Consider the following 72,089-nt stretch of genomic DNA (forward strand, 5'->3'; position numbering starts at 1 on the left):
AATTATTTTTTAAGATTGACAAACATATGTGTAATTCGTGGCACAATTCAAACGGGATCGAAAGATACGTTTTCTCTCTCCATTGACTTCAATTCATACTTTTTCCAAAATAAGGTCCCATGGAGGTCCCCGGAAGGGGAGGGACTTCGCCTCTCTATTAGGGTATCATGTTAGAAATGTTTTATGAACTAACATTCCTCGGGTTGTTGATTACTTACAGCAATTGTATTAATAGTGCACTGAAGCACTCAATCACAAAAATGCTTGTTTTGGGATTTTTTGTTATAATTGAACAAAAATAAAACCATCCATTGGTCTGGGATCTTAAACTGGATGCTCTTTTGTTCCAGTGAAATGGTTTGACCCAGCAGCTCTCACTGGCACTTAACTAGAGATAAATAAAACATACACTCCCATCTATCTATATCTCCCTGTCTTTTTTGTGTCACTCACACACACACACACACACACACACACACACACACACACACACACACACACACACACACACACACACACACACACACACACACACACACACACACACACACACACACACACACACACACACACACACACACACACACACACACACACACACACACACACACACACACACACACACACACACTGTATACACTCAGCTTTGTTTCTATTCACCTTAAAACACAACTACTCATTCTCTCTGCTTTTCCCAGCCTCTTTTGGCGTTCAGCTGCTCCATATTGCATACAATTGTTCATTTATTAGCATGACTTGAATATGTTCGTGCAGGATAAAGAAAAGGTTGCATTACTGATAATAAAATAACACATTAGTCATGAAATACATTTACTTAAGTATGAATTTGAGGCGCTTGTACTGTTTGCATAGTATGTAACTTTAACTTCTACTCAATTACAATTCAGAAGATATTATTGTTATTTTTACTGCACTACCTTCCAGTAATGGGAAGTACATATACTGAAGTATTGTAGTCAAGTACTTTTTGGACATATTTGTTTTTTTACTTTAGTATTTCACTTGCCACTTGAGAGGCAAACATCATACTTTTTACTCCACCACATTTACTTTAACACTCACAGTTACTGGTTACTTTTTTTTTACATATAAAAACATGTGATATATACTGTTATGGTATAATGCAGAACTGTACTACTAATCTACACAGTATTTGTATTTCCATTTGGTCCGCATTGACTACAACACTAAAATAATCTTATATTCTAAAAACAGGATAATATAATAACCATAATGAAATAATACTGTGAAAATATCCATTGTGTATAATAGTATACATTTATCAGATGATACTTCTGTACTTTATATTATTCTGAATGGGCCATTGCGCAGAATTAATACTTGTTTTAAAGTACAATTTTATGCTTATACTTCTGTACTTTCTTAAATAACATTTTATTGGAGTATTTTATGATATTTTAAGACCATAGTAAAGGTTCTGATTATTTCTTCCAATACTGTTACGTTCATTTTATAGCTTTAGTTCCTTTTAGATTATATTTGTTAAGCTCTCAGAGAGCAACTAATCTGAACGCAATGTGCAAACACTGAGACACAATACAGAAACCAGTGTTGTAGTCAGTCACCAATTCTCGAGCCCGAGTCCAAGTCCGAGTCACCCAAGAAGAGTTAGAGTCAAGTCTGAAACATCATGGACTGTGTTCGAGTCCGAGTCACAACTCCGAGTCATCATGTCTTAATCTGCGTGGATATATTTGTTTCAATGTAGTTGTTGGTTTGGTTCTTATCAATCAATATTTTTTATTGTCTACATTGCTTGTATCCTTTTATTTTCTGCATGTCTTTTATTCTGTCTATTTTATACTTATTTGTGTATTTAATTCCTGTGAAGCATTTTGGGCTGCAATTCTTTTGAATGATGCTAAACAAATATAAAGCTTAATTTTAATATTATTATTGTCAAGGTTGAGTCGAGTTCCAAGATTGCCTCCGACGCTCCACTCAGGCACCTCCAAAGAGCTGCTTTACAAATAAAAACGGTCTACATTAAACACAATGACCCACTGTCACCATTTCAGGTTTATTTTCGGTTAACTTAAAAGAAACTGAGAGGACATTGACATTATTATTCCACTGACCTAATCACTGTACTGAATGACTTTTATTTTATTAGGGATGGGTTCATAAACATGAATAAATAATAATAATCATTCTTGGGCATCAAAGTCAACTTTTTCAATGTGGTTGTTTTCATTTCTTTTTTGCAATTTTCAATGTTCAAACAGTCACAAGAAAACAGTGAACTTCTGCTCATGGAATTCCAAGTTGTCCCAGTCTTTTCCTCAATCTTCCTTTAAAATAAAGAGCATTTTGTGCTGTTCTTATTCTAAAATGTAAACATGAACTGGCCTTGCAGGTGAAAACACAGGGTAAATATTAGCAAAAAACTGAACAGGAGCAAAAAGTCGCCGTACCGTAGTGTTATCAAGTGTGGAAACAGGATGAAGTGGCAAAGACTGGAGATGAGGACCCGGGCTTCTGTACAGGTGCAGGTGAGTAGTAGCCATCAGGAAGAACGAGCAGCAGCTGAGCAGGTGTGGAGGTGGGAAGGAGGGTGTATGTCCGCCAGGCCCAGCCATCTAACTGGTAATGGGTTGGATATTTGCATACACGCTCCAAAATCTTTAAAACATGTCCCGAAACATGGGACCCTCAATTGCTCCGAGTCGCCATGGAGCAGTTGGGGGTTCGGTGCCTTGCTCAAGGGCACCTCGGCAGTGCCCAGGAGGTGAACTGGCACCACTCCAGCTACCAGTGCGCACTCTGATTAGGTCTTATACCAAGCGACCCAATCCAAATCCCTACAGTCAGAGCTACTTAAAGTCTCTCCCTCTGTGTGATTAATTCAGTCACCGTTGTAGTAGGATATGTTGTATGAAATATAATGTTATACCATATAGTAATAAGGGACTAATGGGATAATTATGGTAATTGATGTTAAGAGCATATTGTGTGTGAACTAGGTTAAATAAACAATGTTGGTCAATGTAGTGCAGGGAATGCGACCATGGACATGTGTACGGAAACGGATGTGAAAAAGGTTTAGAACAAAGAATAGGGGAGGTGGTTTATCATCCCTCACTCAGGTACACCAATAACAAACATTAAGGCTTTAACTATAAAAATAATATTGCAACTTTTGTTCCACAGTATGGTCCCGTGGTCTGCTCAGACTTTGTTTTCTATCTTTGACAGAATAAAGTTACTCTGCATTGTACTTTGTCTGCCTCCAGCGAAACAATTAAAAAAGTTAAAAAGTTGAGAGGAGGTCGGGACTCTTCAACTAGCCCAGGCAAGGATTTCTTCCAAGACTAGCTGAACTTAAAATCACATACATCAGGGATGAATGTCCTGAAAGAACAGTCACAGGTAATGCTCTTTGCCTACTGGGATGACATTATGTCGCGTTGAAGGTCAAACAGATAGAGCGGCTTGAGTTTTAGGCGAGCCTGCACTTTGCTGTGCCCTTGAAGGTCCCGTCAGGCTTCATTTCGGCTGAGTGAGCTTTTCTGTTTCAGGGTAGTTGGAGAGATGGCTGCCTGTGTTGAGGGTGACAGCGATCAGGCTCACAGCTCATTAGAGGCAGCTGAACTACCAGGCCGTTCCTGTTTTAATTAGATACTTCGAGAAGCAAGTAGCTTCCTGCCTGAAGCCAATGTTCTCCAAGGTTTAGTTCGTATCTGTCACTCACACAGATATAGTGTACAGTATATCAAATTTGTAATGGTTTTAATACTTGCTCCGAAATCTTCAAAACATGTCCCGACATTTAAAAAAAAGAGAGCCAGTAATACACCAGCTATAAACAGCGGTAATAATAAAATATGTTCTATATGGTTGCATTATTATATATATTATAAATGATTTATTTTTTTCTCTCTTTATGCGTTACTATTACCAAATATTTGTGTTTTAGAAATACTAGCTTTAAAATTATGACTACATTTTCCTTTCATTTTATTTGTTTTTATCCTATTTTTTTTGTAATTTTAATTTTAAATGTTTGCATTTAATTTGTATTCATTTATTATTATTGTCATTATGTTTTATTTTTCCCATATTTGTATTTATCCAATATTTTGATCCTCCTATTTTTAGCAACATTTCATTATTATTTATTTTTGTCATTATTATATAACCTTGCATGTAGCTTCATGTGCGTTCTAGTGAGGTGTGATTGGTGGAGGCCGTCGGGGGCGTCCACTGCCTGAGAGGCTAAACACAGGGCAACAAACTCCCAATGGACACTGTGTCAGGAAAGCTACTCCAAGAGTAAATCCATATGTCATTATCATAGTAGACTGTAGGTTATTATACATGTGTTGCTTTGTGTGTCTCTGCAGAGATTGCTTCATGCTAATTAAGTAATCTACAGCTTTTTTCTTCTCCAACATGTACATGCCCGAGGCACTGCGGTGGCTAAATGGTGTGCATGTTTTTCCTGCATTTCTTAATTGCACTCTCAGAAAAAAAAAACACACTTTGTTTAATAAGATACTGAGGATCACAGTCAGCCACACAGCATTCATCACATAAATGTAATATACAGTGCATTATTAACCACCCTAAAGTAGATTTCTTTGCAAGCCTTACACAGAGTCCATCTGAAGCTGGTTGCAGGCTCAGTGTGAACTGTCAAAACAAATTGAAAAATATGCAATACATAACATTAAGGTCTATATGGTTATCTTTGAGTGATAATATAGAATGAATCATCTTCTTAATAATAGGTATATTATGTTCCCTGCAGGCATAGCTGAATCAGTTCCAGAGAACGAGGTTCAGATTGCATCCATGCCCATGGTTGCACGCCCAGATGAGCACACAGGACGATAAGCCCTCATTGTCATATCAGAGGAGAAATGCTGCAGTGTCCACCATGAAAAATGCATGGGCCTTATCTTTGAGCACATTTGCATTTGAGAGCCTTATCTCACCTGGCATCTCACGGCAGCGTGCACGTGCACCATGACATTATTCCTGAAAAAAGCATGGGTAAGATTCAGGGAACATTAAGCTTAAAGGGGCCCTATTGTGCTTTTTTCGGATATCCCCTTTCCTGTAGTGTGTTCTATAGGTTTTTGTGCATGTAAATGGTCTGCAAAGGCTAAAATCTCAAAGTTCCCTCCAGAGGGTCTCCCACACCCAACCATCCTGCCTGAAACACCTCCATTGGACTCCTTTGTCTACTTCAATAACATGGTGAAAGAAAGATATATGGGGACCCGGCCTGTCAATACATGTACGTCTGCGGGAAACACTTCATTACAGCTACACGTTGATGGGAACATTGTGTTGAGTTCAATGCTGTTGAAATGTGATCATATGCTCTGTACATAGGGTTGGGAGGGGATTTGTTTACATTTACTAGTTACCTGCAGAAAAAGGTTATCATTAACCTGATCTGAGTATCAAAATAAAAAAAGCAATGCAAATAAATCCAACAGAAATATCAATAAGACAACAGAACAATGTGACCTTAGAAAAGAAGAAACCAAGATAATAAGTATCAAAAATGATTATATTTGTAGTAAAACCTGGCTTTCATTAAGCATATTGAGTCAGTAGCCTGTACACCATCAATGAAACACATGAGCACATACTACAAAGCAGAGATACAATCTGAGCTGACAGAAAATACTCTGTTTTAGTTTAATATGCACAGTTGGGCCCACACACACTATTTTATGAACTCATAGATTCATCTACTGAATTAAAAAAGAAATAATTAACCAAAGAAAGTGAAAACAGATTCAGGCAGCAGGTGTAGAGATTCAGTTTATTTATTTGTTTTATTCTTTTTAAACATTGTGCTCCTGCTCTAATGTCAATTGTGTTTAAATGTAGCATTTATCTGACTGGGTCTTATTTGATGTAACTGTAAGGGAATACAGTTACCTTTTTTGTATCCTGATAATATAATCCCGTTACATGTAATCTGTTCCCCAAGCCTGTGTGTACATTCACTGAGACAATTTGTATGAAGCTTGGTGATCTGCCACTAACACATAGGTTACATTTTGCTGACCTGTGTAGGACACCTCTCCGCCTGCTCCACTCTGCAGAGGCTTAACTTTAAAGTCATTGTTGTAAATTGTCTCCTTTGCTGCTACCTCTCCCTGTCTGGGCTTTTTGTGTCTTCAGTGACCCGTCCTGCTCCTGAAAGTAATGAATGCAGACCTGCTGTTCCCTCTGGCCTTTTCTGCCCACTCTTTCTCTGTGTGCCCTCTGATTCATCTGCTCCCCTCACACTGATGTTTAGGTCACTGACTATGCTAATATCCTGAATAATATGCTACAAAGATCCATTGAATATTCATTAACTTATTTTAATACATCCAGCATGACAGTTGGGGAGCTAAGACTCGATGTCATTGTCAAAGGTGTGGCTTAACTTTGTGCTTACTGTTCTGTCTAGACTTCATGTCAGAAGGATTCAGATGATGACGTTTTTGGTTTGAATTTTAGATAAGAAATTAGGTTCCTTTGGGTGGTGATTACCAGCCTTTTTGGTTTTTGATCTTTTAAAGAGAGGTCATTTTCATATATTTATATTGTGTTCCTCTACTGTGACATGTCTCCTTGCTTTAATGTTCAAAAAGCTCTTTATTTGTCTCATACTGCCTATGTTGCAGCACCTCTTTTCACCCTCTGTCTGAAACCAGAGCCCAGCCTGCTCTGATTGGTTAGCTGGACGGCTCTGTTGTGATTGGTCAGCGGCTTAGAGATCCCCATAACATATGTGTTGGAGCGCTAGCCAATACAAGCGCTAGTGTTACATAGTGATATCACTATGTTACGGAAGTAACCAAAGGAGTCCAATCGTGGCGCAAAAACCTTCATAACTTCAGGAGAATATAAATAAAAAAACTAATGCTGTCAAAATGATCGCGTTAACGGCGGTAATTAATTTTTTTAATTAATTGCGTTAAAATATTTAACGCATTTAACGCATGTGCAGAATGGCCCGCCCCATACATCCCACTGTGGCAGCACCAGGGTATGGCTGGGGTAGGCTACACCCATACCAATAAATGGCTTAGCCCCACCATGCATGAAAAATGATGTTAAAGTAAGCAAAAATAAAGTCCGCCAACTCGCACCGAGAATTGCACAGACAGCAGTTAGTAAGATTGATTTCAGTAGCCACTTGTCTGGAAATACCGAAGACTAGAAACGGTTTTGAAAACTTTTGTCACGTAGTGATCGTCTTCTCAATAGAACATCTTTGATAATGTCTTCTGGCCAATCAGAATCAAGATAACGGCGTGGTGGTGTTGTTGCAGGAAGTCCCGACGGAGAATACTTTTGCTGTAGTACAGGGGTGCACATAACTGGTACGCAGGTTATGTGCGTAATCTAGGGTGACCAGATGTCCCGCTTTGCGCGGGACTGCACAGCATTTTCACGACTTTTGCATATTTCATTTTGATTGGCTAAAACGCTTTTCTAAAATCAGCTTTATCCAATGGCTGTTGAGAAAGCAAGGAAGCCTATCATCACGGGGGTGTGTTTGCTGTCAATCAAACTGTAACACACGGCGGGTGCTGGTCAAGTGTTAACCAATGAGAGTAACTCACTCACACACACCCCGCCGCGGCCCCACCAAACAACAACAACGAAAGTCAGCCAATAACCCAGGCGACGCAGCAGGTTATGGAAATAGGAGGAAACTGAAACTACAGCTAAGAAGAAAAGAAGATGCACATACAACAAAGACTGGGAAGACACTTACCCGTGGGTGAAGCCAGTGCAGATTTTTTGCAATCATTTCAAATGGCGGTGAATATGACGTCAAAAGACACAGAGAATGCGATTCTCACAAGAAACGTGTCGCTCAAAAAGAGACATCCCACTCTTTGGAGACATTCCTACTCAAACCAAAACATGATGGCCACTCAGACAAGGTAACAGCAGCAGAAATAACCAGTGTTTACCATACAGTGCAACACTCCCAATCATACAGGTCAAATAACTGTGGTAACAAGCTAGCGCCGACCATTTTTCCAGACTCTGAGATAGTAAAGAAAATGTCATGTGGTCGTACAAAAGCAGCGTCCATAATAACAGACTTGCTTGCCCCTGCCTCTGCCTCTGTGGAGAGTTGTTTGACAGAGTTAAAGACACCAGTGGTTCTAGGTGACAAAATAGCCCACACACTGTGGGGGGGCCCACCTGTTGTTGCTGTGATGGACAAAACTGAATGATGTATTATTATGTTTTTGTTCCCTCCTGGCCAGTTTTGATTTGTATTTGTGTTTTTATTTTATCTATTAATTTACGATAGTTGAATTAGGAAGATGCATTTCTAAACACTTGAAGTGAATAATGCCTGCTGCCTTGGTTAGCCTTAGTTTACTTTGCTTTATCAAGATACTAAATTGTTACTGCATTTTGACTTCACTTTCTGACATTGTTTATTGGATGCTGTTGAATAAACCAAATGAAACAGAATAGAAATAGAGATTTTTTTCCCGGGGTGCTGTTGAGAGGGTGTCCCACATTGTCCCACACAAACACTCCTTGTCCCACATTTGGTTTGTTGGGACCTGGTCACCCTAGCGTAATCTGAAATGCGTACCGTGTAGTGCCGAGAGACGGGAGTCGGAGGCGGGGTATCGAAGGTACAAGCTAGACTTTTATTTAACATCAGAACAACATGTAAACAGCTTTTAGCCCGTGAAGATAAGACCGGGGGAAACAGGAAGTCCGGTCAACTCACTAATGTCCGTGCGGAACAATACCCCAACCCATAGTTCCGTGGGTGAATAATGTCAATCACCACACAAGCCCCCCCAGAATTCACCCATAGTCAAAAACCCTCGCGCCTAGGAGGAAGTGCCGCCCGACCCCGGCGCGTACGGACCACATGGGGCTGAGGAGGGCGGGGGCGCAGGCGAGGGCAGGGCAGGGGCGCCAACGAGGGCATCCCACAGGGGGTGGGGGGCGGGACATGGGAGGGCGGCCCCGACGTGGGGGCAGAGCCAACTCCAACGGCTGGAAACGTCCACGTGAGCAGGCTTAATCCGATCAACGGACACAGTCTCAGGCCTGCCACCAACGTCCACCACCAGGCTCTTGTCCCCGTGACGTATGACCCTGAACGGACCGTCGTAAGGGGGGCGCAGGGGACCGCGGTGAGCGTCGTGGCGAATAAAAACGAAATCCGCCGACCGTAATCCGGGGGACACCCGGAAAGCTGGGTTGCTGTGCTGCGACGTGGGGACGGGCGTGAATGTCCCGGCGGTCTCCAGCAGGGAGGAGCGCTGCCCGGCTGCAGACCAGGGCACAGTGCGGTGGGAATGAATTCCCGGGGACCCGTAGCGTCTGGCCATAGACGAGCTCCGCCGACGAGGACTGCAGGTCTTCCTTGGGGGCACACCCTGAGGCCCGAGCATAACCCACGGGAGCTTATCCACCCAGTTGCCGTCTGTCAATCCGGCACGCAGTGACGCCTTCATGGATCGTGAAACCGCTCACACAATCCGTTAGCCTGGGGGTGATATGCGGTGGTGCGGTGCAGCTTGACCCCCAAACCCACAGCAACAGCGTTCCACAGGCTCCGAGGTGAACTTGAACCGCGGTCAGAGGAGAGGTCAGACGGGGTCCCGAAGCGCGCCACCCACGTGCCGATGAAAGCGCGGGCGACGTCGGAAGCTGACGTCGAGGTGAGGGGAACGGCCTCGGGCCAGCGGGTCGTCCTGTCCACCATCGTTAACAGGTAGGTGAAACCGTGAGAGGGGGGAAGCGGACCTACGAGGTCGACATTGACATGGTCAAACCTCCTCTCAGGAACCGCAAACAGTTCAAAAGGGGCCCTAGTATGGCGGTGGACTTTAGCCCGTTGACAAGCCATGCAATGCGTCGACCCAGGACTTCACGTCCTTCTTAAGCCCCTGCCACACGAACTTCTGCGACACCAACTTCACGGACGGTTTCCTACCGGGGGTGGGAAAGATTGTGAACCGCCTCAAAAACGGGTCGGCGCCAGTCCGTAGGGACTAGCGGTCGAGGCTGGCCCATGGAGATGTCACACCACAGCTTCGCGCCCGAGTCACCGACCGTGACCTCCTCCAGTTGCAATCCCGTGACCGAGGCCTTGAGGGTCCTGGACCCCGTGGTCAGAGGCCTGGTCAGCGGCCATGCGGAGGTAATCGAGGCCCAGCTGCACAGCTCCGATGACCGCTCTGGAGAGGCAGTCCGCGACCACGTTAGCCTTGCCAGCGATGTGTTGTATGTCCGTGGTGTACTCGGAGATGTACGAAAGCTGGCGTTGCTGTCGGGCGGACCACGGCTCGGCCACCTTGGACATGCAGAAAGTAAGTGGCTTGTGATCCACGAACGCCGCAAACTCCCGGCCTTCCAGCAGGAAACGGAAGTGGCGAACAGCCAAATAGAGACCAAGGAGTTCCCTGTCGAAAGCGCTGTACTTGCGCTCCCTGGGAGTCAACTGGCGGCTGAAAAAGGCAAGCGGTTGCCAGGCGCCGTCGACCCATTGTTCATGCACCGCGCCCACAGCGTAGTCAGACGCGTCCGGTGGTGATAGCGATGGGGGCCCTGTGTGACGGGTGAGCCAACATGGCGGCTTCGCTCAGGGCGGCTTTGGTGGCATCGAAAGCGGCTTCCCTTTCAGCCGTCCAGTCCTATGCCTGGCCGGGGGACTTGTCCTTGAGGGCCTCGTACAGCGGGCGCATGGTGTGGGCCGCCCGGCGGATGAACCGGTGATAAAACGTCACCATCCCGAGGAACCTCTCGGAGCGCCCGAGCTGTAGACGGTCGTGGAAAGGCGGACACGGCCTCCACTTTCGATGGGAGGGGGGCGGCTCCATCTTTGCTGATGAGATGCCCGAGGAAGTGGATGGAGGACAACCCGAACTGACACTTTGCCGGGTTGATAATCAGGCCGTGTTGGCTGAGCCTCGCAAAAAGGACACGGAGATGTGCCTGGTGCTCTTCAGAGGAGGAGGCTGGCGACAAGGATGTCGTCTAAATAGACGAAAATGAATGGCATGTCTCTGAGCGCCGAATCCATCAGCCGCTGAAAGGACTGAGCTGCGTTCTTAAGTCCAAACGGCATACGCAGGAACTCGAAAAGCCCGAACGGCGTAATCACCGCAGTTTTGGGACGTCTGAGGGGTGCACCGGAACCTGATGGTAGCCCCGCACCAGATCCACCTTGGAGAAAACCAGCTTGCCTGCCAGGTGTGAAGAGAAGTCCTGATGTGAGGGACCGGGTAGCGGTCTGGCGTAGTGGCGTCGTTAAGGCGGCGGTAGTCACCACACGGTCGCCAGCCACCGGCTGATTTAGGGACAATGTGGAGCGGCGAAGCCCAAGGGCTGTCCGAGCGGCGGATGATGCCCAGACGCTCCATGCTGTCGAACTCCGACTTGGCGACCGACAGCATGTCAGGGTTGAGCCGCCGGGCCCTAGCATAGACTGGGGGGCCTTCAGTGTCAATGTGGTGCTCTACCCTGTGTTTGGTAGTGGCAGCGGAAAAGGTGGGCTGCGTCAAGTCGGGAAACTCACTGAGAAGGTGCTGGAACTTGTCACCCTGTGAGAGTGAGCTGGAGAGCCCGCTGAATGACGCCTCGCCGCGGGTACATGCGAACGAGGCAAACGTCAGTGCGTCCACCAGGCGGCTGTTCTTGACGTCCACCAGCAGTCCGTGAGCGCACAGGAAGTCTGGGCCAAGGAGGGCGAAGGAGATGTCAGCCCGTGATGAAATCCCACTTAAACCGCTGACCCTCGAAACACAGGTCCACTGTCTTTGTGCCATAGGTGCGGATAGGGGTGTCGTTAGCGGACGTCAAAGGTGGGCCGTGGCCCCCACCCGGTCGGCCGTCCTCCACCGTAGCCGGCAGGACGCTCCGCTGGGCTCCCTGTGTCACAAAGGAGTCTGCGACCAGAGAGGGTGTCCCTGATGAACAGGAGCCGGTTGGATGTGCCCACGCTCGCGGCCACTACCGAGCGCAGGCCTTGGCGTTTCCCGTTGTAGGTGCAGGGGGGACGGCACATCCTCGCTTTCGCCCCATAGCGTGCATGGTACTGACACAGGCCAGGGCTGGAGTCGCTGACGTCGGCCCTGGAGCTTCTGCTAGGTGGCATGCCTCTACCAGGGAAGGAGCCGCTGCGTGTCGGGGCCAGCACCTCAGGGGTAAAACGCTGGGTGGCCAGGAAGAACCGGTCAGCTTCTTCGGCTAAAGCGCGTGGATCAGTAATAGCCGTGTTAGCGAGCGCTGTCTGAACATGCGGCGGCATGTGCCGAAGAAACAGTTCTATGAACAAAAAATTGGGTTCTTCCGTACCTCGCAGGTTGAGCATCATTTCCATGTGGTCAGAAGGCTTGCTGTCTCCCAGGCTATGAATAGCGAGCAGGCGTCGGGCCCGTTCCGACCGAGACAGCTCGAAAGTCTTTAGCAGGAAAGCCTTGAACGCTGCATATTTATCCTGGGCAGGGGGAGATGTAATAAAGCCCACCGTCCGGGTCGCAGTGGAGCTTCCCAGTGCCGAAACGACGTGGAAATAGCGTGATGCGTCATCAGTTACTCCGCGGAGGGCGAACTGAGCCTCCGCCTGTGCGAACCATGCAGCCGCAGATGTATCCCAAAACTCCGGCAGTTTGAAAAAAAACGGCGTTATTTGCCATGCTCGGTTCAGTCTCGGATCCTTCTACGAGACTTATGTCGGGGTCACCAATGTAGTGCCGAGAGACGGGAGTCGGAGGCGGGGTATCGAAGGTACAAGCTAGACTTTTATTTAACATCAGAACAACATGTAAACAGCTTTTAGCCCGGGAAGATAAGACCGGGGGAAACAGGAAGTCCGGTCAACTCACTAATGTCCGTGCGGAACAATACCCCAACCCATAGTTCCGTGGGTGAATAATGTCAATCACCACAACCGTCACTTTTGTCACAAAGCGCATTTGCGTACCGACATACTTGTGAAGCTTTTCCAGAAGGCGGTTAAATCACCGGACGACAGAGTCGGTCTCCGTGTGCACAGACAGCACAGACTGCTGTTAACGTCGGTCTGTACAACGGAATTGTGCCAAAACTACGCCAACCGGCTGCGGAGGGAGACTCCCCCCCTTCACTGGAGAACTGCGCTAAAACAGCTGATCACAACGTTCACACTCTGTGGTCACGAAGTACTCCACTAGCCCCCCTCCCCCGTCGACTTTCCTGAAGTACTCCCCCGTTGATAGAAATCAACACGTAATGAATTAAGACCCCAGGGTTTGATGATTGATAGGTGTGTGGGCTGTCTTTCATTTTGACACACAGAAAGATGTTATAATGAACATACATACTGTATGTGAAATGGATATATCCGCCTTCTTTCATTTATCTTTCCATTCCCACAACAATATACATAAAGAAATGGCATATTTTGGACATAGTTCGAATGGTGATTAATCATGATTAATTAATTTTTAAGCTGTGATTAATCTGATTAAAAATGTTAATCGTTTGACAGCCCTAAAAAAAACATAATAGTATATATGCACTTCAAACTGGTGGTGTTTGGCAGTGATATAGCTTTCTGCATGGCAAGATCTGTTTGCGATCCAGACCATTTTCCATTCTAAACAGCTACAGGATGAAAGTGTGAAACAACACTCATGGTCTTATCCTTCTCAGTTTGGTGATAGCCTGTTTTTTTTCCCCCATGAGGTTGACATTTGTAGTTTTTGGTTAAATGTTTCTTTACTTTTTATGTCTCCACTATCAGGTCTAAACTTCATTTTGTCTAATACTTTATGACCACATATCAGAAGAACAAATGTAATTCCCATCACACTCAGTTGTACTTTGAGTTAACGGCATATTCATATAAATAAAATCAATCAATCAAATTTCAAATTAAATTAAATATAAATAAAACAATTCTAACCCCTGATTTTAACATGGTTTTATTTTTGAAATACCTTTTAGATAAGTAACTCTCAGAATAAGAGCTAGCTGACAGTGTGAATAACAATGTGAAACAGAGTTTCTGATAAAGAACATATGTTATCAAAAAGTGCAGTTGTTGGTTTGACCTTTAGTTTTGTAAGGTTCTTTAAAATTATAACACACACATGACTTCATTTCTTTTTCACCTGGAGCTCATCTGCACGTCTAAATAGCTTGACCTTGCCTGTGGCAACGTTTTTAACCTTCATTGATTTACAGTATGGAAGGCTTTTTTAGCCTTCTTCATATACTTGCTAGGGGTTGACAAGTTTAATCTAGTACTTCCAACTTGTGATTTATCATGATTAAACACAGCGTATTTTGATTGAGGCGATTGCATTTTTTAAATCAATTTGACATCACTACAAATATTAGATTATGAAATAAAAAATGTTTTGAGTTTCTTGAGATTTTGACTTTGGAAATCAGGACCCAAAAGCAGCACAAAAGAGGGGAGTGATTTCTACATGTAGTATTTCTATGTTGACATTAATAAGAGTGGCCTTACTTGCCATTGTTTCTCCCGCAGGCATCTATGCCATCTGTAAAAAAAGAGGATGGGCCTGGTGAGATGTTGCTTTTTATTCTCATAAATAAATAAAAGGCATCAGTGTGTGCTTCACTTTCACTTCACCCCCTTGGATTGTTTTACAACATGGCAACCGTTCAACCATGTCCTTACCTCACTTCCCCTAAAACAAATTAAGTCGGAGCACCTAAAGAGATTTAGTTTGAGTAGAAGAAGTAACCCCCCCCCCCCCCCCCCCCTCCCCTGATTCTGATATGTGCATGTTTGAACCCTCTCCTGCAGAGTTAGTGGGACAGAAGAGGCTGAGATGGCGTTGCAGGTGCTCTCAGTCTCCATTTCCTATAAAAGCCTCTTCAAACGGAGATGCTCTCCACGCGCTTCAGTGGAGACGAGCCGGAATATTCTTTGAAAAAGCCTTTTTCATTTTCTAAAAGTGGGGTCAGCGCTTCAGAGAGAGGACTAAACCATCAAATAGAAATCTTTGTGTTTTATTATTAATAATGCTGTTTGTACTGCAGGAGCGGGAGGAGGTGTCTTGGTAACCAGTTATGATATGTTCTCACATTTTTGAGAAACACAGAATAAAGAAAAGCCTCAAACTTGAAAATAACTAACTGAAAGCAACGACATTCTTATTCAAAAAATGATAGATGATCAATTAACATCTAATTTAAGTAACTCATTGGACTAGTTATAGCTCAAGTGTATGATTCTACTGCTACACATTGTGCAATGGCAACCCAAAATGTTAATATAAGTGTTCAGTTACGGCTTTTGTGCACAGGAAGTTAGTATGTGAACAGTTACGAATGTTTGAGACATCATTTTATTAGATGAAATTCTGATTATAAGAGCATACAAGTCCTGGTTAGAACAAAAGTGGCACAGTCATACATCAATGCAACCCAGTAAAATAAGTGTTGCCAGATGCTAGCTGAGAGTTAGAACACACTAACGGAAGTCAGTCACAAAATGTATTCAATCTAGCTAGCTCACTAACACCGTAACTTTCATGATATGCATTTTTCGGTCAGGATCGGTTGTTTCCGTGAATGGCCGAATGATGTTTCACGGTAAATGTTGCGGCTGCAAGGAATTGTGGGAGAGCATTTTCTCCTTTCCTCTCCTTTCCTTTTAGTAAAGGAAAGTCCAGTGTTTCCTAAAATAAAGGAGATTATAAAGGAAGTTTCTAAACCAATTCCTATAATCTAGAGCAGGGGTTTTCAAAGTGTGGGTAGGTGAGCCTCCCCTCAGAGAACATAAGATCAGCCGCGCCCCCCCTCCCAATTATTATTGCTGTTATTATTATTATTATTATTATTATTATTATTGTTGTTGCTATAATGCAGGGATATTCAATTGCATTTCAAAGAGGTCCAGTAAGAGAAAATGTAATTAAATGTTCTGTTTTTCGCTGTCTACCTTCCGCCATTTGAAATTACTCCGACTGTTTCTCTCCTCTTGTCGTGTCTCTGTGTGTGTTTGAATCTATCGTGCTGACTGCACCGATTTGATTGGCTGAGAAGCGTCACCTCCTTAAAAACATTAAACAATACATTTTTTAAACCTTTTTATTTTTATGTTTTAAACATATTGTATAAAACTCCCCCACTACTTGGACTATTCCTTGCACCCCTCTAGAATAAGCCCGAATGGTCTCAACCATATTGCATCAGTAACGTGCACTTGTTATTATAACAAGATCGCAAGGACGCTGCTAGCGATCGGAAAATTGAGTGTTGTTCAGTTTGTGTGTTGTGGAACATGCGTGTCCGTGCATGAAAATATACCACACACCCAATTACAATTGCATGTTCAATTCACTACCCTGGAAGTTAATACAATTGTTAAAGTTGGGACAGCCTGTGGACAGCCGTTCTTCCTTGCATGTCAGTCGCCGACACCTTCTTACAGAGGACAGGCACATCTAGCTGCAGCACGACCCGTATATTTCCGCACGCCGTGTTCTCAAGACATATTTTTTTTAACATTTTCAACATGGTGGATAAATCCTTATATGCTCCCGGTAACACACTGAACGTCAACTTTGCCTCCTTATTACACTCAGCCCTACTTTAGTGGGAACAATGAGTCCGCGTCTTTGATGCACAGAGGAATAAACGCAGATCATACTCTGGCTGCAGCCTTGACCGGTACTTGCTTTTGATCAAAGTCAATGCGGAAAACCTGCACTCACACAGGTAGGTGGAGGTGAAGGGAATGAGCACTTTTACAGCCTTTTTGGCGAGGTGGGGGAACTCGGTCTCCACAGAAAGCCACAAGTGGGCAAGTGTCACTTTACTCGTTTTTTTTCTCGTTCTTTTGTGTCTCACGCTGCGCTTCCCCTGAAGCTCTCTGGCGCCCCCCAGGGGAGGCGCGCCTCACACTTTGAAAACCGCTGATCTAGAGAATTCAAAGAGCTGTTATCACTCCCGTTAGGAACGTTCCTAAACTAAACTGACAATTTGAACGCAACCAGGATCTGAAATTAGAGAAAACGTATTGTTATGCAAAACAACTTAGATAATGTAGGACTTGGGACAACAGTGTCTGAAGTTATACGACATTCATGTATAAAGAGCCTTACGAGAACTTTACCAAAAAGAAATAAATCCTGACCTGTCAGCTAAGCGCCTACAGAGTTAACCTGAGCCTGAGGGTGGTTATTATTTCTTATTAAATTAAACACCTTTAACCACTGGAAACAAGTCAAATAAAGTAAGAAAAGAAGGTTGTATCGAAGACAGGAGGAAAACAGGTTATTTCCTGTGTTTTGTCTGAAGATGCATGAGGGCCTGTTTGTGCAGCGTTGGACCAGACCGCGTAATGGATCCAGACTGCGATCTCTGCTGCCCTGCCTGGCCGATGACGCAGGGAGAGACATCACAGGCTGTAACATGAGGATACCTCTATATATTTCATAAACATTGGGTTTTGGTGGGAAAGCCAGGGAGGGCCAATTCTTTGCTTCATGCAAACATCACATTTCCCTCACCTGTGGCGTTTTAATGAGATTTAGCTAAGCCCTGTAGTTCACCACGACACTGAGGGCCTCCACACCACAGTGGGAAGCCGTCCAGGAGTCTGACCTTTCAAAGACAACCTGCAGGCTGATGAAATGATAATAAAGCTGCTGGGTGCCAGAGGCTCCTTCCCTGCTCTCCTCAGACATTTCACAAGCACACTCTCACACTGGAATCCCTAGACTAAATAAAAGGTGAAACAGTAGACACCTGTATGCTGAAGGGACGGATCAAAAGAGAAAATCTGCTATGACGTTCACACAGATGGAGGAGACATCTTGATTTCTGCCTTCTTTTTTTATACTATCAGCAGCTTTTGTACTTCCTAAATTAAAATAAAATATTTCAACTGCATTTTTATCATTCAACTTTAATTTGACTTCCATACTTTGTGTGGAAATTAACTGACTACAACTTGATACAAATCTGTAGGTTTGAATTATGTATTAAGTACATGCACATTATCCAGCTAATTCTATCAATGACAGGATTCACGATATTGATTAAAAAATATTTGATTGATGTTAAAATGATTGCTTCCGCTAATTAAAAAAATGGTCTGTTCCACTTTGTATCAACAGCTGGAGAAACGTAACTCATCAAGGTTTTATGTAACTGTCCAACTCTGTTCACATTTTCTTTTCCATTAACCGCCAGAGCTTGGATGTATAATAAGAACTGGATACAGCGTGGGAGGCGGGGCCTCATTCATTCCTATGAGAGTTGCTCATTCCAATGTATACTAAAGGACAGTAAATCAAAAATATTGTTTAAAACTGGAGAGATTTAAAAATATGCATAAATAAATAAATGTTAACTGTTAAAATAAGATATAAATGAACCTCAAAAATAAAATAAGTTAGCCTACATTTATTTTGTATTGGTTATGGTAGGTTATTGGTTATGTTCATATGATTTGATTAATAAAATGCAAACCGATCTTTTTCATATGGGTGTTTAGAATTGTACCGAGATCAGTCTCTAGTAATTGGACGCTCAAAGTGCACCAGATTGAAGAATTTTACTTTAAAATGTTCAACAAAATCTTCCCGGGGGGGCACCCCCGGACACCCCTAGAGGATGTGAAGTCCACCCCCCAATCAAAACATGTTATAATACTAAATACATTTGAAGCCTTTTTATATAAGCTGTCCACCATGTCAATATGTTTCTCTGTTTGTAGTATATTGGTCTTTTGTAGAGGTTTTTCATTGCCAGCTAAAATCTTGCCTAGGGCAGCAAATTGGTCAGAACCGGCCCTGGTGTCATCCCCACAGCACCCCCCATTTGAAACATGTTCCCACGGCTATGTCATTGGTGCATGACCAGCAACCAAACGGAAGTGTAGTACCGCCGTTTGGCCAGCACGAATATTCTCATCAGACTCCGGCGAACTTCCTGGGGGCTTGTGCCAGAGCCCATACCGTGTTCCTTTTAGTGTTTACTTCCTGTCTGTCTTCTTCTGCTGTTCCCGTTAGTGTTTACTTCCTGTCTGTCTTCTTCTGTTGATTTCTCTGACGTCCAGCGCAAGCCCCCAGGAAGTGCGCTGGACTCAGATGAAGATATTCGTGCTGGCCAAACGGCGGTACTACACTTCCGTTTGGTTGCCAGGTCCAGAAACACTTTTTCCCATTGACTTACATGGGGAAAGCGTGATCTCTAAATCGTTGGATATTTTTTTTTACACTAAATAAACTATCCAGTATGAACACTTGTATAGCCCTTATTAAAAACATTCGTTCCTCAAGTTGTAATAATGTGCTAATAACGTTATTTTGAGAGTTATTTCCCTCTGCATTATGAACGCTCATCTAACCCACGGGACCGCGCCGCACGGCACGTTCATGTTACGTGTCCCGACCAATCAGAGCACACTGTGCTCACAGGGAGGGTGGGGGAGCTACAACGAGTCTTAAAGTTCCCATTTCATGCTTTTCCGGTTATTACCCGTCCCCTTGCGTGTTATGAAGGTTTTTCTGCATGTGAACGGTGTGCAGAGTCAAAACCATTAAATAACACCCTGTAGCGAGTAAAACTCTAACACAGAAAATACCTCCCCAAAATGCCTCGTTGAAACGTCATCATCCATTTGATTCTTCCGGGTACGTGCTTACGAAAGCACGTACCCGGAACTAAATGGGACAATCCGTGGAGCCGTTACGTTAGGTCCGCGGAGCCGTTACGTTAAAGAGCATCTTGCAGGTTTTTATTTTTTCAACATTTATGCTTAAACTTGCTTGAAAATTACAATAAAAAAAGTGAATGCAGGATTTGATGTTTTACGAGACATAAGGGCAGGAATTTAGAGGGAAAGGAGCAATTTTGAGCTCTGCTCTTAAAAACGGCTTTTTTTTAAGGTCATACGTCAAACGCGTCATATTACATCACGCAGGGGACACATCTCCGCTCTCTGACCGCGGGTATAGTAGAGTTGCGTTGAGTAGAGCGGTTGTGTTTTAAGGAGCTGGTATTTTTCGGTAGTTTTCAGTATTGTGTTTGTACAGGTTGCACAAATACCAGCCTGTCAGGACATCGAGTTCACAGTAAAAGGGACCGGAGCTAGCGTTCGTTCCTGGGTACGTTGTGCATCCACCTCCCTGCAGCACATACTCTCCACAGCTTTATCAGGAAACCGTATTACTTCTCTCTCCCCCACCCCTTCGCTGCTCTCTCTCTCTTCCCTCCGGTACACGGCACCTAAGACATAGTGTGGAGTTGCATTAGGTAACGCTGTGGTGGGTGTACTGCTCCAGCCATCTCCTTTGTGTTTGTTTGTTTCCCCCTGTCTGTATTGTTTGTGTGTGCGTGGTGGCTCTCACTCCTGGCTCCCGGCTCAACCTCCACTCACCTGCTGCAATCAGCTCTGCACCCTCCCCGACTACACACCAGCTTTCCATCACGCCATTTACAACGACATATCAACGGAGGCTCCACAACCTTTCTCCGCCAGATCGTCAAGTATCAGCCGTATCTCGCGTCTCTCCTCCGGTACACAGCACCGTAGTGTGGAGTTGCATTAGGTAACGCGAGATACGGCTGATACTTGCGCATTAGTTTCTGTTATGGATCAGTATCAACAGTCCTGCCAGTAACATTACTATATTATCAATGCTACTTTAGTTATAGCCTGATATATAATAGCTCACTTTACAATGTTGTGATGTGACGTTAGCTAACATTCTGTAGCTAACGCCGGTCACTCACCAAGATACCCTCCCCAATCTGATCAATGATGACATGTATAGCCGCATGTCATCATTTCAGCGCTGGTTGTCTTGGTGGTGCCCAGCAAACAATGTGGGCTTCGTAAATAATTGGACAGCCTTCTGGGGAAAACCTGGTCTGATTAAGAGAGACGGCATTCATCCTACTTTGGAAGGTGCAAATCTCATTTCGGCAAACATTTCAGGGCTTTGTGGACTTAATCCATGACAAACTGGAGTTGAGACCAGGAAGCAGAGTCGCAGTCTTACACGCTTCTCTGCGCTCTTTCCTAGGCAGTCATCCATAGGAATCCCGAACCCAATAAAATACCCAATATTAACGGTGTGTGTGTCTGCCCAAGGAAAATTTAAGGTAAAACCTAATAGAGGTGTCATACATAATAACCTAATAAAAGTAAATGTAACAACTACTACAGTGCAACAAAACAGGAAGATTAAATGTGGTCTCTTAAACATAAGATCTCTAGCATCTAAAGCAATATTGGTAAATGATTTAATATCAGATTATAATATTGATATATGCTGTCTCACTGAAACTTGGTTGAGACATGAAGAATATGTCAGCATAAATGAGGCCACTCCACCCAGCCATATCAATACTCATATTGCCCGAGGCACGAGCCGAGGAGGTGGAGTTGCAGCAATCTTTGACTCAAGTTTACTTATCAATACTAAACAAAAATTTAATTATACCTCCTTTGAAAGCCTCGTTTTTAGTCTTACGCATCCGACCTGGAAAACTTTGCAGCCAATCTGAAGTATTATTTGAATTATTTGAAGTATTAAAGTAACGTGTTATGGCAGGAAAGTTCAATCTGGTATATTCATTTTAATGTCACCTTATATATTCGTGGGTGTTACATTTGAAAGTACATTTTTACTGTTTAAATAATAGAGAGGCTTTTCATATATTCCTGAAACAATGTCCCACTACTTAGCAATAATAAATTAAAGCAATAGTCTTTTCTTCCACTTTTCATGTGTAGTCAAAAGGGTGGTTTTATGACCTTTGACATCTGCTTTGCAGTTCCCAGCAAGGAAGAGGCCCTGAGTCTCTAGCTTCCTCTGCTAATTGCTAAAACCCGTATTGATTAGCCCAAAGGGAGATGTGCCTCAGATACAAGACAGTTGAAGCCTTGTAGAATTAATGATTTATCTCCTACAGACCCCAAAAGAGGCCTTGAGACTTGGGTCACCCAGCAGTAAATGAGATAAAGGTCCTTTTGAGCTTATCAATAAAATGTATTCATTCCTAGTAAGCTGACTTTGGGGTGAAGGGAAGTTCAGGGAAGCCATTAAGCGATAAGAACAATTAACTTCTGTTAAAGATACATGATACGATGTTTGTGTGTGTTGAAGATGTTTAGGATGAGTATGAGTATGAGTATGAGTATGAGTATGTGTATGAGTATGTGTCCTGTCAAAGAGTCCTCTGTCATGACTCCAAATCATTGATTGGGGGATCTGCCTGAGGGCAGAGGGACAGAAACACACACACACGCACACACACACACACGCACAGAAGCAACATGGAATCAACAACTGTGGACTTACTACCTGGGATCCCGCCCAGAAGGGAAACCGACCAATGGAACACTGCCAACTCACTGTCTAGCTCGCTCAGAAGTGAACTCTGTGTATAAATGTTGTGATCATTTTGAAGATCGGCGCTCTTGTTTTTGACTGGCCGTTCCTGAGACATGTCTCACACGGGGGTAGAACCTGAGCCCGGACTACTCTGCAGAGTGCTTCGTGATTCTGTGATGTATTTGTATGTTTGCGCCATTAAAGCAGATTATTGTTTAACCCTTATCCTGGCTGCTTTGAATTTGTCCTTCTTTTGAGAACCCGCTCATATAGGAACGGCGCGGAGCAGAGATTCTGCCCCAACAAATCTTATTTGTTACAGTGTACCGTGCACCAGGTCCTTATTCAGAATTCTTATCAGAATTCTCTGAGTTTTTATCAACTTTGGTACTTAAAACAGATAAAGTAATTATCGTAGGTGACTTTAATATTCATGTTGACGATGATAAAAATAGCGTTACTGTTGCATTTAACTCTATATTAGATTCTGTTGGTTTCTGTCAGAGTGTAAATAAACCAACCCACTGCTATAATCACACTCTCGACCTTATTCTGACTTATGTTATTGAAATTGAGCAACTATTAGTCGAACCGCATAATCCTGCTTTATCCGACCATTTCTTAGTAACTTTTGAAGTACCGTTACTAGACTACAAAGCATTAGCCAAAAGCTCCTGCAGCAGAAACCTATCTGTTAGTGCTATAGCCAAATTTAAGGAAGAGATTCCACCAATACTTAACTCGATAGCATGTCTGAATGTAAGGGAGGAAACTTATACAAAATGTACACCACCCCAAATTGATCATGTTGTTGATAGTGCTACAGATGTGCTGCGAATAAAATTAGACTCTGTTGCTCCTTTGAAAAAGAAGAAAATAAAACAACATAGATTAGCTCCATGGCATAATGCCGAAACCCGCAAAATAAAGCAAAAGTCGAGACAACTTGAAAGGATATGGCGTTCCACTAAACTTGAAGAATCTCGTTTAATTTGGCATATTACTCTCAATGAATATAAGAAAGCACTGCGTAAAGCGAGAGTAGCCTACTACTTTTCATTAATAGATGAGAATAAGAATAATGCAAGATTTCTTTTCAGCACTGTAGCCAGGCTGACAGAGAGCCACAGCTCGACTGAGTCTTCTATTCCCATAGCACTCAGTAGTAATGATTTTATGTGCTTTTTTAACGATAAAATTGTTACTCTTAGAAACAAAATCAATGACCTCTTGCCTTTGACCAGTATAGTATTATCAACAGCTCCCGGAAACGTAAGTTCTAATATTACACTAGATAGTAAACTAGAATGCTTTTCAGCCATAAACCTTGAACAATTAAATTCAATGATTCTCTCTTCTAAACCATCAACGTGTATCTTAGACCCGATTCCAACTAAGCTGTTAAAATAAGTTTTTCCATTAATTAGCACTTCTTCATTAAATATTATGAATATGTCTTTATTATCAGGCTATGTTCCACAATCATTCAAAGTAGCAGTGATAAAACCGCTTCTTAAAAAGCACAACCTCGATCCAGAGGATTTAGCCAATTATTGACCTATTTCTAATCTTCCGTTCCTCTCAAAAATTCTTGAGAAAGCAGTCGCAAAACAGCTGTGTGATTACTTAAAAAACTATGATTTATTTGAAGATTTTCAGTCTGGCTTTAGAACACAACATAGCACAGAGACAGCTCTGGTTAAAGTCACAAATGACATTCTAATAGCCTCAGACAAGGGACTTGTCTCTATTCTTGTCTTGCTCGATCTTAGTGCTGCATTTGATACTATCGACCATGATATCCTATTGCAAAGACTAGAGCACTTAGTTGGCATACAGGGAACTGCTTTAGGCTGGTTTAGGTCCTATCTATCTGAACGCTCTCAGTTTGTACGTGTCAACGATGAATCTTCCATGCAAACCAAAGTTAGCCATGGAGTGCCACAGGGCTCAGTGCTTGGACCTATTTTGTTCACACTATATATGCTTCCGTTAGGCAATATTATAAGGAATCATTCTGTAAACTTTCATTGTTATGCAGATGATACTCAACTATATTTATCAATCAAGCCTGATGAAATTAATCATCTAAATAAAATTCAAGACTGCCTCAAGGACTTAAAAACGTGGATGAACTTACATTTTTTAATGTTAAACACGACCAAAACTGAAGTTATTGTACTTGGCCCGAAGAATCTACGAAACAAATTATCTAAAGATATACTAACTATGGATGGCATTAATTTGGCCTCCAGTGAGACTGTAAGGAATCTTGGTGTTATATTTGATCAGGATTTATCCTTTAACACCCACATAAAATCAATTTCAAGGACCGCCTACTTCCATCTACGTAACATTGCAAAAATCAGGCATATCTTGCGTCAAAAAGATGCAGAGAAACTAGTCCATGCATTTGTTACTTCAAGGCTGGATTATTGTAACTCCTTATTATCAGGGTGTACAAATAAGTCAGTCAAGTCGCTTCAGTTTATTCAAAATGCTGCAGCTCGTGTACTAACCAGAGTTAGGAAAAGGGACCACATTACTCCTGTTCTGGCTGCCTTACACTGGCTCCCTATAGAACACAGGGTAGAATTTAAAATTCTTCTTCTCGCCTACAAAGCCCTTAATGGGCAGGCACCATCTTACCTTAAAGAACTCATTATACCCTACTGTCCTACTAGGGCATTGCGTTCCAAGAATGCAGGGTTGTTGGTTGTTCCTAGAGTCTCTAAAAGTACAATGGGAGCCAGAGCCTTTTCTTATCAAGCTCCACTTTTGTGGAATCAGCTTCCAGTTTGTGTTCGGGCGGCAGACACCCTATCCGTTTTTAAGAGTGCGCTTAAGACCTTCCTTTTTGATAAAGCTTATAGTTAGGGCTGATTAGATTCAGTCCCTAGTTTTGCTGATATAGGCTTAGTTTGTCGGGGGACATCTTACTTCTTCCTTCTCTCTGTCTATACCTGTGTACTCTCATGTTCCGATTAACCCAGCTTCCCCAAATTTCTTTCTTTTTGGTGTTTATATACGCCGGGATCCGGAGTCATGGATGATCCTGCGGTCCTGTGTCATGGATCGCGAGTCCTGGATCTTGAGTCGTGGCTGTGGTCCTGGATCATAAGTCCTGGATGGATATCCTCGTGGATTCATCTTCCTATTATACACACATGCATTTCCAAACATTTGGACTACCTATGTTACAAATGTATTATCTTTTCAATTTACACACGGCATCTATTGCACGTCTGTCCGTCCTGGGAGAGGGATCCCTCCTCTGTTGCTCTCCCTGAGGTTTCTCCCATTTTTCCCTTTAAACTGTGGGTTTTCTCTGGAAGTTTTTCCTTGTACGATGTGAGGGTCTAAGGACAGAGGGTGTCGTATTGTCATACGGATATTCTGTACAAACTGTGAAGTCCACTGAGACAAATGTAACATTTGTGATATTGGGCTATATAAATAAACATTGATTGATTGACAGCTGCCCAGTTCTCCACTGGTTCTCCTCACACCACAGCTCAATTTCTCTCCGATGGCCGTTATTACTTCTAATCCTTGGCTGCTCCTGGTCTCTTGGACGCCTAGCAGGCTCATAATTATAAGGTTGTGGTCCGTCATATGCATTCGAATATTCATGTTCAACTTCTTCTGTGTCTTCTGTGTCGAAACTAGCATTGGGATCCATGTTTATTAATACGTTACACCGGGCGCTCTCCCCCTTGTGTCCCCCGTGTTACGTCACACGCGGGAGGTCACGTGCCAAGGCTTTTTTATGCGGAAGTGAACATTTCCTACAAAAACGACGCCAGATGTCACTGTAGTGTATATTTCTGTATATTTTTTTGAAAATCTAGTGTATTCATCATTTTCCTACACATTTATTCACAGGTGTCTTTAACCTGGAAGTTGCTCTTTAAGCACCCGCTGATTGGTCCAAATTGACCAATCCACGGACTTCCTCACAAACACATTCAGTGCAAGCAGCTCTGCTGATTTCTGCTCCCTGGCTGCAGGCTGAAAACAGACAGTTGGGATCGCGGCGAAATTCTCTCTGCAGACCCATTCTCACAGCGTTTATCAACCTTTTTCTTACTCAATATCAAGCCCCACTTATTGTTTTTACTTCGGCTGTGACTTTGTGTGTGCTCAGGGTGAGTTTGGCTGTGTTTCGCTGTGTATCGCTAAACAAGGAAACCACACCTCCACGGAGCTCAGCGCGATTCTCAACGTGAACCAACCAATCAGAGCACACTGTGCTCACAGGGGGGGGGCTGGAGCCATTGGAGCTACAACGAGCCGTTAAAGGCAGAGAGTGAAATTCAGTGAATACACGTAGTTTACAGAGATGCTGTATGAGAAACCAAAGTGATTTTGGAAAATTGCACAATATAAATCTATTCTAGTAGACCTCAACAATGGAATTTTGATTAGTGGAAATGGCCATGAAATGGGACCTTTAAAGGCAGAGAGTGAAATTCAGTGAATACACGCAGTTTACAGAGATGCTGTATGAGAAACCAATGTGAGTTGCGTTTATCTTTACCCATGGATGCACAATAATAACGGACCCATATCGTCTTACTGCCATCCCACGGAGCTGTAATAATGGATATATTGCACATGTTTGCTTTAATTCATTATCATACAACATTGGCTGTATGATTAAATATTGTACCGTAAATGTTGTATTAAATAAAGTTAATATTACCGACGTTAGATTAACGTCCCTTTAGCTTCTTATTGCACTAAGAAGCGTATTGCACTATATATACATCCGTCCATCCATCTTCTCCCGCTTATCCGTGGTCGGGTCGCGGAGGTAGCAGTTCCAGCAGAGAGCCCCAAACTTTCTTTTCCCTGGCCACATCAACCAGCTCTGACTGGGGGATCCCAAGGCGCTCCCAGGCCAGCGAAGAGATATAATCCCTCCACCTGGTTCTAGGTCTACCCCTTGGTCTCTTCCCAGCTGGATGTGCCTGGAACACCTCCCTAGGGAGGTGCCCAGGTGGCATCCTAACTAGGTGCCGGAACCACCTCAACTGGCTCCTTTCGACGCGAAGGAGGAGCGGTTCAACTCTGAGTCCCTCCCGGATGACCGAACTTCTCACCTTATCCCTAAGAGAGACACCAGCCACCCTGCGGAGAAAACCCATCTTGGCCGCTTGTACCCGCGATCTCGTTCTTTCGGTCATGACCCATCATTCATGACCATAGGTGAGGGTAGGAACGAAAATGGCGCGGTAGACAGAGAGCTTTGCCTTCTGGCTCAGCTCCCTTTTCGTCACAATAGTGCAGTAAAGCGACTGCAGTACGGCTCCCGCTGCTCCGATTCTCCGACCCATCTCACGCTCCATTGTTACCTCACTCGAGAACAAGACCCCGAGATACTTGAACTCCTTCACTTGGGGTAAGGACTCATTCCCTACTTGGAGTGGACAGTCCATCGGTTTCCTGCTGAGAACCATGGCCTCAGATTTGGAGGTGCTGATCCTCATCCCAGCCGCTTCACACTTGGTTGCGAACCGATCCAGTGAGTGCTGAAGGTCGCAGACTGATGAAGCCATCAGAACCACATCATCTGCAAAAAGCAGTGGTGCAATCCTTAGTTCACCGAACTTCAGACCCCTTCCCCCACGACTACGCCTCGAAATCCGATCCATGTATATTACAAACAGGATTGGTGACAAAGCGCAGCCCTGGCGGAGGCCAACCCTCACCTGAAATGGGTCCGACTTACTGCCGAGGTCCCGGACACAGCTCTCGCTTTGGGAGTACAGAGATTGGATGGTCCTGAGTAGAGACCCCCTCACCCCATACTCCCACAGTGACTCCCTGGGAACCCGGTCATATGCCTTCTCCAAGTCTCCTCAATCTGAGGTTCGACAATCGGCCTGACCCTCCTTTCGAGTACCTTGGAGTAAACTTTCCCGGGGAGGCTGAGTAGTGTGATGCCTCTGTAATTGGCACACACCCTCTGATCCCCCTTTTTTAAAAAGGGGAACCACCACCCCGGTCTGCCACTCCTTTGGTACTGTTTCCGACTTCCACGCAACGTTGATGAGACGTGTCAACCATGCCAGTCCCTCAACACCCAGAGCCTTCAGCATTTCTGGGCGGATCTCATCCACCCCCGGGGCTTTGCCACTGTGAAGTTGTTTGACGACCTCAGTGACCTCCCCCCGGGAGATTGGTGTCGATCTCCCGTCATACTCCAGCTCTGCCTCTAACATAGAGGGCGGAGTTGTCGGGTTCAGGAGTTCCTCAAAGTGCTCCTTCCAACGCCCTAACACTCCATCAGTTGAGGTCAACAACGTCCCATCCTTACTGTACACAGCTTGGATGGTTCCCTGCTTCCCCCTCCTGAGGTGTCGGACAGTTTTCCAGAACAACTTTGGTGCCGCCCGAAAGTCCTTTTCCATGTCTTCTCCGAACTTCTCCCACACCCACTGCTTTGCCTCGGCCACGTCTGAGGCTGCTGCCCTTCGGGCCTGTCGGTACCTTGCAACTGCCTCGGGAGTCCCCCGGGATAACAAATCCCTGAAGGCCTCCTTCTTCAGTCGGACGGCTTCCCTGACCACCGGTGTCCACCAGGAGGTTCGAGGGTTACCGCCCCTTGAGGCACCTAGGACCTTGAGACCACAGCTCCCCGCCGCGGCTTCGGCAATAGAGGCTTTGAACACCGACCACTCTGGTTCAATGTCCCCAACCTCCATAGGAATGCCCGAAAAGCTCCGCCGGAGGTGTGAGTTGAAGGCCTCCTGAACTTGGGCCTCCTCCAGACGTTCCCAGTTCACCCGAACTACACGTTTGGGCTTACCAGGTCTATCCAGAGGCTTCCCCCGCCACTCGACCCAACTCACCACCAGATGGTGATCAGTTGACAGCTCCGCCCCTCTCTTTACCCTAGTGTCCAAAACATACGGCCTCAGGTCCGTTGATACGATAACGAAATCGATCATGGACCTTCTGCCTAGGGTGCTCTGGTACCACCTACACTTATGAGCATCCTTATGTTCGAACATGGTGTTTGTTATGGCCAATCCATGACTAGCACAGAAGTCCAGTAACAAACCACCACTCCGGTTCAGATCAGGGGGGCCGTTCCTCCCAATCACTCCCCTCCAAGTGTCTCCATCATTGCCCACATGTGCGTTGAAGTCTCCCAGCAAGATTAAAGAGTCCCCTCCAGAAGCCCCATACAGGACTCTTTCCAGGGTCTCCAAGAAGGCCGTATACTCTGAACTGCTGTTGGGTGCATAAGCACACACAACAGTCAGAGTTTTCCCCCCCATAACCCGCAGGCGTAGGGAGGCGACCCTCTCGTCCACTGGGGTAAACTCCAACAACGAAGCACCCAACCAGGGACTTGTGAGTATCCCCACACCCGCCCGGCGCCTCACACCTTGAGCAACTCCGGAGAAGAATAGAGTCCAACCCCTATCCAGAAGTAAGGTTCCAGAGCCGACGCTGTGTGTAGAGGTGAGCCCAACCAGATCCAACTGGTAACGCTCCACCTCCCGCACAAGCTCCGACTCCTTACCCCCAGAGAGGTGACGTTCCACGTCCCCAAAGCCAGCTTCTGTCGCCCGGGTCTGGTCCGTCGAGACCCTCTGCCTTCACTGCCACCCTTCTGGCAGCGCACCCGACCCCATCGCTGTTTCCCGTAGGTGGTGGGCCCGCGGGACGGAGAAGCGGAGGTGTTGCCCACGTTGCCTTTTCGGGCTGTGCCCGGCCGGGCTCCGTGGCAAATCCGGCCACCAGACGCTCGCCGACTAGTCCTCCTTCTGGGCCTGGCTCCAGAAGGGGACCCCGGGCTTCCTCCGGGCCGGGTATCCTCACTTCGTGTGTCGTCTTTCATGAGGTCTTGTGAACCAATCTTAGTCTGGCCCCTTGCCTGAGACCAATTTGCCATGGGAGACCCTACCAGGAACACAAGGTTCCAGACAACACAGCCCCCAGGTTCATCAGGGCACACAAACCTCTCTACCACGGTAAGGTGCTGGTTCTTCAGAGAACACTTTATACAGAACTGTATATATACAGTATATATATATATAAAATATATACTGTATACATATAATATACTGTATATATATATATATACAGTGCAATAATTTTTTCATGCTAAATGAAGCTCTGTTGCTTGGATATCACTAGATCCTGTTACAGCGTAATATAAGTACATAACGATTGATGTGTACATTAGCATAATTACTAGCTAGCCGCTAGCTGCTAACTGCCGCCTCATTAATATCAAATCCATCATAATAACAAATCATTACCATGCTGTCATGAACGCGCGGTGCTGTTACATGTACGCAAATGTACGTGTTTGATTTTGGTTAAAGTTGCGCATGCGCTATGAGCGCACATACGGGTACTTCTCATTTTTTGTTTAAATATTGAAGTTAAAAGCATCAATCTGGTGCACTTTGAGAGCAACATGAGGAGATCTATGGAGACATCTTTCAACACCCATTTGAAACAGAACTGTAAGCAGATTTTTCTTTTGGGATATTTTACAAATCACTCCCCTTTTAAACTCTATTCTTGTTATTTTTTAACAACTTTTTTGTTACTGTCATATCGTATTTTATACCTGTTTTTCATTTACTCTCTAATGTCTCATTAATAATTATAATGATCATATCAAGGTGTGCCTTAACCTCACTGAGCTGAGGTTATTTGAGCCTCTCAGGAGAGAGCTCTCTTCCACCTGGTTGTAGAAAATCTCTTTAAATTCGTTAGCATAGCTAGCTAACCAGATGCTAATAACAACAGATCGCCACTGTGCTTACAACTAAAGACACAGCCACGCAAACACTGCGGTATGTGTACGGCTCCTTATGGGTACTGCAATATTTGAAGAGTTGGAGCGGCGTTCCGGTGCTCTCCATAAGCACTCAAGTCTAGTCTACACTCCTGTCCTTTCAGACGAGACATAACCACGTGAAGACACGTTACGCTCGTGTTGTGTTCAAAGAACCTGTCCTTGGCCAGGAAAAACAGGCACTCGCTTGTTTAATTATTTTGCGATCTAGATTTCTTCTTCTTTTTTGAAGTGAGAAGTTGTCCGTCAGACTAACGGACGGTAGGACTGACGGACCCCCCCCCCAAAACGAAAACTCTTCGGTTCTCCACGAATTACACAAGTCACCCAAAGCAGCGTTAAAAAAGCGGGAGGCGCCGAAAAGCGACTAATTTGCATCACTGTTATACATCCATGGTCCAGCACTCTGTCTTTTAAAGGTCCCATTTCATGGCCATTTCCACTGATCATAATTCCATTGTTGAGGTCTACTAGAATAGATGTATATTGTGCAATTTTCCAAAATTACTTTGGTTTCTCATACAGCATCTCTGTAAACTACGTGTATTCACTGAATTTCACTCTCTGCCTTTGACGGCTCGTTGTAGCTCCAATAGCTCCAGCCCCCACCCTCCCTGTGAGCACAGTGTGCTCTGATTAGTTGGTACGTGAATCGCGCTGAGCTCCGTGGAGGTGTGGTTTCCTTGTTTAGCGATACAAAGCGAAACACAGCCAAACTCACCCTGAGCACACACAAAGTCACAGCCGAAGTAAAAACAATAAGTGTGGCTTGATATTGAGTAAGAAAAAGGTTGATAAACGCTGTGAGAATGGGTCTGCAGAGAGAATTTCGCCGCGATCCGAACTGTCTGTTATCAGCCTGCAGCCAGGAAGGAGAGATCAGCAGAGCTGTATACACTGAGTGTGTGTGTGAGGAAGTCCGTGGATTGGTCAATTTGGACCAATCAGCAGGGGCTTAACGTAACGGCTCCGCGGACGTAACGTAACGGCCCCACGGATTGGTCCATTTGGTTCCGGGTAACGCATGACATCATGAGTTACCCGGAAGAATCAATGGACAGTGACGTATCTCCAACGAGGCGTTTTGGGGAGGTATTTGCTGTGTTAGAGTTTTACTCGCTACAGGGTGTACTTTGAGGGTTTTGACTCTGCAGACCATTTACATGCATAAAAACCTTCATAACACACAAGGGGACGGGTAATAACCCGAAAAGCATGACATGGGACCTTTAATCTCTTTCTTTCTCTTGCGCTCTTTTTCGTTATTTTACTGAGAACAGTTTAGCCATCATGAATCCAATGATTTTTACCCTCACACATATCAAAATGAATATGGAGAAAACAAATGTGTGTTGTCCACAGCTGATGTTAAATTTACCGGACTTCTTTCTGCGGATTTATATGCCTGCACATAGATCATCCTTAGCAACTGTCTGCTCTCCTTAGCAGCTGTGTGTTAGAAACAATTGCAACCTCTGGAAAGTCCAAATTGAACAGTCAGAATTGAGTTCAGAGTTTTCAACTATGAATTGTCATAGGGTGAGAGAGCTTGCACCTGCATTTCGGAAAACAATTGTTCTCCAAAATCAAGGATTTCCAAACTAAAAGCAGACGTTCTGTAAACAAAGACTAACAACGACTTTGTAATGTCAAATACACGTTTCTTGGTAACCCAGTCTCACGGCATTTCGTGTTATAGTCACAACATTTAATCTATTCATTCGTGTTCACCAACACGATTTCCCCCTTCTTTTTTTTTCGTGTCACACAGAACGATTTTAAAAGCAATGTATTTATGTTGGTAGTATGTTTCGTGCCTGCAACACGTTGTGTTGGTGAACACGAATCAATAGATTAAATGTCGTGACTATAGCACGAAATGCCGTGAGACTGGGTTGTTCTAGGTGTTGTTTCTTTGATGACTGCAAATGTTTTATTGAATTAAACATCTCTGTTTTTCACACAGTGGATCTTTCATTCAGAAGTGAAGCTCCTCACTAATGACATGATGTGTGATGACATTAAAATGACATTCTGTGGCATTTCTCTGTTTGCAGGCAGCCCACGGAGGTGACAGACAGGTGTGATGGGAGATAATGAACATCATATAACAGTTTGTCTCAGGTAACTTTCAAAAACAGCAATTCACTTATTATCAGGGCCTGAAGTGGGCCATTACTTAACCGTTTGCAATTACTGCACTTAAACATTCAACTCTTTGTTAGAAAAACAAATGTATCCAAAAATCCATATCATATTCTGATTCTGATCTAATCCAGAGGTCCCCATAATATGAAACCCAGAGCCCCCTCTTAGAATAACTGTGGCTAAAATATCCTGAGCAAACTCTGTAGGCCTTTCTCTCAGAATCCCGTCTTGGTAACAGTAATCATGTTATGTAAATTATTTTGCTGAATATTTGAGTGCAAAAACAATAAGGATATTATTGGAAAGCCTAGCATCTTATCAACAGTCTATATCTCAACATTTGTTTCAGGTCGACGGGGCCCTTTTACTCTACTCCAATGGATGTAAGAAAATGTTTGCGGACGATTCAGTGATTTTTTCCCACACACTCTGCCTGAAACGCCTCCATTGGACTCCTTTGTTTACTTTTGTTGCATAATGACATCACTATGTAACAATAGGCTTCTATAGCACTACTGGTGGGACATCTCTAAGCAGTAAACCAATCACATCACAGCTGGCCAGCTAACCAATCAGAGCAGACTGGGTTCTAGTTTCAGACAGAGGGTGAAAAGAGGTGCTGCAGCACAAAAATAAAGACCTTTTTGAACATTAAAGCATGGAGACATGTCACAGTAGAGGAACAAAATACAACTATAATCCTGAAAAGGAGCAGAATAGGGCCACTCAGGAATTATGTTTTTCTTTATTCCCCTCTCCACAAATTCAATTGGAACTACCACTTATTTCAAATATAACGTAACATGTAATGAAAGATGATTTAATTCATCAAACGGTTTCACCAAAAATCCAAGAGGACTTTTTCCCCATAGTTTACTGGGAGGGAAAGTGTTACTGTCAGTTTGTGGCTGTGATTCAAACATGCAGGCCAGTTTGTCAGGAGTGACATAAGTTAGACTGAATGCCAGAAGCTGGAGGAGTCATTTCTGCTAAAAATCAGCCAGTTGTAATGAGACGTTTCTGTGTTGTACTTCATGTTTTATGTCACTCTGATTCACTGCACAGGGGGAGACTGAAAGCTCCATGTGTATATTTTATGTTTAGTCTATCATGTGCTACACTATCCATCTGAATGAACACCGTGTGAAACATTCATGCCTTTGGCCTTTTTTGGTGTTTCATCTCTGAACCGTTTGTGTGTGAATTAATACAATTATATAACAATTAGCGCATGTCAATCGAATACAAAAATCTAAACGCAATATTAATGAGTGATTGATCAGGATTTATCACAAGTTTAGAATGCCAGTATTCACTTGTGTATTGGGGGGTGATAAAAACAAATACAAGTGTTGTTGTAATAAAGAAATGCACAACAAACTGGATAAATAAATCAGAGAGTTTTTTGCTTTATTATGACATGATTTATTATGACTTTCTTGCTTGATAGTCCGACAATTTTCTGACACTTAGCTAAAGCATCGATAAACTGCAATCACTACCTGTTCCTACAGTGGTGACCTTGTCCAATATCTCCCAGTCCTGTGCAACTTCAAGGAACCTGCACATGGTTTTTTTAAAATGGCTTTCCTCAATTTACTCCATACCTAAATAATGGGGGCAGTTTTGCCGTGACGACAAGGTAGAGACTGTTATTACTGGTCCAGTGGTCCCCTGTCAGCCGATTCCTACACTTTATTTGCCTTTTCACTGCCCCTGCGATTCACTGCCAGGGCCGGACTGGGACAATAAGTCAGGCTGGGAATTATACACCCAGCCAGGCCACTACCAGTTTTCTTCTGTGGCATTTTGCTGGATTTATTTGTCAATATTTACAGCGTTGCTGCCCATAGTGATAGTCCTAAACTTTAAATCTAATACCCCAGAATAAACATATGGACATGGGTTACTATTTAAAACAAATTTGCAAATCTATTTAGGAACCTATCCATGGGAACATATTTTAAGTGGAGGTGGACCTCAAATCCTCTAGGGGGGTCCGGGGGCATGCCCCCCGGTAAAAAACATTTTTTTAAATGTTGGACTTAAATGCATCAATCTGGTGCACTTTGAGGGGGAAATAAAGAGACTACACCCATATGAAACAGAACTGTATACATTTAAATAATCATAACATCATAAGAACATGGCCATAACCAATAACATACCATATCCAATAGGAAAAAACATTGAAACTTGTTTATTTATTTTTGGTTCATTTATAGTTGTGAGTGTGTCTGGGCTCCTGAACCAGCCTCACCCGTCTCCCCCCTCTCCCCCTGCTCCTCTTTGAGGCAGTAGCAAAGACTAGTTTTAGCTCTCAACAAGTTTACCTTACCTTTTTTCACCTAGTTAACATTTTTAAAAATTATTATTCATGCATATTTTACTAATCACTCCCCCTTCAAATGGAAATATGTGTTTACATAAATGGTGACCAAACCGTTTGAGACCCACAGAGAACTTAGACTAAGTTAACTATCTAAACACTCAGAGTCCTTTACCTCACCTGAACTGTAGTTATCAGTCTCTCAGTCTGACAGTAGAGGACTCTCCTCCACCTTGTTGACAGCTCATTATATCCGTTAGCGCCGCTAGCTAGCACCAGATGCTAACAACAACAATACAGTAACCGGTGCGCACGCTTTCTCTCTCGCTCGCTTGCGCCACACATACACGCCCTCCCGAGCTTGAATGACACTAGACCAGTGCTTGAATTGGGCCGGTACTCACCGGTACGCAGTACCGGCACTTCTGATTTTTACCTATGTGGTACCGGCACTTCTTTTTTTTACTCCGGTACTCAGTAAAATGCTGGTACTTATAAGTATGTATTGTGAACGCAACGCTGCGCAAATGTGGGTCTGACTCTGTCTCACAGAGTGTGACTGGCTGTCTACATGATGTGGCCTGCCGACATGGCCACTTTCATACAGATCATACTAATGCCCTCGATTGGTCTCTGTGTGTCATTCAAGCTCGGGAGGGTGTGTGTTAGTGTATGTGTGGCGCGAGCAAGCGAGAAAGCGCACGCACCGGTTACGTGTATTGTTGTTAGCATCTGGTGCTACTAGGGCCGTGGGAGGGGTGCTGAGAGTGCTGCAGCACCCCCTGGTGGAGGACAGGGGATCTGCACTTCCACAAGATTACATTTTTAAAAAATGAATTTTCAGCCTTGATGTAACAACATTCATAATTAAGTAAAGATAACACCCTTTTCACCCCGGTTACATTTTCCATTTGCCCTGTACGATGGGCGCTGTAAGTGATGAAAGTGGGGGATGTTGGCTTGTCAGGCGCCCGCAGCTCACAGCCAGCGTGAGAGAGAGAGAGAGATAGATAGAGAGAGGGGGTGCACGGGTACCGGCGGGGAATGTTGTTGGCTTCTGCTGCGCTAACGGATATAAGAAGCTGTTTCTACAACCAGGGTGGAGGAGAGCTCTCCTGTCAGACTGAGAGGCACAGTGAGGTGAGACTCTGAGTGTTTAGATAGTTAACTTAGTCTAAGTTGTCTCAGTGGGTCTCAAACGGTTCGGTCACCATTTATGTAAACACATATTTCCTTTTGAGGGGGTGGTGATTAGTAAAATATGCATGAATAATAAAAATCAAATGTTAACTAGGTGAAAAAAGGTAAGATAAAGTTGTTGAGAGCTAAAACTAGTCTTTGCTGCTGCCTCAAAGAGGAGCAGGGGGGAGATGAGGGAGACAGGAGAGGCTGATTCAGGAGCACAGACACACTATAAATGAACCAAAAACAAATAATTAAACAAGTTTCAATGTTTTTTCATATTGGATGTTATTAGTTATGGCCATGTACTTATGATTTTATGATTATTTAAATGTATACAGTTCTGTTTCATATGGGTGTAGTCTCTTTATTTCCCCCTCAAAGTGCACCAGATTGATGCATTTAAAGGTGGGGTAGGTAAGTTTCAGAAACCGGCTCGAGTGCACGACAATTTGAAAGTACGCAGCCAAAAATAATCCGCCCCTTCCTTCAGACTTCCTTACAGAGCACCTCCTCCGCGAGAGCAGGCTGCAGTAACGTTACATATCAGTCAAAGCTAAACACATCTAGGTTAGCAATACTACACAGCCAAAGCAACTCTGGTTTGACTTCTCCTAGTTTCCACTTTCTTTTTGTTCTTAATTTGCTCCGTTACATTTTTTCTTTTGCGACCAGTAGACGATGTTGAACCTAACTCTGCCATGGTGAAAGTGGCCGCCTGTTGCTGGCGAGTCATTGAAGTACTGCTGCAATGCACGCCCAATGAGGGCACGAGATACATTTGTGCGTGCACGAGATGGAAGGCTGACAGACAGGGCGGCAATCCAATCAGTTTCCCGGCTAAATGGATTGGTTGTAGTTTTTACAGTATTACGGCTTCCACAGATGACATTTTTTTATGGATTTTTTGTCAAAGCACTTAAGATATTCATTGCTATCGGGATGTTAAGAGTATTCCATGGAATATAACAAAAAGTGTATCTCGAGCCGGTTTCTGAAACTTACCTACCCCACCTTTAAGTCCAACATTTAAAAAAAATCTTACCGGAGGAGCATGCCCCCGGACCCCCCTAGAGGATTTGAGGTCCACCCCCACTTAAAATATGTTCACATTGACAGGTTTCTAAATAGATTTGCCATTTTTTTTAAAATAGTAACCCATCTCCATATGTTTATTTTTGGGTAGTAGATTTAAACTAGAGGGCTATCACTATGGGCAGCAACGCTGTAAATATTGACAAATAAATCCAGCAAAATGGCACAAAAAACAGGTAGTGGCCTGGCTGGGTGTATAATTCACGGCCTGACTTATTGTCCCAGTCCGGCCCTGATTGACGCATGACAACAAATATGGTCTCTTTATTTCCCCCTCAAAATGCACCAGATTGATGCATCTACTGTAACTTCAATATTTAAAATAAAATCTTCCCGGGGGAGCATGCCCCCGGACCCCTCTAGAGGGTGACTGGTCCACTCCCCACTTATAAAAATAGCACTTTACCACTGCACCCCCTCTAATCTCAGATGCACCCTGAGTCATTTTGTTTAAGTACAGTGAGCCTTTCTAAAATATAAAGTAAAGAGACAAACACACCAGCATTATAGGATATACTATATGACTTTGAGCCAAATACTTGTTTTTGGGCTGTTTAAATAAATTGACTTGAAACAGTTGCTGATTTAGAGTACTGGCACCTTTTTTATTCCAATTCAAGCACTGCACGAGACCAATCGAGGGCATTAGTCTATGATCTGTATGAAAGTGGCCATGTCAGCAGGCCACATCATGTAGACAGCCAGTCACCCTCTGTGAGGCAGAGTCAGACCCACATTTGTGCAGCGTTGCGTTCACAATACATACATGGCCAGCAGGCCACTTAACAGGCCAGGCCATCGGGAAACCTCCCGGTCCTCCCGATGGCCAGTCCGGGCCTGTTCACTGCCCTGCGATTCATTTCATAGCTCTGCGATCCAACCTTGACCCTGCGCATGTCAAGGTTTTAGCATGAAGTTGGACCCAAAAGCAGATAAATTAGCAAACTAAATGTTAATGCATTATGGTTATTGCGAGCCTTAAAGAGCCTGTGACACGAACCCGACAACTGTTGTGCAATGAAATAGTGGGCTACTAGTAATCTCGAACCGTCAGTTTAAAAAAGAAAAAGCGATACCGTTCTGATAAATATCAATAATTTCGAACATCGCGGGAAAATTCCTTCGACTCATTTTGAGGTTTTGGGGGAAGCCGGAAGTGACGTCAATGCGGGAACGCTTCACTGTGCGGCGAGAGAGCCAAACACGGACAAAGTGTGTTGTCATGCGTAGAAATTGTGAATTACTGAGTTTAGGCACGTTAATAACGTTTTAATGAAGTTGACTACAGTATATTCATATTTGTCAGTGCTTTCATGTCAATTCGGCGAACATAAACATAAATGATCGTGGTGAAGATGATTAAATTAGGATTAAAAATCGGTAGTGAGAGCTGCTGAATTTCCTCCCGTCGGTCGGATGTGATATAAAAACAAATCGATTATTTTTGTAGTTGTAACCTCAAGTGGATGAAACTACATTTATTAGTGCTTTCATGTCAATTCGGCGAACATATGATACATTAAATGATCGTGAGGATGATGATTTAAAAATCTTTAGTTCGAGCCGGTCTGCATTTCCTGATGAGAAAACAAACCTTAGCTTTTTGTAGTTGCAGTCAGTGGTGTAGTGGGCGTTGGACGCGGGGGTACGCCGTACCCCCACTTATTTGAAGCATGATTTCTTTTTTTAATAGTCTAATACAGAGGTGCCCAGTACGTCGACCGCGGTCGACCGGTCGACCGCGGGGGCAATGCTGGTAGATCGCGAGTCATTCATAAAAAAAAAAAATCCAGCTCCGTTAAAATAGACAAAACAGCTTTTGATTCCTCCTCCCTTGGCCTCCCTGCCACTTAATTCAGGAGTTTACTTGATTGACAGAAAAAGCGACCTATTGCTTTCCAGTCTGTTAACCCAGAATGCAAAGCGATACAAAATCAGTCAAGTGCCGGGAGAGACAAACAACAAAATGAGTGCGGGAACGAGCAAAAAGCTAAAGACATACCACTTCCACACAGAATGGGAGGGAGAATCTTTTTTTGTGATGTCACATTCAAAGGTTATTTGCCTTATTTGTAAAGCAAGCGTCGCTCTGCCAAAGAAAGGTAACGTGGAGAGGCATTATCGGAGTGTTCACAAGGCATATGACAGCGACTTCCCTCCGAGTAGCGAGTTGAGAAAGAGAAAGGTCATGTATTATTGCTACACAAACATTATCTCTTAGTCTTAGTGTCGCCAACTCGTTTCTAACATGCAAAAAGACAAACAAATGCGTCTATGGTCGGTGTATTTTCTATCTTTCCAATCCAGAAGAGATCTCTCTCTCCCCCGTCTGTTTGCAAGGGGGCGGGGCAGTTTACACACACGCAGCTCCTACATGCAGCAACACACGGAGGAGATGGTGGAGAGAAGCGCTCCAAGGTGTGGTTACATGTTACCCGTCTTGAGGTGGACAATGCTCGTCACCAAAAGTGTTTAGCATGTAAGGGCGGTAACACGAGCAATTTGTCTAAACATTTAGCAAAAGTGCACCACATTCAGACGGAGGAATGCACCGGGTTCGACTGTCTTTCTCGTAGCTCTGTAGCCCCATCCACGAGTAACGTTTCCACGTCAGGTGTTATGTATGCTAGCAGCAACACACGGAGTTAACTACATTATACAAACATGGGTTAATGATTAGACTTAGTAACTGAGTTATTTATTTTGTTAAAGTTTCAGCTATTCTGTTTACAGTTCTGTCATCACATTATTTAATACGATTTGTTAAAACATTGTTGTTTCTTTTGATGTGAAATATTATTTATTTAATTCAAATAAAAAGCAATGTTAATTTTGTTCACAATTTGTTCAGTTAATTTAATAATATATGTATTTTTGAATCAAGTATTCATCTTTATTGTCTTCATTGTTAGTTTCCACATGCCTAAAACAACCTCAAACTAAATCTAAAAGTTGATGGCTAAATAAGAGCGTTTGAGAAATTGTGCAAGGCACACAGCAGTAGTCCGAATAGTCGATTAATCGTTTCATTAATCTATAGATTAATCGATAATCAAATTAGTCGTTTGTTGCAGCCCTATTGTAGTTATCCCATGTAAAAATAAAACGTGTTATTCAGCAACCCTTGCAATTTGGGATTTTATTTTTGGTTGGTAGACCTCGGTTAGCTGGTCATTTCAAAAGTAGCTCACCAGCCAAAAAAGTGTGGGCACCCCTGGTCTAATACATCTAAAATCATTGCCAGTGTTATCAGTTGCAAGTGTGTGTTTGTTGTAATAATGACGAAAACATAATAGGTAGATTTCACAGTAATTATAATAAAAACGTAGCTCAAGCATTTATGCAACTTGATTTGAAGCGTGTGTGTGTGAGGGGCAGAACTGTGTGTGTAGGGTGACCAGGTGTCCCGCACTGTGCGGGACTGCACACACAGCATTTTTATTATTTGTCCCGCGTCCCACACATTGAGACTATGTCCCGCATTTGAGTGATAGTCGCGCAGAAAGGCCGGATCGGTTCGCTGACAGCCGGCACCGCCCTTTATTATTATATTGTCTAAACGGCATCATGTAAGTTGCGCTGACAGGCGACACAGAGGTCCCCAAGCCCCCCCCCCCGTTGATAGTTCACGAGCGCGTCCATAGTGTCTCCCGTCCACCCACCACCCCGTCCACCCAGTAAAAACATCCCCACTACACCACTGGTTGTAGTAGTACACCAACATGGATTAAACGTGTGTTTTTTTTACCACAATGTTGGGGAAATTAATGGATAAAATGCACGGATTATTATTATTATTATTATTCCCACTCCGATCGGGACACTAGGTCCACCGTTTCCCCGCAGCAAGGCTCCCCCCGTTGACAGTTTACGTGGGCTGGGCTGGGTGCAGTGGCGGACTGGCCATCGGGACGAATCCCGATGGGCCGGTACCGAAGTGGGCCGGTCGGATAAGTCACTAGCACATCCCCCACTCCCCCCGTTGACAATTTACTAGTGGTACCGAAGTGGGCCGGTCGAGAGTCCCGGGCTGATTTTTAGTCCCAGTCCACCACTGGCTACATGACCGTATGATCGCCCATATTGACGCACCTAATTCCTAAACTTCTAACAGATACAACATAAACCGATCCTTCAGCCTCATATGAGCTCTCAGACACGTTCAAAATTAAACTGTCATCGCTGTCTGAGCTTGCTGCTGTGTGCCCCATCGTGCGTTTACATGCAGATGCTGGGATCCTGAACGGTGCAGCTGGAGCGCTGTGCCCGCAATGACGTCACACATAATTTGGCGGGACTTGAAGAATCCCCGAGAAGATCTAGAAAATTGTCAACATTGAAGGGCAGATTAATGGTTATCAAAGTACAAATATCCAAAATCAGTTCAGTAACGGTTTTCAAGGGGACAATATTTACTCAAATTGATGGGTTTGGATGATGGGGGAAACTCGTATCACAGGCTCTTTAAAGGGGACCCATCATGCAAAATTCACTTTTTAATGTCTTTTATATAAATATGTGTCCCCGGTGTGTCAGGCAGCATCAGAAAAAAAAACCTTCTCTCTTTTCCTCCGTACCCAAATCTCTAAAAACGGGGGTACAACGAAGCTGATCCAGATTTGCGTCCGTTACGACGTAATATCGGAAATGTGGACCCACAGCACTATCAGAAAGTTGCTATCAGAAACAATGCCCAACTGTTTTGGAAGTAATATGGCGGGGCTGCCAACATTTGAGTTCAGCTTGGAGTGAGTTTTTCTTTTTGGTGAAGCCGAAAAAAGAAGCGTTCATGTGTACAGTGTTACAAATGTATTGAACATGTACAAACTAGGGTTTCCCATTAATGTACCGGGCACTACAGTGGAATGCGCACATACACAGTGTACCCGCGACTCTTACAATGAAGGCTCGATAATCAGCTCACAGCATATCAAATGGCATATAGGTGTAAGCAGAGGTAAAGTGCTATTTTACAAGTGGGGGGGTCCTCACCTCCTGTAGGGGGGTCCGGGGGCATGCTCCCCCGGGAAGATTTTTTTTTTTAATATTGAAGTTAAATGCATCAACCTAGTGCATTTTGAGAGCAAAATGAATTTATGGATGCATCTCTCACCCATATGAAACAGAACTGCAAACAGATTTTCTTTTTTTTATGGATATTTTACAAATCACTGACCTTTTAAACTGTATTCTTGTTTTACTGTCATATTATTTCATAACTGTTTTTGATTTATTCTCATAAATGGTGACCAAAACGTTTGAGACCCACTGAGATAACTAGACTAAACTTCTAAACACTCAGAGTCCCTTACATCACTGAGCTGTAGTTATCTCTCAGTCTGACAGGACAGAGCTCTCCCTTTCCTTGTTTTAGAAACAGCTTATATCCGTTAAGCTAACCAGATGCTACCAACAACAATGCAAATAGTGAGTTTGGTAGAAATATACTGTATAATAGTAAAGTTATTTAACATGATGCCATATTTATTGAAGATTTTACATTATAGATATTCTCCCAAATTATTTAAAAGCATATTCTTCCAAACTCTCTGCTGTAGTATGACCACCAGGAGACATTGATGTGTGTGGTGAGTTTGTTAGTAATAAACTGTATACAGTGGCGGCTTGTTGGAAAATATTTTGGTTGGGCTATGGAAATGGCTGTGACCAAACCATACTAGGGCGGTCCGGGGGATCCTCCCCCGGAATAATTTTTTGAGAAATGACCCCTTAAATTATGACTTCTGGTGATGTTAGAGGGGGGGGGGGGGGGGGGGGGGACGACAAATTGAGGTTTAAAAATATGAGATAATCCATAATCTTCAGTGTGGTTAGCTATGAATCTTCCAAAACTGTGCAACAGTACAGTAGGCCCACACAAACTGCAGAACGCTGGTGCTTTGGGAACACTCAATTGATTGAATTCCCATTTCAAATCAGGAGAAAAAATACGAACATTATGTGTGTGTGTGTGTGTGTGTGTGTGTGTGTGTGTGTGTGTGTGTGTGTGTGTGTGTGTGTGTGTGTGTGTGTGTGTGTGTGTGTGTGTGTGTGTGTGTGTGTGTGTGTGTGTCTTGCCAACCTTCCCGATTTTCGTGGGAGACTCCCGATTTCATTGCCCTTTCCCGGTTTCCTCCCGGGGTCATATTTCTCCCGATTTCTGACAAAATCCGATTTTCTCACGTCTGTTTCCACTCGGACTTTAATACAGCTACACCATTGTTTGGTTTCCATGGTAGCGCGTCTCTTTAGCAGCGCGCGCAACTCAAAGTCTGAGAGGTTGAGGAAGATGAAAACTGAACAAGAATCGACAACTCGACCCTCTGCTCACTCCTTTCCTGTAAAATACAGGTCCAGTCCACACATACAGGACTGTCTCAGAAAATTAGAATATTGTGATAAAGTTCTTTATTTTCTGTAATGCAATTAAAAAAACAAAAATGTCATACATTCTGGATTCATTACAAATCAACTGAAATATTGCAAGCCTTTTATTATTTTAATATTGCTGATTATGGCATACAGCTTAAGAAAACTCAAAAATCCTATCTCAAAAGATTAGAATAGTTCCTCAGACCAAGTAAAAAAAAAAGATTTATAACAGCAAAACACAATCAAACATTTGAAAATGTCCATTAATGCACTCAGTACTTGGTTGGGAATCCTTTTGCACGGATTACTGCATCAATGCGGCGTGGCATGGAGGCAATCAGCCGGTGGCATTGCTGAGGTGTTATGGATGCCCAGGATGCTTCAATAGCGGCCTTTAGCTCATTAGCATTGTTGGGTTTGGTGTCTTTCAGCTTCTTCTTCACAATACCCCACATATTCTCTATGGGGTTCAGGTCAGGGGAATTTGCAGGCCAATCGAGGACAGTAATGCCATGGTCAGTACACCAGTTACTGGTGGTTTTGGCACTGTGGGCAGGTGCCAGATAATGCTGGAAAATGAATTCCTCATCTCCATAGAGCTTTTCAGCAGACGGAAGCATGTAGTGCTCTAAATCTCTTGGTACACAGCTGCATTTACTCTGGGCTTGATGAAACACAGTGGACCAACACCAGCAGCTGACATGGCTCCCCAAACCATCGCTGACTGTGGGAACTTCACACTGGATTTCAAGCAACTTGGATTTTGCTCCTCTCCAGCCTTTCTCCAGACTCTGGCGCCTTGACTTCCAAATGAAATACAAAACTTGCTTTCGTCTGAAAAGAGGACTTTGGACCACTGTGCAACTGTCCAGTGCTTCTTTTCCTTAGCCCAAGTCAGACGCCTCTTCCGTTGTCTTGAGTTCAGAAGTGGCTTGACCATGGGAATACGGCTATTGTAGCCCATTTCCCGGACACGTCTGTGAACAGTGACTTTTGATACCTGGACTCCAGCTTCAGTCCACTGTCTTTGAAGCTCCCCCAAATTCTGGAAGCGACTCTTCTTCACAATGCTGTTAAGGCTGCGGTCATCTCTCTTGGTTGTGCAGCATTTCCTGCAACAGACTTTTTGTGGATGTGCTTTGAAACTGCACTCTGTGAACAGCTTGCTCTTTGAGAAATTTCTTTTTGTGTCTTACCCTCCTGATGGAGGGTGTCAATGACGGTCCTCTGGACAGCAGTCAGATCAGCAGTCTTCCCCATACTTGTGATTTAGTTTACTGAACCAAGCTGAGTGTTTTTCAAGGCTCAGGAAACCCTTGCAGGTGTTTCGAGTTAATTAGACGATTCAAGTGATTCGTTGAACACCCTACTAGTATACTTTTTCATGATATTCTAATATTTAGAGATAGGATATTTGAGTTTTCTTAAGCTGTATGCCATAATCAGCAATATTAAAATAATAAAAGGCTTGCAATATTTCAGTTGATTTGTAATGAATCCAGAATGTATGACATTTTTGTTTTTTTAATTGCATTACAGAAAATAAAGAACTTTATCACTATATTCTAATTTTCTGAGACAGTCCTGTATGCTCCATGGTGCTACAGGCATTGCCCTTTCAACTACAATAAGCATATAAATGTTAATCTCCAGCTCCGGCGATAGCAAGTCAGCTTGCTGGCCGCTGCTGCTCTGGCTGAGGGCTCCTTTCTACCGCCCGGACGAGAGAGAGTAATGATACACGCTGCAGCCAGGCAGGAAACATGTGACTTATCAGTAACTTTAGACATCGTAAAACAATTTTAAATTAGATTTCATTGTAGATTATACATTTTACTGATACCAACTATATAATAATTATGTACCTTGTTCATTAAAAATAAAAATAAATTTAAAAAAAGGTTTTTATTTTTAAATATATTTTTGAATTTATTTTTAATTTTTAATGACAATCAAACATGTGGGAAGAGGGGGGGCGGCGCCCCTAGCACCCCTATGGGCCGGCCGCCACTGGCTGTATAATAGTGATTGAATATTATTGTATTCTCTTTTTTTGCAGAAGGTCCCTGAGCACTCGTTTCTTCTCCGGCTGCAGATAATATTAATAATAATAATAAATGGGATTTATATAGCGCTTTTCTAGACCCAAAGACGCTTTACATTATGAGCTAGGTCGACAAACAAAACAAGAACAAAACACAAACAAAACAAAAACAAAAACGGAAAAGCAGTCAGGAAGATGTTGGTTCAGAGGGGGGAGGGGCGGGTTTAAGGATAAGCAGAGTTGAAGAGGTGGGTTTTGAGACGGGACTGGAACAGGGTGAGGGAATCAGACTCACGGAGGTCTTGGGGGAGGGAGTTCCAGAGCTTCGGGGCTGCCACAGAGAAGGCTCTATCCCCGAAGCTCCGGAGTTTGGCCTTGGGGATTGAGAGCAAACCGGCTGAGGTGGATCTGAGGGACCGGGGTGGTTGGTAGAGGATGAGGAGGTCAGTGAGGTAGGGGGGGGGGGAGCAGATGGTGGAGGGCTTTATAGGTGAGGAACAGGAGTTTGTAGTGAATGCGGTGTGAGACGGGAAGCCAGTGGAGTTCTTTGAGGACCGGGGTGATGTGATGCCATGATTTGGTGTGGGTGAGGAGTCTGGCGGCTGCGTTCTGGACACGCTGGAGTCTGTTGAGGGATGTTGTGCTGATGCCGAAGAAGAGTGAGTTGCAGTAGTAAAGGCGAAAGGAGATGAAGGCGTGAATGAGTCGCTCAGCTGCGGGGCGGGTGAGAGAGGGGCGGAGTTTGGCGATATTGCGGAGGTGGAAAAATGAGGTTTTTACGACTTGGCGGATGTGGGGGTCGAGGGAGAAGGTGGGGTCGAATATCACGCCAAGGTTGCGTGCCTGGGTGGAGGGGGAAACAGGGGTGCCATCGATGGTGAGTGTCAGGTTGGGGTTTTGCTGAGGGTGGATTTGGAGTCGATGAGGAGGAGTTCAGTTTTATTGCTGCTGAGTTTGAGGAAGTTGTGTTGCATCCAGGATTTTATTGCAGTCAGACAGGATTCGATGTGTGTGAGAGGGGGGTTGTGGGGGGATTTGGTGCTGGGGTAGATCTGTGTGTCGTCAGCATAGCAGTGAAAGTCCAGGTTGTGATGGCGGAGAATCTGACCAAGGGGGAGGATGTAGATGATGAAGAGGAGGGGGCCGAGTACTGAACCTTGGGGAACACCTTGGGTGACTGAAGCTGTGGTAGAGGAGTGATTGTTGAGGGAGATGAAGTGGGATCTGTCGGAGAGGTAGGACTGGAGCCACCTGAGTGCAGTACCTTCGATACCGATATCCCGGAGTCGGGTAAGCAGGATGGTGTGGCTCACGGTATCGAAGGCTGCACTCAGGTCAAGGAGGATGAGGATGTTGATAGATAGAGACTAATGTAATGTGTCCAGCTCGGAGGACGGCGAGTATTGGCTTGTTTTAATCAAAATGTGACTGTAGTTCGTTGTCAACCTTACCACGCTACTTAGGAGACGTCATTTGTGTCTGAATAACCTTTTGTTCATGAGTTATTGATCCATGAAATCAGAATCTCCCAATATCGTTCCAACTTTACTGAACTAAGCCAGAAGACCGTCTCATTTCGTAGACCGCTCGGTTTGCTGTTCCTTCAATTTATTTTTATATTTATATACATTTATTTTGGACGAAAACTTAGCGTGAGGAAAGGCGAGTGTGGCGTGAGTGTGTGAGATATGGGTTAATTGCGTGACTCTCACGCTCAATGCGTGAGTGTTGGAAGCCCTCAATATGGTCTTTGTTGACATGAGAAGCATCGCTAACACTCAGAGTTAACCTGTAGACTACTGGAGACTGGAGAGAGCATGTGTGAAGAAGCAGGAAATAAAATGGAACTCACCTTGTAGTAAACCGGCAAGAGAGAAAGCCTTTGAGCTCCATACTGTTTCAGAAATAATCTTTAGTGTGGTTTTGACGTTTCATCACGGCAGTATCTGCCGGTAGAATCTCCCGCATGAGCATTTTTTTTAAAGCGTTATACCCAGAATCAGCACTTTTGTAACAGGAAGTGAAATAGAGGGATATGAGGCATGGCTAGAATGGGTGATCTGTTTGGTATTTTTAGCAAAACAATTCATAGACATGTTTTATATATATCTGAGACCTATGCTATTGCCTAAAAATAACATGATAGGTGACCTTTAGTTGAAACACCATATCCTTTTAATCAGAGGGACACTTTAAATAATTTAATGAAGAGTACATTAGACTCTTTGTCAGGGTTGAGCGAAGCAGACAGGACCCAAATGCAGAAACAGATCGTACAGAACAGAACTCTCTCCCCTGTGAACACATTCAAAAAACAACAAGGATCTCACAAAGACTAACAGAAACAGCAGAACTTAAATGCACACAGGACTAATCAAACAAACAAGACACAGTTGAGGAAGGAGGAGAAAACACAGGGGCACAAGGTGAACACAACCGGGTAATCAGGCAGGAGGGAACACAGAGACAGGAAGCAACAGACAAGGCGGGGGGTGAACACTTTTGAAAATAAAACAGGAAACCAAAGACAAATCTAGACAGGACAAAATAAAAAACTCCAACGGAGTTGGCGGGACAGGTGTCGGTGGGACCCCCAACGGAACAGGACAAGGAGTTGGCAGGAGCCCCGGTGGGACAGTAGTTGGCGGGACCGGGCGGACAGCCCGGGGCAAAGCAGAAGCCAAGAAGGGGGCCTCGGGCGGACGGCCCGGGGGCAAAAGGGCAGGGAAGTTCGCGACAGGGGTGAAGGCCTCAACGGGGTAACTTAGGGGGCCGGGCTTGAGGGCCAAGGCTGCGGCTTGGAAACTCAGGGGGCCGGGCTCGAGGGCCAAGGCAGCGGCTGTGAAGGTCAGGGGGACAGGCTCGAGGGCGAACGCTGCTGCTGGGGAACTTAGGGGGCCAACGGAACAAGGGCTGGTGTCGACGGGACCCCAGATGGAACAAGGGCTAGTGTCGACGGGACCGCCGGCGGAACAGGACATGGTGTAGGCGGGACACCCGGCAGAACAGGATCTGGTGGCAGCGGGACCTCCGACTGAACAGATGTTGGCGGGAGCCCCAACAGGACAGAACACGGAGTTGGCGGGACAGGTGTCGGCGGGACCCCCAACGGAACAGGAAAAGGAGTTGGCAGGACCCCCGGTGGGACAGATGTCGGCGGGACCCCCAACGGAACAGGACAAGGAGTTGGCAGGACCCCTGGTGGGACAGGTGTTAGTGGGACCCCCGACGGAACAGGACATTGGGTTGGCAGGACCCTCTGCGGGACAGTAGTTGGCGGGACCCCCAATGGAACACGACATGGAGTCGGCAGGACACCCGGCGGAACAGGTGTCGGCGGAACCCTCAACGAAACAGGACATGGAGTTGGCAGGACCCTCAGCGGAACAGGTGTCGGCGGGACCCCCAACGGAACAGGACATGGTGTTGGCAGGACCCCCGGCGGGACAGTAGTCAGCGGCACCCCCAATGGGATAGGACATGGGTTGGCAGGACCTCCAGCGGAACAGGTGTCGGCGGGACCCCCCACAGGACACGGGGAGCCAGAGTGGGCCGGAACACCGTCAGGACACGAGGGGCTGGAGTGGGCCGGAACGCTGACAGGACACAAGGGGCAGGATTGGGCCGGGGAGCCGGAACTGGAGCCGAAACTGGAGCCGGAACCGGGGCCTGAACCATGGCTGCTGGGGCCGGTACTGGAGACGGAACCATGGCTTATTTCAAGGATACAACTAGACAAACAGAGCAGAACTCTCACCCCTGTGAACACATAAAAAAAAAAAAAAGGATCTCGCAAAGACTAACAGAAACAGCAGAACCAAAATGCACACAGGACTAATCAAACAACCAAGACAAAGGTGAGGAGGAAGGAGAAAACACAGGGGCACGAGGTGAACACAACCGGGTAATCAGGCAGGAGGGAACACAGAGACAGGAAGCAACAGACAAGATGGGGGGGGGGGGGTGAACACTTTTCAAACACATGTGGAGCATTTGGAAAACATTCACCAACTTGACGAAACATGCCCACATTAAGCACTGCATAAACAAAACACTGCAAACACCAGGTCTCGGGCCGTTGTAACGAGTTTGCCCCCGTCAGCCACTGCACTTGTGTACAATAAACGTAAGAATACTTAGATTATAGGACTACTTGTTCTTGTGGTGTGTTAGAGATACACCATTTAGCTCCTCTCTGGCTCACAAGTGAACCCAAATATGATACAGAAGAACCAAGCATTAAAATGACAGAATACATTGTGGTCATAAAAAGTAAAAGTACTTGTGGGTTAGCTGTCGCCACTTTTTAATAGCGGGTAGCTTGCTCCTCCAAATGAACTTTTTAATTTCTCAAAATAATGAACATTAATCCTAGGGGTTAGGGTTATTTAGAGAGTCTGAAAAAAAGTGTGCATTTAGAGTCTGAAAAAAAATGAAAAAAGTGGCGACAGATAACCCACAAGTATCAAAGTAAAATATACTTTTAAAAAAGCATTTAAAATCCATTATTGTGCATGTTTTTCATGCACTTTGTCTGATTAAAAGTATAAAACTCCATGTTGTTTTGTAAAGGTGGAGTTCGACAATGACAATCCTACCAATTATAACTTCAAATCAGGCCTGGAATTTCCTCATTTTAGGGGCAAGGCCACTTGGCCTTTTGAGTTGTCAATTTTTTAAGGGCACAAAGGCCAAAAGCCAGGGCACCAAGGCCATAAATTAAAACAATGATTTAACATACGATATGAAGTGACTACGATTGTATATGCATTTAAAATACTTTTATATATATTTATTAAGCATTCAATGGACACCAAATTGCAATTAAACAAATTCTTTATTAAAACTACCAAGGATTCTTATAGCACAGACATGTTTGGCTCACTGTGAGACTGTGGTAGTGGGCCTACGTCAAGGTGCGTCCTTATTCTGAGTCACTTGAAGATGGAGATGATGACGAGTCAGGGAGATTTGGACTTTTGGGGTTCCTTTGACCATAGGGATGAATATTGGGACTCCTTTTGTTGATGCCAGCTGCCCACCATCTTGCCACAGCTTCATCACTTTGATATTCAGCAGGAGCACAACCCTGGGATTTGATGAGGAGTAGATCTTCAATTGTTGAAGTGTGCAGGCTTAAACGCCAATCGCCCTGCATTCTCTTCATTACTGAGAACTGCCGTTCAACTTGAGAGGTAGAGACAGGAAAAACTAGGACTATTTTTATTAGGTGCAGCAGATTGGGGTACATTCTTCCCTTCTCCAACAAGAATCTGGACCATAATGGGAGGAAAGTTTCCCTACTATGGTGACGCACAATGTCGTATGTAGACAGTTCAGGCATGCCACAAGACATGTGAATGGGTATTTTGATCGCGTTTTGAAAATTGGGCGATATAAACGAGCAGCAAACTTTGAACTTCCGTCTGCGATCGCCGGTAGTCAAATAAGTCTGCACAGAGGTCTTTGACAGCTAACAACACAGCGCTAACTGCCTAGCACTAGATAATAATAAAAAAAGAACACAACTGCAACATAACTCAGGGTTCTTACACCTTTTCCAAAGTCAAATTCAAGCACTTTTCAAGCATTTTCAAGGTGCATTTTCAAGCTTTTCAAGCAGCGTACAGCTGTTGTAAATTACATATTTATATGCACATATTTATACTCAAATGATTATTTCCCTACCTCACATTAAATCCGATGTTCTTTATGCTATAAACAACCAAATGTGTGTTTCATAATAGCATTCTACATAAGGATGACAAATTAAAGATAAGAAAACAAAGTTTAATATTGTAAAATGAGTGACCCATATCATATATAGTAGACTGGGCATCCCATATAACCTGGCTGAGCCAATATAAAACAATCAGCCAACTAACTTTTCAATAAATTCTTCATTAACATTTTTAACATTTTTGAGGTCCTTTTTGGGTGGCAGTAAACATACGGCTCTCCAAGGTTAGGACAAAACCATTGAAACACAAAGCTGATATAAAAAAAAGCGTGTGCAGAGATCCTCTTTCTGTGTAAGGGTTTTGGAGGTTTCCAGGGATTTTTTTGCAGAATATGAAACTTTTATTGCCAAAATCTCCCGATAAATACATGTTTGAAGCTTGTAAAGGGAAGATGACAGCTCTCCCTCGCACTAATGCTTTTACGTAGCGATGCTCCCCCCTCCCTCCCGCTGACATTATGAATGTATGGCGTATAGCAGGGGTCGGCAACCTTTTTGATATGAAGTGCCATTTTAAAAATGTTATCAGCGTGCCAACGATCGATAATTATCAACGGGGGGGGGGGGGGGGGTTGAGGAGCTTGACGCTCGTCAACTATCAGCTGGAGGGCGGGGGAGCCTCGCTGCGGGGAAGCAGTGTGTGGACCTGTCAGCGCAACTTACATGATGCCGAATTTAACAAACACATTTAAATAGTTGGTTTAAACGGCATAATAATAAGGACGATCGTCCGTTCTGTGATTCTCCAGAGCACAAATGTTATGATATTAGGGTCATGCAGAGTGAGATGAGATCGCTGTCCCTTTAAGAGAGAGAGAGAGGGGTGCAGCTTGTGCATGTGTGTTTGTGAATGGTAGAGCGACAGTGAGGGAACGTGTTTCTGGAAGTGAAACGCGAAAGCAGAAAAACAGAGGTCTGTGATGTATTTTGTGAAACAGAAGAACAGCTAAATAAATGTAACGTCCTCCCAAGAAGAGCTCGCCTCTCTCCAGTCATTTAAGCTAAAGTGGGTTATTGAACCTGAAGCTTGTTGCTTCTGCCCTCCTCGACTACGGTCTGGGAGCCGACAGGAAAGTTCAACACACAGATGGCCAGTCCGCCCCTTTGTAGCATATTATTTCGATGAGAGATGAGCAGATCGCCACTGGGCTTTCAACTAAATACACAGCCACGCAAAAACTGCGGCATTTGTAAAGCTCCTTATGGTTACTGCAATTAGTGAAGTGCTTTCCTCCGTGGTAAAACGATCAGCACTGCACCACAGAGGAAAGCGGCAGAAAGTCAACTGGAGATAAAGAGAGAGGGGCTGCGTTGCGTGCATGGCTTCCTTCTGCAGGTAACGGGGAGACGAGCTCTGGCGGCGGTCTCGCGTTCAGGATCCGAAAATTAATTTAAATATTTTGCACACTTATTCCACTTATTCCTAGTGTGCCACTGGTTATGCCAATGCTGGCACGCGTGCCAGGGGTTGCCGACCCCTGGCGTATAGTAATCATAGATAACACGGCAGGGTCCGTTACAGTTTGTTTTCATCTGATTTCAAATAAACAAAGTCTTGGCTTTCAGAATATTAAACTTGTTTCGGCAAATTCAGATGATAAATACAACTTTGAAGCTTGTAACGGCATAATTACAAGCGGAGAACGGAGTAACTTTACGTCAAAGCAGGCATAACAACAGCCGGTGTTTCTCGTGAGTGTTTTCCCCGGGAAACTAACACAATACACACAAACGCAAAAATACACAAACACACACTCGCGAGCTTCCCCCAGACCATTAATACAAACTAAAATATGTTTCCTCCGTTAGAAAGCTAGGAATATCCTCTTTCCAACAGTGTATAACTCAAAATGTGTCTTCGGGTCAATGTGACTGATTTCGATGGAGCAAGTTTAGGCACGAAAAATACTACCAGTAGAAATACATTGCTTTTATGTGCTTCATCCTCTGAAAACCACAGGATGGCGACTGTCGCACATACTGACATAGGTACGCTCCTTTTTATTATTGTCACCTGCATAAGCAATAATCCACATCGAGTTCGCTAACGTTACTAGCTTAAACAAACGTAACATGCAACGTTAGCCTAATCCAAAATGCTCTACTACGGCTTACCTTTCATATTGCTCGTCAGCGCAGACTCTCCCATCGCGAATAATTGAAATTCTTTGTGGCAAACTGTGCAGAAGGCGAATCGTTGGGTTGATCCTCGTTTTAGCCACAGCTTGTATTTCTTTTCGGATAGCCAACGCTCGTTAAAACAGCAACCTCCTGGCATACAGTCATTCTCTCAATAGAATGCCCAGGTCACACAAATAAAACACTTGCAGGTCGCGCGCATAGCGCGGGAAGGCCGGAGCGGAGCTGTTTTATGTAGAAGCGAAGCAACTAAGTGCGCTCCGACTTCTTTATTTTCTTTTAATCTAAAAAGCGAACTATTCAGTCAGACAGCAATTTATTGTAAAAGTAAAGCATTTACAATTTCAAGCACTTTATCTCAAATCCAAGCACCATTCCCAAAATTCAAGCACTTTTCAAGTCATGAAAACACCTCGTAAAAATTCAAGCATTTTCAAGGATTTCAAGCACCCGTACGAGCCCTGATAACTTATCCAAGTAGTAACAAAAACACTTCAAAATATTATAATTATGCATTACCATACGAGCAAGAAATAGTAATGTTATCCATAAAATTACACTTAAAGCTGGACAAATTAAAAACTTAACGGCAAACAGGATCATCACAAAACCTTACCTCACCTCAGCCTTTTCTTGAGCGTAGAATCAGCTAGCTTGGTCCTAGACCGTCCTACGCACACGGACGCGTGAGGGGGTGGGCAGAGATAGGTCATAGACTGATGTCAACTGTCATCATAGACCGTTCGAGCGGTGCATTCCAGGCTCAAATCAAGCGCACCGCTTGATTTCTTTTTCCTCCTTCAAAATATGCTGGTGTTGAAGCCGTGTCAGAAAAGAGGCAGACTGCTAAACCACAAAACTTATTCAGAGAGGGCATCAAGGCCACTGTGGCCTTATGGCAGATATCATTTTTAAGGGCACAAGGCCAAAGTGGGAGGCCACGAGGGACGACAGACTTTGTTTGCAAACCCATAGGGAGAAGGAAACATCCTGTCAACCCGCTAGCTCGCTATGTGGCAGCCATGTTCTGGATGATGTTATGACTGAAAGAACAAGAGTTCAGATCAGTCAGAGCGAGGCAGTGTGTTCAACGCGGGACTTGTCAGTATGTGAGAGAAACAAAAGGAGGAACGGTGGCATCTGGTGGGTTTCATGACGCTGTGTCACATTAAGGACTCTGCAGCTCCTCTGTGCCAGTCAGGCTTCTGAAGTGAAGTGGAAAAAATGCTGGATGACACAGATCCTTGTCTGCTTAAGAAGAGGAAAAAGCAAGAGGAAAGAGACTAAAGGGGAGAGACATCTGCATAGGACATAGGCATTTAAACATACTGACCAAAGGAATAGAAACTGGTGCTTCAAAAACTGAAAAAATAAATGGTGTTGGGATGGTTTGGCCCCAACTCGACTCACTTTTGGAACCAGGGTCAATTGCAATAAAATGTCTCACGCCTGCTCGATTGTAGCTTGGCCTTCTAAGCCTGACCTGAAAGCCTTTAGCTATCAAGCTTCTCTCCATATTTATGAGTTTGCTTTGGACTTTTTTCTTTGAGAAAGCTTATAGTTAGGGCTGCCTCAGGCTAGTTGTGTCGCTATAGGCTTAGACCGCAAAGTGGGACTTTCAGCTCTCTCCATAATGTCCGGACCGTAGGAATTATTTCCTAAAAATCTATCTTTCTGCATCAGAACTGCACAGAATGCACCACAGAGTCGTGTGATGCATTTTATCAATTCTGTTTGATGTCATCTTGAATTTTGATATAATTATGATTAGCATACAGTCCAGCCTCCTCCTCTGCATCCGGGGGTCAGGGAATGTGATTTTGAGACAGCGCTGATAAAATATGACTGAAATCTATTTTTAAGATCTGTTTTGGCTTCAAATATGATCAGATACATCATCCAAAAAACCTGTTTTTCTTACGTTTCTAACTCATCTGCCGGGTCATACTGTAAAACTGATATTGATCCTCTCATTTCATTGTTGGAAGTTTGCCTTCTATAATTTGAAGTATTTTGCTTGCCGCTGAAAACATTACGAACCTTTTTCCTCAGCACAGTGTGATTTAATAAAAATCGTCAGTTGAATAAGTCGTTCCTCTCTGTAAAAGCTCTGTTTGACAGGGAATGCTTCGTCTGTAGGAGACCGCCTCATCAGTGCTGACCTGTCATCTGACCTTGCGAGGTGTAGACAGTTCCCACTGTTAGCTTATCCATCGGTCTGATGTGGAGTCAATGCTAAGTGGATGAGTTACACTGAGACCCTGTTTGTCTTATTGAGCGATGTCATTGGACGGGCATTGAGAGGAGGATGAGTGAAAGGGGGAAGGGTGAGGATGAGAACAACTAGCTGCTGATGCTTTCTTATATTTATTTACCATTTGCAATTTGATGAATGTGTGGACCACAGCTTCCAAAATGTACATTTCAATTGAACTTGCCAGTTGAGTTTTACATTTGTACTTTTTGCCTCTACTGGGACATTTCTCCATGCTTTAATGTTCAAAAAGCTCTTTTTTCTCATATTGCCTGTGCTGCAGCACCTCTTTTCACCCTCTGTCTGAAACCAGAGCCCAGTCTGCTCTGATTGGTTAGCTGGCCAACTCTGTTGTGATTGGCCGACCGCTTAGAGATGTGTTGGAGCACTAGCCATTAGAGTGGTGCAGCGGTGAGGTTTTTTTGAAGGCCGACCCGAAAGTTGCCAATGGGTCCGTCAATGTGATTTCCCCATTGGATTTACTGTAGGTACGTTGTGGAAAATAAGCTCTGTGACCAAGAAACATTTACTGTATGATACTTACGCATTTTATTCAGGAGGATAAACTCCACATATAAACTTCACTTTGGGATTTTCTAAGCATAAATGCAATCACAAGAAGTGAAAAAAAACCTTTTGCATACAAACATTAAGCATTTTTTATGACACATAGAAGTTTTCACGATTGGGGTAATTACTTAAGTATTTTATGCTGTGGAACAAAAGGTGAAAATATTGTTAGCATGTAACTACAGACCTTGTTTAACAATTGACTTTGTGACGAAGTAACCAGAAGTCGTAAAATGTATTTTCTGGGTTTTAGGAGTCATGTTAAAATAGTACAACTATGTTACTGAAGTAAACAAAGGAGTCCAATGGAGGCATTTCAGGCAGGGGGAAGGAACTTTGGGATTTGTTAGCCTTTGCAGACCATTTACATGCACAAAAACCTATAGAACACACTACAGGAAAGGGAAAACTCCAAAAGCACAATAGGACATTTTAAAGACAACATCCGCCAATTTCCACTTGATTTTATTAATAATAATAATAATAATAACAATAAAAATAATGCATTTTATTTATGGTGGGCACCTTTCAAAGCTCGCAGGACACCTTAAAGAGCATAATTAAAAACAAGCAACAAAGAAGGTCAAACAGTAATTTCAGACTTAAAAAACAAAGACTTAAAAACAACAATCAGTGTAGAGGAATTATGATATAGAATACGCCAGTTTAAAAAGGTGGGTTTTCAGACAGGATTTGAAGGTTGAGAGTGAGTCCATATTGCGGATGTCTTGTGGGAGAGAGTTCCAGAGACGGGGGGCAGAGTGGCTGAAGGCTCTTGACCCGATGGTGGTCAGGCAGGCAGAAGGTACAGTGAGTTGGAAGGCAGAGGAGGATTGGAGAGCACGAGAGGGGTGTGAAGGAGTTTGAGAGGGGTGTGAAGGAGTTCAGAGAGAGGTGCAAGAGTGTGAAGGGCCTTGAAGGTGAGGAGCAACATTTTGAAGTCGATGCGGTATTTAACAGGGAGCCAGTGGAGTTGTTGAAGAACCGGAGTGATATGATCAATGGAAGGAGTTCTGGTAATGATATTGGCGGCTGAGTTTTGGACCAGTTGGAGCCTACGCAGGGATTTGTGAGGAAGGGCAGAGAGGATGGAGTTGCAATAATCAATACGGGATGTAACGAGGGTGTGGATGAGAATGGCGGTGCTGTTGGATGTGAGTGACGGGCGGAGACAGTTAATATCGTGGAGGTGGAAGTAGGCAGATCGAGTAATGTTGTTGATGTGAGCTTCAAAAGATAGGGTGCTTAATCTAGATCAAAGAGTGATTTTAGTATGCTTTGAGCTCACCAGACCCCTGTAGCCGTTCTGCTAATGTCTGCTGTAGGCTAGATGCTCCAGGCTACATTAACTGCTACGAGCATTGCACATCCAAATACCCGACCGAACTGTCAGCAGTCAAGTTGAATTGCGCGTTATTCAGAAGCCAGGTTTTTGACAAAAAAGAAGAACGCTTGTAATAAAAGAGATGTTATCTTGATCTGCTGCATCGATTGTTATCCATCCATCCATCCATCTTCTCCCGCTTATCCGTGGTCGGGTCGCGGAGGTAGCAGTTCCAGCAGAGAGCCCCAAACTTTCTTTTCCCTGGCCACATCAACCAGCTCCGCCTGGGGGATCCCAAGGCGCTCCCAGGCCAGAGAAGAGATATAATCCCTCCATCTGGTTCTAGGTCTACCCCTTGGTCTCTTCCCAGCTGGACGTGCCTGGAACACCTCCCTAGGGAGGCGCCCAGGTGGCATCCTAACTAGGTGCCCGAACCACCTCAACTGGCTCCTTTCGACGCGAAGGAGGAGCGGTTCAACTCCGAGTCCCTCCCGGATGACCGAACTTCTCACCTTATCCCTAAGGGAGACACCAGCCACCCTGCGGAGAAAACCCATCTCGGCCGCTTGTACCCGCGATCTCGTTCTTTCGGTCATGACTCCTTCATGACCATAGGTGAGGGTAGGAACGAAAATGGCCCGGTAGACAGAGAGCTTTGCCTTCTGGCTCAGCTCCCTTTTCGTCACAACGGTGCGGTAAAGCGACTGCAGTACCGCTCCCGCTGCTCCGATTCTCCGACCCATCTCACGCTCCATTGTTCCCTCACTCGAGAACAAGACCCCAAGATACTTGAACTCCTTCACTTGGGGTAAGGACTCATTCCCTACTTGGAGTGGACAGTCCATCGGTTTCCTGCTGAGAACCATGGCCTCAGATTTGGAGGTGCTGATCCTCATCCCAGCCGCTTCACACTCGGTTGCGAACCGATCCAGTGAGTGCTGAAGGTCGCAGACCGATGAAGCCATCAGAACCACATCATCTGCAAAAAGCAGTGGTGCAATCCTTAGTCCACCGAACTGCAGACCCCCTCCCCCATGACTACGCCTCGAAATCCGATCCATGTATATTACAAACAGGATTGGTGACAAAGCGCAGCCCTGGCGGAGGCCAACCCTCACCTGAAATGGGTCCGACTTACTGCCGAGGACCCGGACACAGCTCTCGCTTTGGGAGTACAGAGATTGGATGGCCCTGAGTAGAGACCCCCTCACCCCATACTCCCGCAGCACCTCCCACAGTGCCTCCCTGGGAACCCGGTCATACGCCTTCTCCAAGTCTACAAAACACATGTAGACTGGATAAGCATATTCCCAGGCCCCCTCCAGGATCCTTGCGAGAGTAAAAAGCTGATCCGTCGTTCCACGACCAGGACGGAATCCGCATTGCTCCTCCTCAATCTGAGGTTCGACAATCGGCCTGACCCTCCTTTCGAGTACCTTAGAGTAAACTTTCCCGGGGAGGCTGAGTAGTGTGATGCCTCGGTAATTGGCACACACCCTCTGATCCCCCTTTTTGAAAAGGGGAACCACCACTCCGGTCTGCCACTCCTTCGGTACTGTTTCCGACTTCCACGCAACGTTGATGAGACGTGTCAACCATGACAGTCCCTCAACACCCAGAGCCTTCAGCATTTCTGGGCGGATCTCATCCACCCCCGGGGCTTTGCCACTGTGAAGTTGTTTGACGACCTCAGTGACCTCCCCCCGGGAGATTGGTGTCGATCCCCCTTCATACTCCAGCTCTGCCTCTAACATAGAGGGCGGAGTTGTCGGGTTCAGGAGTTCCTCAAAGTGCTCCTTCCAACGCCCTAACACTCCATCAGTTGAGGTCAACAACGTCCCATCCTTACTGTACACAGCTTGGATGGTTCCCTGCTTCCCCCTCCTGAGGTGTCGGACAGTTTTCCAGAACAACTTTGGTGCCGCCCGAAAGTCTTTTTCCATGTCTTCTCCGAACTTCTCCCACACCCGCTGCTTTGCCTCGGCCACGGCTGAGGCTGCTGCCCTTCGGGCCTGTCGGTACCTTGCAACTGCCTCGGGAGTCCCCCGAGATAACAAATCCCTGAAGGCCTCCTTCTTCAGTCGGACGGCTTCCCTGACCACCGGTGTCCACCAGGAGGTTCGAGGGTTACCGCCCCTTGAGGCACCTAGGACCTTGAGACCACAGCTCCCCGCCGCGGCTTCGGCAATAGAGGCTTTGAACACCGACCACTCTGGTTCAATGTCCCCAACCTCCACAGGAATGCCCGAAAAGCTCCGCCGGAGGTGTGAGTTGAAGGCCTCCTGAACTTGGGCCTCCTCCAGACGTTCCCAGTTCACCCGAACTACACGTTTGGGCTTACCAGGTCTATCCAGAGGCTTCCCCCGCCACTCGACCCAACTCACCACCAGATGGTGATCAGTTGACAGCTCCGCCCCTCTCTTTACCCGAGTGTCCAAAACATACGGCCTCAGGTCCGATGATACGATAACCAAATCGATCATGGACCTTCTGCCTAGGGTGCTCTGGTACCACGTACACTTATGAGCATCCTTATGTTCGAACATGGTGTTTGTTATGGCCAATCCATGACTAGCACAGAAGTCCAGTAACAAACCACCACTCCGGTTCAGATCAGGGGGGCCGTTCCTCCCAATCACTCCCCTCCAAGTGTCTCCATCATTGCCCACATGTGTGTTGAAGTCTCCCAGCAAGATTAAAGAGTCCCCTTCAGGAGCCCCATACAGGACTCTTTCCAGGGTCTCCAAGAAGGCCGTATACTCTGAACTGCTGTTGGGTGCATAAGCACACACAACAGTCAGAGTTTTCCCCCCCATAACCCGCAGGCGTAGGGAGGCAACCCTCTCGTCCACTGGGGTAGACTCCAACAACGAAGCACCCAACCGGGGACTTGTGAGTATCCCCACACCCGCCCGGCGCCTCACACCTTGAGCAACTCCGGAGAAGAATAGAGTCCAACCCCTATCCAGAAGTAAGGTTCCAGAGCCGACGCTGTGCGTAGAGGTGAGCCCAACCAGATCCAACTGGTAACGCTCCACCTCCCGCACAAGCTCCGACTCCTTCCCCCCCAGAGAGGTGACGTTCCACGTCCCCAAAGCCAGCTTCTGTCGCCCGGGTCTGGTCCGTCGAGACCCTCTGCCTTCACTGCCACCCTTCTGGCAGCGCACCCGACCCCATCGCTGTTTCCCGTAGGTGGTGGGCCCGCGGGACGGAGAAGCGGAGGTGTTGCCCACGTCGCCTTTTCGGGCTGTGCCCGGCCGGGCTCCGTGGCAAGCCCGGCCACCAGACGCTCGTCGACGAGTCCTCCTTCTGGGCCTGGCTCCAGAAGGGGACCCCGGGCTTCCTCCGGGCCGGGTATCCTCACTTCGTGTGTCGTCTTTCATGAGGTCTTTTGAACCAATCTTAGTCTGGCCCCTTGCCTGAGACCAATTTGCCATGGGAGACCCTACCAGGAACACAAGGTTCCAGACAACACAGCCCCCAGGTTCATCAGGGCACACAAACCTCTCTACCACGGTAAGGTGCTGGTTCTTCAGAGAGGATCGATTGTTACCCTTTTCAAAATAAATAATGTCTTTTTTGAATCCAATAAAGTCAAACACTGTTTATTTCAGTCTGTTTATGTACAACCTTATCATTTTTGGGTAGTTTTTTGCTCAATGTCCAAATACAGACCACAACGTCGACTTATTTAGACTTTGTCCTACTGTGAAGCTGACCCTTATAAGATATTTTCAGTTAGAGTAAGAAAGGCAAAGTGTTACATGGTTTCAGTGAAGTTCTGCAGGTTTGACCTGAAAATCTGTATTTTTCGGCTTCCGTGGGAGCGGCTAGATGCCAAAGAGTTGCAGAATAGCAGGAGAAAAGAAAAATAAACTCTAACGTCTCCACTCATTAATATTACACATACTCATCTGTACAATACCATGGAATCTCAGCCTGCTTTAACCTCTAAATTATTTACTCAGTAAAATCTTTTCTTTGTCGGACTCACTCAAACTCATATTTTTTCCGAATTGCTCAAAGTGGAGCAATGAAAGGAAGAGACTATGAACAGAAAGAGCATCTCAACTCTCAACCAATACTTATTTTATTGATTCAGTTTGAATCTGGAATCCAATGCTTCTAAAGTTGTGTAGTTTCATAACTGATGTTTATTCTGCAATCCCATTCATTTCAGTGCCCAAGAAATGGTTTACTTCATTCTGAATTAATAAGGAAACAAAGTAAAGATACTTTTTATTGAGTTACACTCAACAGTAGCTAATGTTTCTATTACTGTTGTTAATCATTAAAAAAAAACTTCACTTGTGGTCAGGACCAAGCAATATTCTGACATAAATAAGATATAACTGAAAAAATATAATGCAGACTGTATCTGACCAAGGAGATAATGCTTGTTTTGTTTTGTTACAGTTCACATTCTCCCCATTGCCGAGCAGTGTTGGGCAATTTACCCGCACAATTTCTCTCTGGTGTCGAAATGTCTTGCGATGTTGGTGAATTCTTAAAAAACATTCTTAAAATGTGTTGTAATGTGCGTTACTGAGAATTGTAACAGGTATTATATTATCCGAATTTCATTAGTAATCAGTGGCGGAGCCAGGACATTTTCAGTGGGGTGGCCAGGATGGAACCAGTGATCATTTTGGGGTGGCATTGAAATCACTATTATATGAACATAAAAATACATCTCACTATAAAATAAGGGGTATTCCCGCAGGCAAAGTATCAACGAAGCTTACATTATACAAATGTAGTGCAATATACAGACTGTTTAGCTTATGGTGATCAGCAGCCCTATGAGCTCATTCTCTCAGGAATACAGAGACACACACACATCATTTAAATAAAAGTTTTTAAATTAAATTATTGGTTAAGTATAAACATCCTAAAGTAAATAACAATAAACAATAGCCTTAACCCTGTAAGGCCCCCGGTTGTAATTTTACAACATTACTTTAAGCTATCCAAAAAAGTCAGTAAATGTTTTTGTTTTTTGACTCAAAAAACTTTTGTGAAGCTGTATCCGTGGCCGTGCAACCTTCTTCTCCAGGCAGCAAGGAGGAGAGGCATTTGGCTGTGCCCGGCGGTGGTCCCACAGTTCCCCCAAGGGCCCCAACCAATAGGGGACTCTATGGCGCTATTGAGACCCCCGACGCCAAGATCAAAAGCTATATTATAGCAACCGGTCCATGTAGCCCTACCGGCCCATTTCCCAGAGACAAGCATCAAGGAAACAGGTGTAATCCTCTTCTTAGTTTGCTGTGCCGTTGTGGTGGTTTGAGGCCAGGGCAGGCTGATGTTGATAGCCTACATGTGGCGCTTCTGAGTGGTTGTGTCCGTCATAGGCGGCGCCAGGGGGTGCTGAAGCTCCCCCTAGGATAGCCATAGCACCCCCAAGAAATGTATATCTTTTTTTATTTTTACGTGTGAAATTCATAATTTGAAAAATTATTGATCCGAAAATAATATGCCACAGTAGAGAACAAGTACTTCTGGGTCTCTGTGTTTCATTCAAGCTTGGCTCTGTGTGTGTGTGTGGCAGGCGCGCATTTAGTGTGATTAAGCGAGCGAGAGAGAGAGAGAGCGCACCGGTACCAGGGGCCGTGTTATTAGCATCTGTTTAGCTAGCTGCACTAACGGACATAAGGAGCTGTTTCTACAACAAGGTGAAGGGAATGTCCTCCCCTGTCAGACTGAGGGACTCAGGTGAGCTAAAGGACTCTCTGAGTGTTTAGATAGCAGGGCTGTCCCGAATACCATTTTTCGGGCTCCGGATATTCGGTATTAATCAGCAGCGAATATTCGCGTGGGGTAGTAATCAGCAGCGAACCGCTTCAACACGTGTATTTCGGTTTATTCACGGCATTAATTTTGTTTTTCACAGTTGTTTTATAGTTATTTTTTAATGTAACCCAATTTGTGTTCTTTGAAATTGAAAAGTATATTGCATTGTGTTTGTTACTTTCGTTGCAGTTGTATATGTCTTAAAGTGGACCTATCATGCTATATTTGAATAATATAGTGTAGGACCATACCTATATAAGGCATATTTATAATTTTTATTTTTCAAAATACCAAACAGATCATGCATTTTAACCATTCCTCATTTCGCTCAATTTAACACTGTCTTTGCATGGTCTGATTATGTGAGAACAGCACCATCTACAGGCCTGGCATATGTACTACAGCGTCTCCAGCGCTTTCGAACGGCAATGTCCGTGGCTGTCTCCTCCTGATTGGTGGAGTTGGCCCAATAGCCGTAGCGCCACTTCTGTGACGTCATAGAAGTGTTCAAATCTGGATCAGTCTGTATCAGATCCGTTGCAGCCCCTTTTTAAGAGATTTGGGTATGGAGGACATTAGAGAGGGTTGTGTTTTCTGACACTTGGTGAGTTCCCTGGAACACCGGGGACACATATTCATGTATAAAAGATGTACAAAAGTGCATTTTGCATGATAGGTCACCTTTAAGTGTAATTTGGCTTGGCTTCCTATTTTGATATGCTTTTATTTTGAAGGAGAGTTAGCGCTGTTGACAGGAAGTTGTTGTTGCTATGGAAACAACGTCACGGAGATTAACGGAGTAAAGTAATATCTACATATAAAGACAGAGAAAGTAAACCATAACGTTTAGGGTTAAGTATTAGCACCCCCCGAAGAGGCACAAGCTCTTACGTTGATATTGGAGATTTCAATAAATTCAATTTGAAAAAGAAACGGGAATAAAACGGAAAAAAAAAAAACGAATGTCCGAATAACGAAATGGAAACGCGAATAGTACTCCAACGAACGAATATTCGGATATTCGGGTACAGCCCTATTACATAATTAACTTTGGTTAGTTATCTCAGTGGGTCTCAAACGGTGTGGTCACAATTTATGTAAACAATTATTTCCGACTTACACCTGATCATTATAGTTATAAAACAATAAGAGAATACATGAAAAACAGTTATGAAATACTATATGACAGTAAAATAAGAATACAGTTTAAAAGGGGAGTGATTCGTAAAATATCCATAAAGAAAAAGTAAATCTGTTTACAGTTCTGTTTCATATGGGTGTTGACTGTTGAGAGATGTATCCATAGATCTCTTAATTTTGCTCTCAAAGTGCACCAGATTGATGCATTTAACTTCAATATTACAAAAAAAAATGTGGGTCGCAGATGTGTGAGTGAAGAAAAAATTAATTAGAATTTTTTTTTTTTCAAAGTCAAACTTTTATTTTGTATGCCTTTTTGTTTTTTCGAGTCTTCTGGCCAATCAGGATCAAGATTGTTGCCGGAATTCCCCACGGAGAATAACTTTGCAGTAGAACTAATCTTTATACATCCATGGGTACAACTTCAGATAAAAATGAACACATAAGGAAATATGACCCCCGGTTTGATGATTAACAGGTCACCGAACAATGTGAGCTTTCTACCCTTATCCACAATTTAAAGTAATTCACACAGACTATCTCCTATTTTCTCTTCTCTCTGTGTGGAACAGCAAGTTCACCTTTCAGAATAAAGTGAAAAACAAACAATGGCATAAAATATTATTAATATGTCGGGTACATATTTATTTTCTTCTCAGAGTGTACCAGAATGCGTATGTTAGTATTTCAAAAAGTCTCCTGGGGGAACGTCTGTCAGTCATCATAGTGGCTCCAGATCGCCGTGGGGTGCCGTGGTTTCGCAGAGGTGACATAGATGATGGTGGGCCATCCCTGGGCGATTCCCCAGGTCTGTGTGGTGGCTGTCCATTTCCAGCCGACTCCTTGGGGATGTTTTCCCTTTGCCTGTTGTGTGGGCGTGGTGGCTGTCACTCTGGCTCCCGGCTCACCTGCTGCAAACAGCTGTTCACCCTCACACCTGATTCTCATCAGCCATCTACAACGGCATATCAGCAGAGGCTCCACAACCTGTCGGCGCCAGATCGTTGTTAAACCACAGTGGATCATTCTCTGACCGCCGTGTTGTCGTCACCAGCCTCCACTTCCTCGCCACTCCTGCCGGATTATCCTTCCCGCACCTTTTGTTCACTAATAAACCCTTTTTGAACACTCTGCCGTGTCCTGCGTTTGGGTCCTCTCAGATACCGTAACAGTCTGGGGGGCGATGTCTCAGGAAGCAGGTGCAATAGGGGCGTTACCCTTTCTGGGCCAACCTCTCGAGGCTTGGCTCCTGAGAGGGACAGGCTGAGACAGGGGGGGACTGTCTGACAAAGTTATTCAGACTATTCAGGCAGCAAGAGCTGGATCCACCACAGCCTGTTACAGGCCAAAGTGGTTGGGATTCCAGCGATGGTGTGAGGAACGGAGTCTAAAGCCCCTATCTTGTACGCTGGGCTCTATTCTGTCCTACTTACCGTTACTGGTGGACAGGGGGCTTGCTCATTCCACAGCTAAAGTGTATGCAGCTGCCATTTTGTCCTGCCATGGGGCAGTGGCGGCGCCAGAGTATTTTTTTTGGGTAATCTATGGTAGGGCTAACCCATACAGTGGCGGGGCTCAAGTCAGTATTTGTAATGTAATTACATACACGCTATATCGCACCCCTTGACAGTGAAACGCCACGCGTGAGGCTTTTATTAGCTTTTATTAGTCTCCTTTTATCAGCTAAATTACATCGAGAGCAACAGGTGGGAGTTAAACAATACAATAGCCTATTCTGCTAATTCCACGTTGTTACTTCAACATGCTACGCAGCGGCAGAAACAAGAAAAGTTGGCATATAGAATTGACACGGAGAGGGAGAGAGAGAGAGAGTGAGGGAGAGAGAGAGAGACAGAGAGAGAGGTAAACAGAGAGAGACAGACACAGCACACAACAGGTGGCCTGTGTCTCTATTGTCATACAAAACACTTTTTCAAATGACCCATTATTACAAAATATATTCAAAACTCACTATTCACTCTTCAGGTGGGTCGTGTGACTCTGGCACCTGTTCGACTTGTACCTCAATGCGAGGGCGTTTAAGAACAAATCTATCCATCCGAAATATACAATGAATTAATCCTAGAAGTTCTGCTGTCTGTCTGCAATTTACTCGGCGCGAGTTTGGGGACTTTTCACTGTGAACGTGACGTATCAGTAATGCATGACGCAGCAGACCCAACGTTTCGTTGCTTTGATTGGCTATAGGTCTATTCAAATTAAATTCGGAGGCATTTTGATCTGACCGCGGCCGCGCTGATATTAAAACCTGATTATAACGCGAGAGAATTTCCACACCTTTACGGCCCTTCCACACAGCGGCGTGCGTTTAGTGTATAAAACTCCCCCACTACTTAGACTATTCCTTGCACCCCTCTAGAATAAGCCCGAATGGTCTCAACCATATTGCGTCAGTAACGTGCACTTGTTGTTACAGCAGGATCAGTTTGTGTGTTGTGGACACGACCGGTAGATTTTCGCAATCCGTGTTCTCAACATACTTTTTCATGGTCGGGCTAAGGTAGGGCTAAGCCATTTCTTGGTATGGCTGTAGCCTACCCCAGCCATACCCTGGCATCGCCACTGCCATGAGGGATTTTGCGGCAGGTCAGCCTTCAGTCAGCCGCTTATGTCGCGGTTTTTGCAGGGTCAGTAGGCAGCGCCCAGTGGTGCACGCCTCCTCCCTGCAGTGGGACCTGCCGTTGGTGCTCGAAGCAGATTCATTTGAGCCTCTGGAGCTCTCATCCCTGAAAGCACTGAAGACAGCGTTACTTGCCTTGACTTTGGGCCAAGAGAGTGTCCGAGCTGACCGCTCTGTCGGTGCACCCAAGTTGCTTGTTGATCCGGGGTGACCGTAGCGGGGCGACACTCAGACCGAACCCCTCCTTTGTTCCCAAGAACCTAAGGAGTTTGTTCAGGTCAAGTGCTATACAGCGGCTTTAGTCTTCCACGCCATATTGGGGCCTGGGAGGCTAAATTGCACCTCCTCTGCCCGGTGCATACGCACGGCTTCGATTAGGCGCACTGAACAGCTGTTTGTGTGCTTTGGGGATGGTGTGGCCGGTAAAGCTCTGTCTAAGAAACGCCTTGTAGGATGGCTCTGCGAGTGCATTTCACATGCCTACGGACAGGCGGGGAGAGCCTTCCCCATGGGGGTCCGTGCACACTCTACACGGCGTATGGCTGTGTCAACAGCCTTATTCAACGGCGTGAGTGTTGAGGACATATGCACTGCGGCGTCTTGGTCCACGCCAGGCCCCTTCATAAAGTTTTATCTCTTGGACATATCTGGCTCCTTCTCATCGTCTGTGCTTGCTGGGGCAACAAAGAACTGGTGAGGGGGGGGGGGGGGGGGGTTGGGAGGGGGGGGCTGTGGGTCAGTAGGTATCTGGCCCCCCCTGGACATAATGCACTTATGTTTTCCCATGCTCCTTAGGGACCCGGGGAACATGGGGCGCAGTAAGCCCCATGCAGGGCTGGAGAGCCCTCCTCACTATTTTTCATGCACACTCTTCACGAGGTAAGCGTGTCTGAGTGTGCTCTACCCAGCCAAGTAAGCTGCGGCCCCGACTTCTCCACGGTCACAACCGGAGGAGAAGAAGTTGCAGTGCAGTGGCTGTTAACCAAAAGCCGGTCAGGGGCTTTGTGATGGGTCGATGTTGTTGGACGACAGGGCGCTTATGCATCAGGGCTCCACCCACTGTACCCATAGAGTCCAGAGGTCAGAGCCTGTGTAAGATATAACGGGGGGTTAGGTACAGAGTTGGGTGTAATGCGTTACAACGTTACTGTAATAATATTACTTTTGTCGATAACGGAGTAATGTAAACGCGTTACTTTTATAATTCAGTAATCCCACTACAGTTACTAACATTGCCCGACACGCGTTACTTCTTTACTTTTATGAAATAAGTAATCACACTACACTTAGCCTACTAGCATAAAGAATGACTAGATTCTCCCTTTGACAGACAAGAGGGATTTCTGCCGCAGGTTTATATTTACGTAACATTTGTGCGACTTGCGCGTCCACATGCAGTGCATAAACAAGGCAACAGCGATAACCTTCGAGGGGTGGAGGTCTGCCCATTATTTTTGAGTTCATTCTAACTTATAATGCATCAATAACCGTACAATCCTGTTGTAATTTAATTGCACACGTGCATGTGTGTGCTCAGGTTTAAGTGTTAGTGTACATATTCTTTGTGAAAGGTCGAGTTCCCGTGGGGGAGGGGGGCCAGAGGGATGGGGGACCAGGTGCATGTTGGGAAGAAATTATTGTTACGGTGGATGAAGGGGGTGGGGGAGGGGTGTCTAAAGTCAAAGATTAATCTTGATTGGGCCAAATTTGACCCCGAGTCACCCACAACCATTCTGCTGGGTCTTCCCAGACCCGAACACCAAATTATACACTTTTTTATTTAGAGACCGTCCTTCAGACTTAGCTGAAATGGTCAAAATCAGTTTTGTAGTGTTTATATAGGCCTAGCTCATGAAGTCTTGTTCCGATAAAAAAAAAACTAGAGCGTAGTTATTATATCATTTTAACTTGAAAAGGGTCACGGGAGATCTGAACACAACATAAGGGTTACAATCACTGTAAAACATATCATACATTATTCTGAAATGGACCAATCTTCACAATGACTCCTTTTACTTTTGGTACTTTAAGTAAATGTTGATGATAATACTTTGTACTCGAGTAACATATTGAATGCAGGACTTTTACTTGTAACAGAGTACGCTGGTACTTCTACTTTTACTCAAGTAAAAATATCTGAGTACTTCTCCCAGCTCTGTGAAGAACATATCCCACATTAGATCTTGTGAATACACACACAATAGTAAACACTGAAAGTCACCCGGAACAGTGTGTATGTAATTTGAACAATTCAACGATTTGAAGCAATTCAGAGCAAAACAGTTTAATTAATTTCCCTAAACGTTAAGAAATCGCCCATAAAATGTACACTTTCTTCCATTGTAGATTCAACACATGTGTTTATTTGTTTTTGTTTTCCCCCTGAAACCAGATGGAATTACGCAGATAAACCCACCACCAGGAAGATATCAGTAGATTCAATAAAGCGAGATTTGAGGAGACCTGGATGCATCCTTCAAGTATTTTCTGCAGCGCGCGCTGCTGTGACGCACCCAGGCAGGTCAGCATCGGAAATGAATACAGATAGGACGAGATCGGATCTAGTGTGCAGAACCTACATCCAGCAAATAATTGTAAGCGGACCAAAGATCTCCCATTAACAGCTCGATTTCCTGTGGTACCCCTGTGTGTGTTTGGATCATGTCTTGGTTTTTTTACAACGTTTTGTAGGGACTAAAGCAAAAAGAAAAAGCTGTGGATCTTGAGAGGAAATATTTCTGAATTCGGGATTGAATCTGCAACAACCGATAGACTCAGTTACATTAATGAAATATTCATAACAGAAACAGTTCCTCATTAGGTGATAGAGAACTCTGTCTTTTGCCAACTACCTTGCCGCATTTCAAAGTCTCCTGCTGCGGTACAAAGCACGGGTTCTGAAGTTACGGAAGAAATATGAAGACAAGTTTGCCTCTTTGACGCACCGAGACAAATCTCTGCTCCTCGTCCCCTAAGGTCAGATGAATGTGTGGATGTAAAACGCTGCTGTTAGCTGAGAGTTCCAGGTTTGGTTACACCTCTCCCTGCAGAAACTCGACCCTCCTACCCGTCACCTCTGCCCGCAAACCGGGGCTCCTGGAGCTGGAGGTGCCGCGGGGGACGGCATGGGACGATCCAAATACTAATGTGATGGGTAAGATGATCAGATGTTTATTTGTGGTTCTTGCGGTGCACTGAGCAATATGGGTGTAACTTTAAAAAGTACCAGGAATCGGTCGTTAAGAGCCATATACATATTAGAAATCTGTGCACAAAAGGCGTAAAGTTGGCGCAAGTCCTGCAGAAAAAAGGTTTATGAATCATTATAGGGATTATTAAACTTTTAATATGTTAAAGGGACGTTAATACGTAATGTTTAATTGTCTAGATTGCGTTATTGGTCGCGTGTAATTGTGTCTAATTGCAAGCTTTTACGCACGCAATCCTATCAACAAAAATGGACAATAATATCAGAAATAATCGCTAATGTCACATGTCCCTGAAACGTGACTATAAAAATCTGTATGAGTTTTTGAACAAAAAGAGCGATCCTGTTCACTTTTTTAGAGACATTTAGGAGCGTAAATTTGCCTTGCATTACTGAGCTCATGTATTAAAAAACAAGAATAAATGATATACAGGCATTTATAATATAATGATCAGCATGTCGACCCAAATGAATAACACATGAATCTAAACATTAAATCAAATTTAATTTAAAGTTTTTATTGGCCTTTAAGTAGCCACATTAAATATATTTTAAATGATCTGTTTCCTTAAAGATGATTATAAGGCCCTGATCATTTATAGTCCCCTTACTGTATATAACATAATACTCATAATACTCCTGACATGATGTACTGCCATTTAATTTGGGCATTAGTTGTCTGGCCTGTATTATTAGCATACAGATACATTTTTACACATCTCATTAAAAGTCCAAAACCAACAATGTGTTAATCCATTTCAAAATAATATTAAACTCACTGTGTGATGCTTTCCGTCCAAGCCCATTGGTTCCATTGGAAATCTCCCAGAATATATAGTTTTGTTTTCTTCAAAAGGGGCTTGTTGATTTCCTTAAACAGCTGTTCACTGTAGTTTATATAATTGAACAAGCAGAAATAAAT

At 44.5% G+C, this 72,089-nt stretch overlaps 1 long non-coding RNA gene across 1 annotated transcript; it reads left to right on the forward strand.

Moving 5' to 3' along the window:
* The first annotated feature begins 7,410 nt into the window (after window positions 1–7,410).
* On the forward strand, window positions 7,411–34,661 carry LOC307043411. The gene is made up of 3 exons (XR_013809375.1): window positions 7,411–7,949; window positions 33,249–33,315; window positions 33,689–34,661. It is a non-coding gene; the product is annotated as an uncharacterized lncRNA (long non-coding RNA).
* The last annotated feature ends 37,428 nt before the right edge of the window (window positions 34,662–72,089 follow it).

Source organism: Notothenia rossii, assembly GCF_949606895.1.
Source record: "Notothenia rossii genome assembly, chromosome: 6".
Classification (NCBI taxonomy): domain Eukaryota; kingdom Metazoa; phylum Chordata; class Actinopteri; order Perciformes; family Nototheniidae; genus Notothenia; species Notothenia rossii.